The sequence below is a fragment of the Saccostrea echinata genome, unplaced genomic scaffold (assembly GCF_033153115.1).
Source record: "Saccostrea echinata isolate AGI-Se365-2 ecotype Australia unplaced genomic scaffold, CSIRO_AGI_Sech_v1 ptg000054l, whole genome shotgun sequence".
In the NCBI taxonomy this organism is placed as follows: Eukaryota; Metazoa; Mollusca; class Bivalvia; order Ostreida; family Ostreidae; genus Saccostrea; species Saccostrea echinata.
This window is the reverse complement of record NW_026889803.1, coordinates 34,801,760-34,856,746: the sequence shown is the minus strand read 5'-3', so window position 1 is coordinate 34,856,746 and position 54,987 is coordinate 34,801,760. Positions and strand designations below refer to the sequence as shown.

Genomic DNA, 54,987 nt, shown 5'->3' with positions numbered 1-54,987 from the left:
CGTTTGTTTGATTGTGCTGTTCTCCATTCCCTTCTCTTTTTCCTCTGATCCCTTGCTGACATTTCTTTTATGCTTTTACGGTTTTTGTCACCCTTTTCTTTTCATTTTATTTCTTTCTCTTTCCTTCTGTTTATACTGCTGATAAAGAACGGGGTCTTCCCTTTGGCGCTGGCGCCAGAGGGCAGCCCTTTCTTTTCCCGACAAAACCATTGTTTTGCTTGACTTCTTCTAAGTTTGTCTTCTGATGCTGACAGTGACTCATAAAGATCGCACACACGTGTCGCCCAACCGTCACTGTTGTCTTCCCCTAGTGCAGAATAGAACAGGTATTCTACTTTGACATGTGCTTTATCAGTACTGTCTAACTGTTTTCGAAATTCTGAAAACGAAAAGATACACAGTGAAAAAATATTAAAAATGTATATGCCTATACACTTTAAACAGTTACATGTAGTATTGAGAATGTTTCTTTTTATCTTTTTTCGATTTTTCATATACAATAAAGTTAACTTGCTTCTCGTGTTTTTTTTTTATTAATCCATTATTAATTCACTTCCTGTGCGGAGTCCTGAGTTCCAGTCACAACTTAGCCTGAACTAAGACTTAAAATTTGAAACAAAAAGCACGCGCTCGGCATTTGAAGTGAAGGTCGCTGATTTGTAAAATGAAATTTAAAAACCCTACGGGCATCAGTGGCTTGAAAACACGGAGTGGAATATTCTCGCGATGAACTAAACTAGCACACATACAAAAAAATCCTTTCCAATATGATGTTTAAAATACTTCCTTTTAATATTAAGAATGTCATGATCATTTAAAAACATGACCGTAACTTCAATTTCATGACCGTACCAAAATTCTGTTATGGTAAAATGACATTTTTAAATTATTTTCCTAATAAGCTGCTGTATTTTGAAGATATCAGACATTCTAGAATGTTATAATGTTATTTCTAAAATTATAAATCATTTATGTAATATCTTTACACACTTATTTTTTCCCCACCCCATATGTGCATAGGGTCCTCAAGTTTTTAATTAAGGTAAGTATTTAACAACAATACTTACGAGTTAAATATTCATCATAAGTTTCTCCCTTCCTTTCCTTATCACCGTCACGGTAGCTCAGTCGGTAGAGCGCTCGCTCCGTGATCGGAATGTCGTGAGTTCGAATCTCGGCCGCGACTGACTTAAGTCGATAAAAAATAGGTAGCAACTGTTCCTTCGCCATGAGCTCGGCACTTTGAAGTGAAAGTTGAGGGTTCTTCGTATAAGACCTTAAAAACCCAGACCCCGTGTCACGGCAGGCGTTGGGACGATAAAGATCCCTCACTGCTCAATGGCCCCGAGTGCCGAGTAAAGTTCTAAATTTGAACCCCTTCGCCGGTATATGGTGACGTCTCTATATAAGTAAATGGGACGTAACAACATACAATCAATCAATCCTTTCCTTATCTCCAGCCATCCAAAGTAAATCAGATTCTTCCTTTGTGGAAGAGTGCATTATAAGTGCGACAACTCGCTCGTGATTTCGAGATTTTGTTGACGTTTCGGTCATGACGAGCGAAGCAGGGACACCAACATCCAAGAAAATTTAAAATATTTCCAACTTTTATATGGTATTTTGTGCAACTGTTTAACAAATAAAATGGCAACGTACAACCAGAAGTCTCTGACGAGACTGTAGCTCTACTGGTTTGTACTTAAAAGTAGCACTTGTACTTGAAACTTTGCAACAGCAATACATAGAATAATGATCCTTGGTGTAGTCTCTTTGTTTTATTGAGATTTTTGTGTTATTAAGATTTATTGCAGACTAAATCTGTAGGAGGAGTAGCCTTTTAAAAGAATTTTACAGAAATTTCAATTTTAGTAACCACGACAACATCATTCAACAAAATCAGTAAAGACAATTTTGTATCTTAGTGTAGTCAACTTGTGTGCCAAGTTATACTGAAATCAGATCTAAACTGTAGGAGGAGTAGCATTTTGAAAGTATTCCAAGGAAATTTCTATTTTTAGTAACAATGGCAACACCGTTCATCGAAATCAAAAAGTGATAAACAGAATTATGTATCTTAGTATAGTCTACTTGTGTGCAAAGTTATACTGAATTCACATCTAAACTGTAGGAGGAGTAGCATTTGAAAGAGTTCCACAGAAATTTCTCTTTTTAGTTACCATTGCAACACCGTTCATCGAAATCAGAAATCGATACACAGAATTATGTTTCATAGTCTAGTCTACTTGTGTGCCAAGTTATAATGAAATCAGATCAGAACTGTAGGAGGACTACCTTTTTGAAAGTATTTCAAGGAAATTTCTATTTTTAGGAACCATGGCAACACCGTTTATAGACATCAAAAACCGATACACAGAATTAGTCTACTTGTGTGCCAAGTTATATTAGACCCAAAACTGTAGGAGGAGTAGCGTTTTGAAAGTACTTCCCAGAAATCTCTATTTTTAGTAACCTTGGCAACGCTGTTCATCGAAATCAAAAACCGATATAAACACAGAATTATGTATCTTAGTGTAGTCTACTTGTGTGCCAAGTTATATTGAAATCAGATTAAAACTGTAGGAGGAATAGCGTTTTGAAAAATTGTTTACAGACGAACAGACAGACAGACGGACGGACGACGGACACCTTACTATCGCATAAGCTCGTCTGGTCTCTGACCAGTAGAGCTAAAAATTGATATTCATAGGTTTTAAAAGACACATTAATCAGAGTGAAAATCAACCGAAATACCGAGAATAGCGATCGAGACAAAACAGAAATCCATTACTGCAAAATAAAAATACATTATTTGAACTCATTTTATAATTTATATTTAATTTTTCCTCATTACTTTATTTATAGAGATCCAAAAAATACAAATTAATGAGGACGTTTATTTACATTTGTTAATATTTAATTCTTAAGGTTTTGTAGAATGACCCTTAAATGAAACAATAAAACGTCTTTCTTTCTTTCTTTGTATAATACGGGAACTAAAGTTGCAGCTATTGCAGAAAAAAAAATTACATAACCCGCTTAGACGGGTTGTGCAAGCGGGTTATGCATTTTTGTCTGCAACAGCTGCAACATTAATTCCCGTACTTACAACCTAAAAAAGCATTTCCTTGTTTAAATAACCTACGGGGAGTAAAGAATTATTAATTAATAATGAATCCTTTCATATCACCTTTTAAAATCTATTTGAATATTATGTAGTTGAAAGATTATTTTACAATAGAATTTTTTTAAAGGAAATATCTCTCATCATAATGAATTAATGAATATTTATTGTGTAAACATACTATGGCAAATGACTTTTAACTCGTTTTTGACATGACTATCAATGAAATGATGTACATTTGTAAGTAAAGATAATTAAATATCAGACACTTCATGATATTTCAATCCCGTTCAGGACTGAATTAAGCGTATAAAGTTTTATGATAAAAAATCGTGTACAGAATTATTTACGTGCAACGGGCTTGAAATTTTTTAACTGATGTTCGATAACAATTTTCAGGTAATGGCTAATATATGGAAAAAATTAGCTTACTCAGTATCAATGGAAACAAAAAAAAAATTGGAGTATATTAAAACATACGTGTAATACCCTTTCTGCTAAAGTTAGTTTTACTGGAATGCACATGCTCGAATCCAGAAAGGAAATTTTGGAAAGTTTCGTAGTATCATACCATGGGTATCGTAGTGATCTTAAATGATTTTAGTTTTTAAATGAAACGAAATATAAAAAGGGGATTTTAAATTGTATAGAGAATTGAATGCTACATTGTTATGTCAATAATATTCACTATGTCTTAATTTTGTGGAAAATTTCTTTGATCACGACCATAATGAAATAAAAAAAAAAAACATAACATGTATTCCACTTTTATAGTACTCCAGTTTCGTGCTTTTTCATTTAACCTTTTTGACACCCCTACCCCACCCCAAAATAATAATAATAAAAAAACACACACAAGAAACAAAAATAGGTCACCTTAGTAAAATACACCACTGTAAAGGATCCACGGAAGTATGAAATAAAATAAAAACTGATAAATGAAGATATGTTGCCCCAAAGCAAGAGAAATAGGATAGTCGGGGATCAACAAAATAGTATAGTACTCAATATAATAAATCAAAGTACATCTATTTACTTGCCAGGACATGTATGTCAAAATCAAGATCGGCAGTCAATTTGTTTAATTCACGGTTGAGAACTACGCAAGAAAAATATTGGAACAGGGAGTACCCTCAGAAAATTCGTTGTCTTGCTGACAATGGACCCTGAAACATTAAATTACTCCCTGGCCATGGTGTTTTCATCACTGAATTCGCAAAGAAAAAGGAGAAAAATACCGTGGCAACACCCTATATGAAATTATAGTAGCGATACAACATGTGACTCATGGATAATAAAGAAATTGAAGGGATAAGGATATGTTAGATAAAAAATGAAATGATTCAGATTAAGCCTCATCTGTTTTTGGAATTGAGAGAAGACAGATTACATGAGTGGCTTATGAAAATGAACATGTTGAAAAAGGGTATGCTTTGAAAAATGTTTATCAGAGAGACACTTTATTAATTTAATTTACTTGAACTTTACTCTTCGAATTCGGGGAAGTGCGGAACATTATAATCTGCAATATGTAGAAAATTCGCATCTTAAAGTACAGGCAAAAAGAGAGATGAGATTCTGGGCTGCAATTCCTGAAATATACAGATAATGTTTCAAATTGTAACGCTGGTTGATCTCGTACTAGGAACCTGAGAAGAAAGCAGACCAAGGCACATGAAAACTTGGAGAGACCAAGCAGATGTGTTGTTTTCAGTGTTTAAGAAATACATTTCTTGGTGGTTATTTTCTTTCTTAAAACACGTTTTCTAATTGTAAATTCAGTGAAAGAAGTGTTTTATTATGATTTCTTTTTCATTTTTTTCACACATGCCAAAAAATAAAAAAACCCAGAAAAAATAACGCTTTATACTTAGCGTTAGGGCCAAACCGTCAAATGATCAGTGATGTTCAAGTGAAAATCAACACCATGTTAAAAGAAGTGAAAAATTTGTATGTTAAGGGCATTTCACAAATCATTTCCTTAGACCAATAGCTACACCAGGATATATTCCGATGAACTTCCTGAACAGCTTATTTGCGAGAAGACCGCTCATCGATTAGAAGTAGTTCTGGAATAAATGCGCATAAATACTATTCAACAGCATAAAGCAAGTGATATTATTCAACTTTGTTCGATTGGTTGATTGATTGTATGTTGTTTTACATCCCATTCGTGAATTTTTTCACTCATATAGAGAGACATCAAGATATACCGGTGAAGGGTTTCAAATTTAGACCTTTACTCGGCACTCTGGGCCATTAGTAAGGGATTTTTATCGTGCCAACGCCTGCTTAACACAGGCCCTCGGTTTTTAAGGTCTCATCCGAAGGACCGGCAACTTTCACTTCAAAATGCCGAGAGTTTGGCAAAGGAACAGTTGCTACCTAATTTCTGTTTATCGAATCAGGTCAGTCGACGCAATTCTGGGAACCCACGATCTTGCGATCACGGAGCGAGCGCTCTGCCAACTGAGCTACCGTGATGGTCAACTTGGTTCGAAGAGAAAGGCTAAAATTAGCTCCAGTAGCAATTTGTGTGATTCTTAGTCAATCAAAATTAAGAATGGAAACATTTCTGTAGAAATTCTATTCGTTTAAGGACATACACAACGTAGTTTAAACTTTATTTTTTTCCCTGGAGTTGAAGAGTTCCAATGTGTGCTGCATTTTAATTTCTATATATGTTGTTGTACACTTCTTCTTGAACAAGTTTGGGTAAACAAAACATCTAGAATATTTGTTTAGTAATTTTTGTATATTTTTCTTTGAATTATACAAGAATTTTCATCAATTGTTATCTTTTCAAAACCCCTGGTAATGAACGCTAATTTTTTGTCTACGACCATCCGATGGCACTCTAATCTGAAATTAGGAACATCTCATCAGTAGGTAAGGTACATTGCATATGTCTTTAAATGTATACTGGTACAAATTAAATGGATCTCATGATATCGCAGTACTTATTTCTTTTGCGTAGAAAAAGCCTTCAAAATTCTTACTTGGACTTTTCATTAGATGTTATTTATAACCTAACAATGGCCTAACTTTTTAGTGGCAAATTATTTTCCAAGCTTGCTTTGTTTAATTTGTAGTCTATTTTTAAAACAAGAAGTCGTATAATATTAACCTTTTAATTTGGAAAGTCTCATTGTATCGCGGCATTGGAAAACATGAAAGCTTTGCGCTGTTATGAAGTACAATTTTTATTTTTTGATTCAACAGGTAAATCTACATGAAAACTAAACAATAATAACAAATTAGGCTTTAAAATATGAACTTCATTATCATGGTTTTTACTAGGTTTATTAATTTAATTGTCTAAATAAAATAGATACTGAAATGGAAGTCTGTAAAATTACTCTTTCTCTCAGTAAATTGTTCTCTGTCGTGTGTTCCATACTTTTTTTTTAATCATCTCGCGAGTCAACAATCAGACGACAGTCAGTCAACCCGTTAACAAAAAAGATATATGTGTTCTATATCTTAATGCCTGGAAAATGCCACGATACAATGGGACCCGCCATATAATGAGAATTAAGTACATGTATATATCTATATTCATGATAAAATTCTTAATGCGACAAAAAACTGAAGTTATTTAAACAATAAAATACTTTCGTTGGTTATTAGTACGTGTATTAATAGACATTCACAGCTGTTGCAGAAAAAATATATAATTTATGTAAAAAAATTTTCTGCAATAGCTGTGACGTTAATTCCTGTACTTACAAAGAAGACATTTTATTGTTTATATTAATATCTGTATAAAAATCATTTAAAGTAAAATTAAATATGTCAAATATTGAATTATAGATGTGTATATCATTGTATGCATAATTGATGGAAGAGCCGTTGCTCAAGAAATCTATGCAGGTGGCTTGCTTAGTGACGTTTACTGATTGATAAACGGCAATGGTTGTTATAAGAAATAAAGGAAATAATATTCAGTGAATGTAAATATTTTTACATGTATTTTTATATTAATAATTTTTTGTGCAGTAGAAATACATTTTTCCGCAGGTAGTCTTTTTATTCATTGTTTTTGTTTGTTTGTTTTTGTTTTTTTGTTTGTTTGTTTGTTTTTTGTTTTTTGCACTTTTGGATATTTGAATATCCAACTGGTGAACATCTGCATCCTTATATATCCAACAAGTGCTAAAAGAAATGGTAAAATATAGGTATACTTCTAACAATGGGTAACGTCATTGAACATAAATTAAGCAAGTGCTTTCCAAAAATATACGTTTCCTTACCATGATTATTTTTTTTTCTACAAAAAATGCCACATGTATACTGGTCCTTATGAAAGTTTCCAACACTTGCACATTGTTTATATATAATCACACATCAAAAAATCACTATTTACACTAGTCCTTGCATTAAAGTACCCCCTAATAATATTTTTACAATCAACATACTGGGGAGCACTACTATTTTTTCAACAAATTTTACCCTACGAATCTATTTCAATATTTGTATCTTTATTTTCACAATACACTAAAACATACGGGGGAATATACACTAACCTAACAACAGGATACGAGTCCTACCATTCTAGAAACACTGTTGAGAAGCTTCTCCTTCAAATCCTTTGACACATTATACATTTCTAAAATAGACCTTTAACAATAAGTTACCCCCTCCTGAGGTGTTTCTGTCCTCTCTATTTACAGGGAGACATAAATAAAAAAATATACAATCTGATAAAACAAAGTCATTATCAAATTCATGATTCCGAATGATTCCGAAAAAACAATGATATCGTAGGATTGTATCAATGTAATATGGAGATAACGAACAGTATTTAAGCTCAAGAAATTTATTTCCTTTTTTATTCAATTTGCTGTGTAAACTTTCAATGTTCCACGATATAAGGCTCATAAAATCATTTGGCTGTACGAGGGTGTCCAAAAAGTTCGTTGACACTGGCATTTTCGTAATTCTAAATTTCTCTATTTATTTTATACAATGTACCAAATTTCCAAATCAAAATATATTGTTTTTTATTGAATTATCTTCAAAAACGGGGTGCATTATCAAATATAGGGGTTTCGAAAGGTGCGCATGGACCAATGTGAAAATGCTATAAACTGTGAAATAAATTTTTATGCCCCCGGATCGAAAGATTCCTGGGGTATATTGTTTTTGTCCTGTCTGTCTGTTTGTCTGTCTGTCTGTTGTCAACTTTAACCTTGCCCATAACTTTTGATTGGTTGGAGCTATGACTTTCATATTTCACCTTATACCTTGTGACAAGACCTTTCTTTGGGTAACATCATATTTGACCTTTTGACCTTGACTTTGGAGTTTGACCCACTTTTGCAAAAATGTTATGAGACTTTAACCTTGGCCATAACTTCTGAACAGTTGGTGCTTGGGGTTTCAAACTTCACATGTGTATTTTTTGTGAAAAGACCTTCCTTTGGATAGCAGCAACTTTGACCTTGACCTTGGAGTTTGACCTACTTTTGAAAAACTTTAACCTTGGCTATAACTTTTGAACGGTTGGTGCTAGGGCTTTCATACTTCACATGTGTATTTCTGTGACAAGACCTTCCTTTAGATACCAACTACTTTGACCTTTTGACCTAGACCTAGGAGTTTAACCTACTTTTGAAAAACTTTAACCTTGGCCATAACTTTTGAATGGTTGATGCTAGTGCTTTCATACTTCACATATGTAATCCTTGTGACATCACCTTCCTTTGGATACCAACCACTTTGACCCTTTGATCTTGACATAGGAGTTTGACCTACTTTTGAAAAACTTTAACCATGGCCATAACTTTTGAATGGTTGGTGCTAGGACTATCATACTTCACATATGTAATCCTTGTGACAAGACCTTTCTTTGCATACCAAACACTTTGACCTAGACCTAGGAGTTTAATCTACTTTTGAAAAACTTTAACCTTGGCCATAACTTTTGAATGGTTGGTGCTAGGGCTATCATACTTCACATATGTAATCCTTGTGACAAGACCTTCCTTTGGATACCAACAACTTTCACCTTGACCTTGACGTTTTACTTACTTTTAAAAAACTTTAACCTTCGCCATAACTTTTGAACAGTTACAGCTAGGGCTTTCAAATTTCACAGGTATATTCCTCGAGACAAGAACTTTCTTTGGGTACCAACATTTTTTATCTTTTGGCCTGGATTTTGACTTGCATTTGAGAAATTTTAACCTTCACCATAAGCTGCCATACGGGGCATCATTGTTTCACAAACACATCTTGTTTATATTAAAAAGTTGTTATATTTTCATAAAACTTGTTTAAAACTCAGTTTCATTGTGATGTCGAATAAAAAAACTGATGTCATTTTCCGATATCGATGGAATTGATTTTCAGACGGAAAGATGAAATTTTAAGAAAACACTGCAAGAAAGATGTATGAAGCACCCCAAAAAGCGACGTTGGCCATTCGCAAGGAACAACAAGCAATCATAAAATTTTGTTTTGACATGGGGAAAAACGTCGATGGAGACAAAGAAAATGATGGAATCAGCAGGAAATGTTAGGAATTTACAACTGGTATAAACGGTTTTCTGAAGGTTTGACTTGTTTAGGAAATGCTGCAAGAAGTGGCAGACCATTGCTTTGTGACGAAAATACAAAATGCCGTACTCTTGACGTAATTTTGAATGACAGACGTCTTACGATAAGAGAAGTTTCGTCTTTGTGTGATTTAAGCAAGTTATCCGTTTTTACAATACTCACCGAAAACTTTGGAAAGAGTCGTGTCTGCGCCAGATGGGTACCAAGACTCTTGTCTGATGTTCACAAAAGAGGCGGGATGCAAACAAATAAGGTATTTATGCAAAATTCAAGGCTGAGGGAGAAAGGTGGCTTAATTGACAGAATATTTACAACTGACGAGACTTGGTTGCATTATTTTGATCCCGAAACCAAAAGAGCTTCAAGTATTTGGAAACATCGGGGATCTCCAGCACCATACAAAGCAAAGGTTTCAAATAGCATTGGAAAACAGATGTATATATAATTTTTTTGTTGATTGGCACGGAATCATTCTCGCTCATGCTGTACCCTCCGGTTAGACAGTGAATGCTTCATACTATTCCCGGGTAATCAATTAAAAAAAAATTAGTCGCCAATGCAATTTTTTAGTCGCCACGAAATATTTCTAAGGTGCCAACTTTAAAAGTTAATAGAATATAGGGACCCATGACGTTCCTAAGAAAACACGACATGACCGTTGCTAAAAATAATTTCCTCTTTTAAATTTCTTTTCGTTTTTTTTTTTCAGAAAAATTGTTAAAAATGTGAAAATTTGCGGAATTCGATCATCGCCAAGTCAATTTAAAATGGTCGCCAATTTGGCGACTTATGGAAAAACTTTAGGCGCCAATCAAAATTTTTAAGCGCCATGGCGACTAAATTAGTCGCCAATTAGAGCCCTGAGATGACGTACTACAACTTCTACCATTTTAGAAACTGAAATGTTAGGATTTTATGTTCTTATTCATCCCCCATACAGTCCAGATCTTGTTCCTATATATGGACTTTGTAATATTTCATCACATCACATCACAGTTAAAGGGGGTGAGATTTGAAGATTCTGTTGATTTAAAATACGCAACTCGCACTATCGATCTAGAATTAACAGCAGTTGTTATTCCAGGGTGTTTGATTCTTGGCTAAGGAGATGTGGAAAATGTGTACAGTGTGGAGAGGATAATGTTGAGAAATAGAGGAAATTTATAAAATTGCGAAGTTACGGAAACGTCAAACTACTGAACGTCAGACTGGTCCGTGCAGCCTGTGTATGCAATGTATTTACATGTATATCGATGAGAGTCGTAAAAAATTGCGTATTAAATTGTTTTTTATATACTTACACTATCAAAGTCTGCATTAAAATATTATTGCACAGACTCACCTCTGTCACCTTTTTTGAAAATAAAAAAAGGATGTGTCCACGAACTTTTTGGACATCCCTCGTACATGGTGGATTGTCAGCAATAGCATTTTTAGAATGTTACTGTTATCATGCTGGGCGGCCGAGTTCCTATTATTCTTAATTCCTGTACATACATGTAGTATTTTTATTTACTAGTTCCTCAGTGAGTACAATTTACTCGAAATACACAATTTGTCACTTCAAAATGAGGGGTTTTTTTTCGATGCAAATAGGAAGGGATTTATTTTATTTATTTATTTTGCGCGCGCTCGTCTTTTAAAGCTCGGGCGAAAAGTCCTCAGTCACATGGGGTCTTATATCATAACTTACCCCTTTTGTTTATTAACTGATGAAACAGTGCAGTAATTTTTTCGTGATGACTAAGAGGCAGGCAATATATAATAGATGGTTTTCCTATGACGTATTTTTCCTCAGAGATATTCCCCTTGGCCGCCATCTTGTAGGTCAAAGTAGTGAATTTTCCTCTTTGAGCAACCAATTTTAAAAACGCATGCCAAAAATATATGGTAAAAAATATTTACAATATTGAAAAAAATTATGAATTAAAAGAAGCGTTAACAAACGTGTATTCATACGAAATACGGTGTTATCTTCACCTCAGTGCCCAGTATAACAATTCAATTTGAATAATGAAGGGATCTGGGGATGTCGACCTACAATATGGCGGCCATGGGGAAAAAAACTCTTGCTTAAATCACCTTGATGGAAAACCATTTATGATGGCCAAAAGTTTGACGAAATTATGTTTCAGTTTGATAATTTTATGAAGTCAGATAAAGATTGTATTGGTAGATATTTACTTTTCCTTAGTTGTATCTGCATGAATTATAACTTTGAAAGGTAGTTTCCATGCTTCCATGCAATTTTTTGGAATATATAAAACACCTCATTACAAATGAAAAGACATGGACATTCTTGTCCTATGATTAAACATGTGTATTATTACATATAAAGATATTCCCAGGAAGCAGGAATCCCTCGATACACAATATCATAGAGCACAAAACCCTATGTCTACAAAATGCTAATACACATGTAATTGACATGAACTGATTTCATTAAAAGTTTTATTATTGATAGTTATTAAAGAAATTAAACACACAAGAATAGAAGTGCTTACAACTTCTTGGAATTAAGTATTCCTTAAAAAGATATGCTAACAACTAATCGTTTTCTATGTATATGCAGTATACATGTACATATAAACTATACGTGAGAAATTAGAATCACTCCCTTGCCTTCTTTATTGAACCCATTATTAAAAAAAATATCGAGACAGTTCTCGTGATCAGTGTCATGCATGTGGAAATACTATCCTCTCAATTTTCTAGAAATGACACAATGCTTAAAATGCTCCTTCGCATTTTATTTCAATCAGACTGAAAGGATGATGATTCCTAAAAGAAAAGAAAACTATTTTACAAGGATAATTAAATATATAATAAAGTTGATTATGACCAGTTCTACCCATACGTGTCAAATGTTAATTAATAAAAAAAAAAAAGGAGTCGTTCAAGATACACTGGAAAAAAATCAAACTGGACAAAAAATTGTATGAGCAAAGTAATAAGAAAAACAAGTACCTATAGACATTGGTAAACGTTTCATTGCTGGGGCGAAAATTAAAGGGGCCTGGACACAGTTGCATTGTTTACAATTTTAAATGTTTATTTTTATTAAAAAAATAATTTCAGTTTAATGATTTGGACTTACTTGAATATTCTTAGAATTCAATGACAACATTCTTCAAAACATCACGTCAAACATCTGTGTTTGTAAACAGAGCATGAGCTCTATTATTATAAGTGTTTACGTTTTACCGGGTGTGTTTTATTTGTTTGGTCTGCACATCACTGAGTACGGACTGACAACACTGGTGGGTTGATTTTGCTTTCTTGTATTTCTACTCTGAACTTTCTGGATAATATTTTTCATTAATGCACAACAAAATTTCGACTTTTCTTAAGTAATATGAAAAAGCGAGGATATATGTCAATCAAACGTTAACGCGTCCCGAAAATTGTAGTTATCATAATTTTCCTGATAAAAAAATTTTCTTAACTCGTTTTTAATATACTTCGGTTTGAAAGGGATGCTCTAGCAACATATAAGGCATGATATTATTTAGAAAATTTGAGCTTCAAATCTGTGTTCCCAGCCCCTTTAAATCCTTTTTTAATGTGATAATGAGCTTGTATTCAAATCCTAAGGTATTTCCGTCTTGTACAATGTATAGGCCCTACCTCGGATTTATCGCCTTGGATTTACCAGAACGATCATTATTAATACTTAATTGACCATGCCTTAGAAATAAAACTAGAACTGTTCTAAAAGGACTAATGCCCAGGTGGGGTAACTAAGAAAAGGAGCCACGTGCTGTAAAACTCGGCAATCTTGCTAATAAAGTTTTCTGCAAATTCCCTTGGTCTGAATCTTGAGGAAATAAATTAATTGACTAAAGGTTGTAACACCTCTAGATCTTGTTAAGAGGCACATTTGCGCTCAATGTGAAAAATATCATACATGCTCCATGGATCAAAATGTCGTGACCCAAAGAATGCTTTTCTTAGTTGGGCAATCTTATACGAAAGACGATGACATAGAATCAATCATGACATACTTGTTGGTCACATCACCTGTATGTGTCGTATATGAGCTGTCTTCTGAGTTCTTCAAAATTTGACACCTCTAAAAATTCCTTGAACTTTACCTTTGACCTTTTTGAAAATACTGAATTTTAATTTGAGCTCATATCTTTGTAATTCAACTGGTTAATGTACTTGAACATTCAGTACATTTCAGATTGTAAGATGCGAGGTAGATTTCCCCACAGCTTCTTTGGTTATTGTTTCGTCGATGAAATGTCTATTCTTTTCATATCTTTTGTTTAAGTTAATCCACATCTTACTAGAAAACTGACTCCGTCAGATAGGGCCCCGATAAGGGCTGTCAAAGGAAAGTGACAACTGTACTTAGTACAGTAATGTTTTGTACAAAAATAAGGATATCCGCTCCTCAGCCAGGAACGATAACTCTTAAAATTATTATTTAATTTTAAAAGTCGGAAACTGAAGCTTGATATTTAAATCTTTTCGAGCAACAATTTCATTTCATGCATCTCAACATTATTCAAGGCTTTTTTAAGCCTAGGAAATGGTAAAAGGCCGACATTTTTACCACATAAAAGTACGAAATAAACACAGTTTAGAAATCGAATTTCCTTTAAATTAGCCTTAGATATCAATGCTTATTAGCATGATATGAAATTAGAAGTGATCTGTGATGTCTTGCAATGATTACACACGCTTTTAACACAATGTATTATTAAACAATTGAAGAAAATAGAAGAATTAAAATACCATATATGCATAAAAAATATTCAATTTTCTCTGAATGCCTGGGTACCCATTAATTTTTTATCATATAATATACACATGTACTTGTTGATCAATTTTTAATTAGAAAATGCATAATTAGTGTTTTATTCGCATTTCCTAATTTGATACTTTCCCTAATATAATATGATTAATTATTATGATGAACTTTGTAGAAATACCATGGGTAAATACGCATTACTTTGTCAACTCGGAGATATTTTTGTGAGCATTCCAATTACTTTACTGCTGATTTTAAGAAACTTAGCCTTCTTCACAAAAATTCTTACGACTAAGATTAAAATTTAACAACTCTTAATTTCTTTTTTTTTTAATAAGGAAAATTATTATATTTGAAGAATAATTCACAGTATACTGTAATGTAATAGAAATAAAAGATACAATTTAGGTACATGTAGAAGAATTGGAAAATTTTAATTTTAGTCGTAAGATTTTTTTTGTGAAAAGGGCTACTGACGAACGGACTACCTTAAGCACATAAGGCAGGTATCATGGAATCACTAATAAATATGTTAAAATTGTTCGATTTATCACGCCAAATTTAATATAAAAGTGTTGACAGACATATGGGTGGAAAAAGGACTTAAAAAATTAACAGATGCCTTCCTCTTACATGTATGGTTGAAAATTTGAAATAGTTAAAAAAAAGAAAAGAACTGTTTTAGTTATTCTGTCTGGAATATATATATTCAGGCAAACAGATCAAATGATATGAGCCCAAGTTTGTTGGTGTTACTCTGACAGTAAAGAGCAATATATTTCTTTACAAGATCTGAAAGCGTTCGTTAAAAATAGAATTACCGCGTCAGAATGAGTTTTGACAAACAGACAGACAAATTGAATGTGATTCCTATTGGGTTCTCGCATTTAACGCGGGCATCTCATAGTTAATGCAAAATAGTTGATTATGAATTTCTTTACTTCACTTGGACTAAAAGTTCCTATGTACGTGTAGGAACCAATACTTAAAAAAGTCTAACATTTCCAATGTTTTACTGAGCGGTCATAAAAAAATCGATTTTTAATTGAACCTGTCGATTAGATACTGGACCGCTCATGTCAGACTGTGGGCGGGATCAGCTAAATCTCTTTTGCATTCTTTGGTGTTCGACAGTGACAGAATTGACCGACTTTTAGTGCAGGTAAAGGAAATTTACATCATGGAAGCCAGCACAAGATATACGCATGTACTCTCGAAAAACGCCTAACGGTCTCAGGTCAAGTTTGGTTCTTAGGTCCGACAAAATGTATACTGCCCTCGAACCCGTCAATATAATAGATGTAAATGTTAACTTTTCTTGTGACATCTTTTTTCTGTGTTTGTGAAGAAACCCAAGCATGCACGTTTGAGTTTTCTGTCCTCATTTTCAAATGCATCTCCTGTTAAATCCTTACTACTGTAGATATTAAGAAATAGGTAGATAGGTGAATCTTGAATTTGACAAAAAAAAGTTAAACTTCAATTTTGGACTAAGATGGGCGACTGTTGCAAAATATACATGTCTGCTTTTTGGGATTCAGTAACATTTTAACGAAGATTTTTTTACCTAGTTGTTGCAAAGTCTAATAGTAAACCATATCATAAAATGCCCGTTTCTTTGCATTTTGTTCTGGAATACATATCAAACAATCATAAATGAAAACCTAATAATTTTTTTCAATTGCTCAAAACAATAAAGGACAACAAAAAAAATACTGATATCTTGATTTGATACATACATGTACATGTTGTACTAAGTAAAGTTTTAACAAGTTATTAATACAATTGCTTCAGGTCCATGTTTCTCGCAGATTAACTGAATACAAACACGTGTGGACTTTCTTGTTGTATGGATACATATAGTTACGTATAAAAAAAGTCCCCAGGGAGCATGAATCCCTCTACACAATATCAAAGATTACAAAGCATATATTACATGTACGTATAATTCCTACGTCCTGAAATCACAATTACCAGGTACAAAAGACTGTTTATTGACATGATCTGATTTCTACTGGAATCATTAATCACATATTTATTAAAGAAATAAAGAGACGCAAAAATAGAAGTGCTAACAGCTTTTAGAAATTAAGTACATACACTTAAAACAGAAATGCTATAATATCGTTTTTATGTATATACATGTAAGTAATACAATGTACGTGAGAAATTAGAATCATTCTGTTACTTTATTATATTTCAATATAATATCGAGACAATTATACATCATGATCAATGTCATGTATGTAAAAAAAAAACTATTCTCAATTGTCTTTAATTATACATAATACAATGCTAAAAATGCTACTTCGGAATTTATTCCAATCAGATCAGGCTGGAATAAAAAATCTTTTACAAGGATGTATATAACTAATAGTCTGATTATGATCAACTGTTTCAAATGAATACATGTTTTCTAACGAAAATGGCAAGAGAAACCGCGTCATTTAAGTTAAACTGAAAAAGTTCAACGTGGGCAAATCTCTGTATGAACTACAAGATGAAAAACGGGTTCATATGAATTTCACATATTTAAGGATTTCATTGCTGAGGCGATACATATTGAAATACATGATACACAGATTTTAATCCAGAGAATTCTTTTGTTTGTTGCATCTGAAAATATCAGATGCTTAATTAAAAAAAATCGTAGCCTAATTATAATAGAATAAATACTGTACCTGCTTAAAACATGTTCTTGTACACATGTAAAAATGATCATAAACTACCTTCAATTGGTTTCTCAAGACCTTTTTTCTAATAATCTATTTTCACACCTAAATTAGCACTTCAACATCAAAACTGCCATTTCAAGCCGCTCTAATTTTCTACAATCTCGGGGCAAGAAATCAGTTTTTTGTCCTGTAGGGATTGTGGGATACTCAGCGCAGGCGCAGACATGCGTCGTCCGCGTAGGCGTATTGCTCTGTCAATAACTGGCGGGACATCGTAAGTGATGGAGGCTCGCGACCCACGGCGACGATGCACATAAATAACAGTCGTTTCTGATTGGGATTCATCTGAATCCACGCTGTTCAGAGACAAGGTGCTGCTACTTGTATTGGTACCAGTCCCACTGCCATTGTTGTTATTGTTTCCGTTCGGAATACCAACTGACACCTCATTCTTATGATTTTCTGCATATGCGCGAAAAGCTTCATCCAAGATTTCTTCGGAAACCCCTCGATTTGCCCAAATGCATGTGACACCTAAAATATGATTTTAAAAAATGATATTAAATTGAGAGCAAAATACACTTAAATGAATTGTTATTTTTACATGTTTACGTAGCTTTGTTAAATATAATAAAGAAGTGCATAAATTTTGAGCCCAAGTCATGAAAAAAAATGTTGGCACACCTGTGTAAATTGTATCACATAAACTGCAAAAAAAAAAACAACTGACAATACTAAAATGTACAGTGTTTTACCATTATAATCTTTATTCTCAAAGGTTGCCATCGTAACTCATGTTTCTGCTCCATAGATTTTTAATAAAAGTATGTTTAAAGAGATACATGTAATTGTTAGGAACTAACTAAAAACTAACTTTGTATATAAAAATACGATCGACAATGGTCTGTTACTGTTCTTAATTTTGAATGTCAGATTGGTGAGTATGAATCCAATTCTGCGGGTCTTTGGCGACATAATGAAAACACAAAGACTGAGCCAAAATCATATTAATATTCATTCATACAAGGTTTGATAATTATTTTATGACATATTTTAATCTATTTTAGCTGTTTTTTACCTTAACTTCCCGTCGGTTGCCCTACGCTACGTAACATCAACAATAAAAACCAACAAGAAACCAAAGGGCCTTAACGGTCACCTGAGTATAATACAACACTGGAAAGGATCCATAGTATAGATGAAGCTGTTTTGTCCAAACGCAAGAGAAATTAGATGATCAAGGATAAACAAAATTATTAGTCTAGTAACACTCAGTAACAAATTATAAATTAGATCTATTTACTTGCCTGACGTGCCCCCATTTGTCACTATCACCATACAGACTACACTAAACAATGGTGCTTGAGCACTATAAGTGAACACGTCTCATTTTCTCTCATGACCTCTTTTGGTCTTGGAAGAACATTTACATGTATTGTACAAAGATACTAGGATATTTTGGTTTCACTTTTATTTAATACAGGGTGTTTCAGAAAACATGCAACCATTTTGATTGATTAAATTTTACTGGTGTTTCAACCAATACCATGCACCAACATATCAAATTAAAAGTTACAATCTCAAGATTTACTCTTACGAAAATAAAGTTAATATGGCAAATGGATAATGAATTACAAAAGAAAAAAGAAACTTGTAAAATTTCACTTAGTTACAAAATATGTTCTAAATGGCTTCATTTTTGCTGAATAAATCCGATGCAAGAAAGTTCTCATTACTATTGCAGAGTCTCTTGGTAATGAATCAGGCCTCAAGGCCATAAACTGAGAACAGACTTAAGTCAAAATTTTGATTTTAAATATCTTGAATTCTAATTAATTTGTGTGGATGAAACTTTGCAGGTGTTTATATTACAAAAATTCATACACATGGAGAAAAATTTATTTCATTACCAAAATTATTTTAAAAATTATATTGATATGAAATTTTGACTTAAGTTTGTTCTCATTTTTCGAACCATTTTGAGTTCATTTGTTTTTTGGGGGTGTATTTTTAAAACTTTGACCTTTAAATATCCCCACAGATAAAAGTCCAGGGGAGTTAAGTCAGGTGAGTGTGGAGACCCATTTTAACGGATCTGAAAGAGTTGAATGGTCCTCCAAACATCTGTTCTTACAAGTCCAAGGTTTAAGATTCAAAACATATTTCAGCATCTGATCTACATTTGACTTGCTCAATCTGTTCACAAACTCAGTTATTTTACAAAAGGATTTCATGTGAGTCTCTGGAACAATTCCTCTTTTGTAACATTCTAAATGTTTTCATGTATTCAAATTGTCTTTTCCTTCAATTTTTTTTTACTTCAAATTTCCTTGATCATGCATTAACTCTTCCATTAGCTGCAAAATTTTACAGATTTATACAACTTCCACTTTATATTACTATTAGTAAGTTCTTTGCATTCTGTAAACCTTATTTTCATTGTCCTAATCACAGGAACTGGTGAAATGCTCTGGTAAAGCAGTCTCGGAACTCTTGATGATTGCTTTTTATTGAATTCCACATTAAGGACCCTCTATACACTAGAGGAAAATATTTTTTTGGACATTGAGAAAATTATGGTGTGTAAAGGTATAAGTATTGAGCTTATCTATCAATTTCAGCTTAGGGTGCCTTGCATTTACCCCCAGGAAAAATGTTCAAAGACAATAAAGTACTGATGAGCATAAATCACTGTTGTTTACCTAAGTGGGCAAAATACCTGCAAATGAAGTGTTATATCTATTCATCTTGGCCTATTAAAGTGTTTTGAATGCTTGATTTGATCGCAAATCAAGTAATAAACTGTACATTTCAATTTATTTTATTCTTGATCAAAGGGCAGATCACTCTATCTGCATAAAAATACCACAAAATCAGAACTCTCTAGTGTGCAGTGTATAGAGGGTTCTTAAGAATGAAATTATCTGTTTCTTCCAGTGATGTCAAATATGACGTCATAATTAATTCAAGTGGTAATTTTGTCTAAATTTTTGCCTTTTTAGCATTATTTTATATAAAACATTCATAATTATGTTCCTGTTTGCATATAAATAAAGTGAGGAAAGTAAATGGTTGCATGTTTTCTGAAACACCCTGTATGTACTATTTATGTCTTGCTTAACGTCAAAATTATGAATGTACTTTATGTATTATATATTATAAAAATTCTTACATAATTCTCTTAAGCAAATGACCTTTCAACAAATGTTTGTGAAACACCTATCCCCCCCCCCCCCCAATTATTTGGAATTTTTCTAAGTCCAAGGGGCATAACTCTGTCAAAAATTGCTCGATCGTATTCAAAACAAAATTGACCTAGATATTCTTATGATAAATCTGTATACCAAATTTCATTTCAGTATGTGCAACCTCTGCGAAGAAAATGAACGGACATGCAAATAATTGGAATTTTTCTAAGTCCTAGGGGCATTACTCTGTCAAAAATTGCTCGATCGTACCCAAAACAGAACTTGACCTAGATATTCTTATGATAAATTTGTATACCAAATTTCATTTCAGTACGTGCAACCTCTGCGAAGAAAATGAACGGAAACTGGGTGGACCGACAGACAGACCGACCGACAGACAGCAGCAAAGCAATATGCCCTCTCTTCTTCGAAGGGGGGCATAATTACATTATTTACAGTGATTATGATAAGCAAAGGGGAGTAACTTCTCGCAATATAATAAAAATTAAAAGAGCCCTGGCCAGCACCAGGACACTCGACCAAACGGTTCTGAATTTCAAAACCTGGTGAAAATACCCTTGTTTACTACAACTTTTACTGTTTGTCTCCTTGATTCCCAGAAGCAGATAAGAAGACTTTCGAAGAATTAATGCATTTTTACTAGAGATTCAACAGAGCCCCGCCCTCATAACAGAACCCCTGATCCAGGGACCATTAAATTGATAATTTTAGAAGGGGCACACTTGCACATCATAACTATGCACCAGTTTTTCTGTAAAATACCCGACAGCATAGAAGATTTTCAAAGAATCGAGAATAGAGCCCAGCTCTAACATCAGAGCCTCTAACCCATGGGCCGAGAGATTCACAATTTTAGAAGAGGATCGCTTGCTCAACACAAATATGTACTAGGTTCGTTTGTCTATAATATCCAGGAACTGAGAAGATTTTCAAAGAATTGATCCATTTTTACTAATCAATAGAACTCTGTCTTAATACCAAAACCCTTGATCCAGGGTCCATGAAATTCATAATTTAGGAAGAGGCATCCATGCTCATTATAACTGTTCGTTTTGTTTGCTTAATACCCAGAAGCAGAGAAAAGGGTTTTCATAGAAATAATGCATTTTCACAATATAATCAATAGAGCCCCTATCCCATCCCATCCCCAGAGACCCTGACTTTGGAGCCATGAAATTCACAATTTAGGTAAAGACTCGATACTTATCACAATTATCCCAACAGTTTGACTGCTTGAGGAGTAAAAGATTGATTGATTAGTATGCTGTTTTACGTCCCATTCGAGAATTTTTTCACTCATATAGAGACGTCAACATATACCGGTGAAGGACTTAAAATTTAGAGCTATACTCGGCACTCAGGGCCATTGAGTAGTGAGGGTTCTTTATCGTGCTAACTTGACAAGGGACCTTGATTTTCAAGGTCTCATCAGAAAGACCTGTGACTTTTACTTCTAGTGCCGGGCGCTTGGCTATGGAACAGTCACTACTCGGTGAACAAGAATCGAACCAGGGCCTCCCGATCAAGAAGCGATCTCAAGGAGTAAAGATGAAGATTTTCACAGACAGCACTATATTTGTTATGATTTTAGCCCCGCCCCTCTGGCCCCAGGAGGACAGGGACCATGAAAATCATAATTGTTGTACCCCTTCATCTGTTGCTGCTCAGTGCCAAAATTGTTTGAAATTATTATGTGGTTCAAGAGAAGAAGCCGAAAAAGTTCCAAATTTTACGAACGACGCATGGCAACGGACGAAAACAGATAGCAATAGGTCACCTGAGTGATTCAGGTGACCTAAAAATTAAGTTTTGTTGATTACAATATAAAGGGTTATATTCGCCCCGTGTTATTTTCGCACTTTCAAACAATTTTGCCCCGTTTTAAATTCGCCCAGTCACAGTTCTAATTAAGAAATTATACATTTTTAATTAATTCGTCCATATGTGAGTAGGGCGAACGGGACGAAAATTTCCCTGCATACAGTATTACGAGGTATGCCTTTTTTTTTTTAATTTCTTTTAAAAAATGAAAATTTTACCTCGATCATCCACATTTACCTTGTATACTAATGTACATGTATTTGATTCCATGACATCACACCGTGTTGGAATACAAATGGTAAGAAATGAAAAGTTTATCTAGTATTTATTGACAAACCCAGGATAAAGGGATAAATATGTGATAGATATAAAATGAATATTTATTATAAATATTGTATTACAAAAAATTGTAAGGTTAATTGTAAAAGTTACCTAAACAGGTATGTGCCACTTCTGAAAGATGATCGCGCTCGTCATCAAAAAACATCATGTCAGGAAAAGCAATACCGCTGTCCTTTTTAATACTGAAATACAATTTTGTTCTAAAGATTAAAAAAATAGTTTTTTACATTTCCTAAATATGTAAACAGTTGAGAAGTGAGAAGATGTGAAGAATAATAGGAAATAAATTATTAACCCCCCCCCCCAAAGTCTAAACACAGATAAAACCCAGGAATTCTACTTCATATAAACAATCGGCTGTACATGATTTCACTGTCTAATTAAAGAATGAGTTCGGAAGACGTGTAAATTCTTACCAGACATTACAGATATTTGACATTAGAAATACCTGTATACTAACACTTCATGTGTAATTGAAGGATTGCACAATTTAATCTATACGTAATGAAAGTTTATGTAAGCTTGCCAGTATATTAACTGTGTTTTTCAATATTTGGTTTGTTTGAAAAGAAAATGCTTGGACCATAATTAAAATGAAGGGTCATAGCGATATTTAGGTGTTGTCTTTTTTTAAAAAATAATTTTCATGGTTAGAAAATGAAAAGTATTTGAATTGTGTATAACTGAAATTTCCATGTTCAAGTTATCGAAATGTTATTTATTTTATTTATTCCTGAAAGAAGATGGGCGAACAAGGCATGCAAAATGTCTATAACTTTAATGTATAAAAATGAAATTCATGTTATGAACTAAGTTTTCAAAGCAATTAAAGTTATTATTGAAGGGTATGAGATTATGACAAACAAAACTTTGTGCAGAAATATTCTCTCCGCAAAAATTATTCTATGGTAAAAAAAAAAAAAAGCTTAGGATTTCTTGGGATTTGAACCCCAGCAATAAAAATCCCGAGAAGCGGGTTTTTGTCTTAGATACTGACACGCTAAACACTATACAACATAGCTAATATCAAGTAAGAACATTTAATTCTTGTTATGACCGTTGAATAACTTGAAATATTTCTCATATTTTTAAGGTTGAGTGGGTCTCTTTGCTCCATGTTTTTGTTCAGCAAAAAATGTTTTATATTTAAACATTTGAATATACTAGCTGAAATCCCGCGCAAGCGCGGAGAATTGAATATATACCACTACCGACAGAAAATATATTGTAGTTTCTACTGACAGCCTACAGGCTTATAGCAGGAGGAAATACTTTGTTCAAAATCCCGCATGAAGTATATGTACGTCTCCACCCCGCCCCCTTTTGGTAAATACTTTAAATAAACTTGAATTATTACAATTTCATTAATTGACGTTTATTGTAAAACCTGTTATACTATGTTATACATGTACATATTGTACTTCAGATGCTCTTATTTCATATCCGTCAGGGATAAAAGCACAGCGAATATGCACGTTTTACAGATAAATTGATTGGGGGGGGGGGTAAAAAATGGGTCTTGGTTTATAAATATGTATGTACTTTATTGATATGTAAAAATTGTACTTTACTTTTTTTACATATCAATAAGGTACACACATATTTATAAACCAAGACCCAAGTACCTGTGTAAAAATTAGCTTTTAACGCCCTATGAATAGGCCGAGTTTTTGATACAAAAGACTATTCAGAAAAAAAAAACTGAAATGTATTGATAAAGCACAAAATTTTACAGCTTTAATTGTATTTGAACAATACCTTATTCATTAATTTTCTATTTTCATGTAAGCAATTTTAATACGAAGTACAAATTGTACTTCGGGTTCGTTACCATGATGCTTTCTGTGAGGAATATATACAGATTTTACCGATAAATTTATTAGGAAAACCTACTACATGAACATACTGTATATGTAATAGTCTTTCGATATATATAAATATATTCACAACTTATAGTGTTATCAATGATATACCATTATTTCAATGACCATTCACACAAGAGCTTTTTTTTATGTTCATGCAGGTAAAATCGCCTCTTTTTCTTTTAAACATCGGGTTCGACGCTATAGGATGTTCTAGAAGCTTCCGTCAATATTAAGATCGGTGAATTACGAAAATAATTTGCACATTTCCCCTTTTAATCGGTTATCACAACTTATTTCTTTTAAATCAATTAAATCAAATTTTGATTGAATAATTTAGTGATGACGTTTCATGAAATAAATATACGATTGCTTGTTGTCAGTCTCATTAAAAATTGCCAGTAACTTAGATCCGCCAAACCGTAAACGCCACCGTACTCACGTTTTTGCTATTTCATGGCTGTTTATAGAAAATGAAAGTGGACTTTTGATTTAATGTACGATACTTACTATGCGAATGAAATCTAAATATAGTTTACGGACATCATCTTGTATCTAGTGTATTCTTAGAGGACTATGTAAGAACTCTGGTGCACCCGTTTCGGAGTTTATTTGCAAAATTTATTAATTTATAAGTATAGATATTTAAAAAAAAACATTTAGCGAAAGCCCGCCTATATAGAAAAATTGTGTTATAGTGGAAGAAATGCTCATTTTTGTCCTCTTTGGTGTGTGCAAGTTATTTCAAAGACGAACGATTTAAATACTTGTAAATATGTTGCAAATTTCGGAGATTTCACTCAAAGTACATTCATGTTAACTGAAATATCAAAAAATTGTGTTATACGTAATTATTATCATAACATGGTTTGACAAATAAGAAAGTGAAAAACTAATTAACATTTAAAATTTCACTTTCTTATTTGTCGAACCATAGGCATTTTTCTTCGTTTATTCGCCCATCTTCATTAATTCTTTGCATTTTTTTATTTCACAATTAAAACAAAATACGATTTATAACTGCCAATGCATTAAGGACATATGCAACGTAGTTTGAACTTTATTGTCTTTTTCCCTGGAGTTGAAGAGTTCCAATACTTGAAGGAAATGTGTGCTACATTTTAATGTCTATATATGCTGTTGTACACTTCCTCTAAACTAAGTTTGGATAAACAATCATCTAGAATATATGTTTAGTAATTTTTGTATATTTTTCTTTGAATTATACAAGATTTTTCATCAACCGATACCTTTTCAAAACCCCTGGTAATACATGCTGATTTTTTGTCTACGAACATCTTATGGCACTATACTCTTAAATTAAGAATATTTTGAAAAATTATCAGTAGGTAATGTATGTTGCGTATGTCCTTAATAATAACTATTTCCTAGGATTTGAATATAGTAAAACAAAGAATATTTAACATTCCTTACTTTAGGAAATGTGTTATTTTGGATCCAGGGTAGATTTCTATGTAATCAAAGAATTTGTTCCATCCAAAGAAATTCACAAGGCGTTTCACCTCGTCTTTGTTGAAAGCTCTAAAAATAAACCAAAATTATGAGCAAAACTAAAACAATGCTTTAGATGGAAACGGGATGAGTGGGTAATGTTTTTTAAAAAATTCTTTTAAATATGTAGATCTTTTGAGTTGCATTGGAAATTTTAAAGTCATATAGTCCGTGATTGGATGAAACAGTTGAAAATTCTTGGAAGATCATACTTTGGGGTGTGAAACTGGTTTTAATTGTAGTTATACATGCATGTAATGAAAGACATCGGAGCATGAGATAAGCCGCCTATCCAAGAATTGTCAAGTGCCCTCTTGTCGAAATATACCAAAAATGATCATTTATTATTCATATTAACATTTTTGGCACAGAGTTTATATATCCCTCCCCTACATCAAACTTGATCCATATATATTTAGCTTAAGTTTATAGAAACTATCACTTAATTGGAAACATTTTCTCTGAACCCCTCCCACCCTCGGCGGCCTATATTTCTTTATAAGGTACATCTTCTGACTTCAAGACATCCAAATATTGACAGCAAGACATCCAAATATTGACAGAGAGAAAAAGTTTAGATTTCACACGAGATCCAAGGACGTCATGGAGGTATAACCTGGGATTTTTGTTGTACATGTACAGTTATTACAAAACATTAATCATCAAAGGTATAAAAGGCTAGTTACTACAGAAAAATGGAAAAAATAGAAATATAAGACAGAGTATGGATACTTTTGGTTGATTTCAAGCATTTTCGGCGGACTTTTTTATTTAAATTTAATCAAAGTTTTACCTGCAAAAAATGGGTCAGTCGTTCTTATGTAAAAGTTTAAACAGGAATAATAATTTCAGTTTGTAAGAGGTATAATCTTTTGTTCTGTTTTATGTTTGTGGTTATAGGCTGAAAACTGCCAATTTTGTGAGAACTGTTAGAGGGCCTTTCCCTTACAAATAAAATATTATTAATAAACTATAGTTTACAACAGTTAACAATAGTATTAAAGTTTTCACTATCCTAGTAAATTTTATAAAAATAATTGTAAATATTCTTTTTGTATTAAAAGCAAATATTACTTGTATGTCACATACAATTCCTAAATTTTAATTTATATCATTGGTGTGTAATTAAGGAGATATTATAGCCCTAAATTTCAATAAAAAGTTCGAGTAAAGTTTTTTTTTACCGGATATTTCTAGCTATTGGTCAATGTCATTCAGACAAAAAATAAAAATACCAAAGGGAACCTAGAAGGATTTCAAAATTGACTCAAGAATAAAGGGAAGGGATTTATCGAACGGAGCAGAAACCCAAAAGAATAATGAAAAAGATACCCAGTGTTGATGATTAAGAAAATTATGACAATGAGCGATAAAGAAAACAAAATTATTTTAGCTGTCATTATTTTGTGAAACATATTGAAGTAATCGATTAAAGGTAGTTATTTGTGTCGGTATCGTGTTTTAGGAGTTCAACTTACCTGTAGCCGTCCAATAAGTTTTCAAATACTGTCCATTATTTTCATAAATTCACATGACGTCATATCAATGTTTAACCCTTTTTATTGACTTAGTTTTATTTCAATTAAAATTTCTCTTTCACTGGGTAGGCCTTTCAACTGCCGCTAGGGTTCGATGTAAAGAACGATAACTTACTACCGGAAGTTGTTTACAGCAGATGCGAGAACTATTTTTTTTTAAGTATGTCAATTTCTAGCGTTTCCAAAGTACTCCTCACGTAGCTGTCAGCGGTGACTTATATTTCAACAATTCAGTAAAAATGGTAAACTACTTTTCCACCTACATACCAACATTAAACAATACTCTAAAGCGAAATTTTGAATAGAATTTTAAAGTGAAATCTATTTCTTTCTTAATTTTATTCAGATTAAACTTTTACACTTGTTTGTTTTTCTTCGTGCTTAATATAAAGAAAACGATAACTATTTAGTGCATTTAATTGTAGAAATATATATATATATATATATATATATATATATATATATATATATATATATATATATATATATATATCATTATAGAAGAAGCACAACAATGCACACACAAAACATATGACATGTTTTCTTCTGCGTAACAATCGTCAGAGTTATAAATCTTGAATATAGTCCGTTTCACATTCATTTTGACCATGTTACCCCAAAAAGAGTGAAGACAATCTCCTTGTTTTGGTCAACCCTTTTGTGTACACAACAAAACAAGAAACCCTTTTGTACTTAAGACAACAATGCCAGAATTGAGGCAGCCTATTTGTCCTTACTATACACGATAATTCATACAGTGATTTGTTGATGTTTTTTCACGCTTGTGTTACCTTTCCTTCAAACAGAAAATCATATTAATCAATGACTGATTATAATTTAATTTTTTGACGACTTAATTAAGTACGTGTATGGATTATACTGTATTTTGAGAATTTCATGTACCTATAAATCTAACTATCAAATGTTTTTACCGTTGGTGCAACTTGAAAAATTAGTTGAAGGCCAAACCAGATCTATATACCTTAGAGAAAAAAAAGTACGTTCTTATGAAAAAAAAATATACCTTCAGCGAGAAAAAAACTGTTCTTTTCACTTAGGGGGTGACTCTTATTCATTGTAGTAAAGATTAAAACATAAGAACCCGTATTATGGGGGGGGGGGGGGAGAGAGAGAATGAAGATTTGCTTGAAAATGTGGCTTTTAAAATTGGATTTTCGAACGCATTTTTATGAGAAAAAATAATCCCTATATCCTTGAAGTGCATGCACTGTCTTTCAGGAACTCGGTTATTTGGTTAAATATTTAGAAGCTGCTGCAAATTGTAAATGCTTTAAGACATATTTAAGTATTTTCCTCCTAACTACAGAGAATAAAAGCGCATCTCTGTTTCGCATCCAACTTCTTTCTCTACCTGTTTCTGAGTCATTTTCTGCACAAACATATGCGAGTTCATCAATCACGGGAAAATCATCATCGACATTCATTACAGTGACTGCATGTTTCAACTTTTCTTTAAACAGTCACAATTTGTTTAAATGCTACGTCATAACATTTGCCATTTATTTAAAAGAACAAATTATACATTTGGCAATCTTAGTATTATATAATTCAAGTGTCTTTTGTTTAAAATAAAGAGTGTACGGTGTACTTTTAGATTTTTATGTCGTGACTACAAGGGGCATCTCTCTAAGCACAAATAAAGCATGTCTCAAAAGCCGCATCCATAACTTAACTGAGATGTAAACACTTCAACAGTTGTCCTATTGCCTCACTGATACAATATGCTCAAGCAACCTTGTGTAATAAAACTTAATGGCAATGGAATGGCTCGTTCAAAAATGAAGATGTTATGCAATTTTGCGGATTTTTTTATGAGACTCACTTGACAAATGTTTAGAGAGAAGATGTTTCCAGAAGAATGCTGGTCATTTAACTTACTCTGAAGCTACAGCAAGTTTGTAACCCTCATTATGAAGTCTGTGTAAAATTGGATCAATGTCTGGGAATGCTTTTACCTCTCGACTGCAGGCGTCAAATACTTTACCATCTCTGAAACAACATGACACTTTACAAATGAACTGTATCAGATATTGCAATTATTCGATTTTTGTAAGAAAACAATTCAAAGAGCTCATACTTTGAAACAAGTATAGAAATTGCGAAAAAAAATATTTAACTGCATGAACAGTATATATCAATATAATATCCCCTGTAAAGCAGCAGAGCAACACTCCGGTAGTCTTTATGGATGTCGGAATGCGCATTTTTAAAACTGCCAAGGACATGCAGTGTGGTTTGGAACCATTGAAAGGTAAATTTGTATAATATAACAGATAATAACTGAAGTGAGCTATATAAAAGAGTCGTTGTAAACCAAAGGTTTTTACAATGCTTGGATCTGTAGCTCTCTGGTTTGTCTGTAAGAATTTTCTCTACCTGAGAGCTACAGTTCTGCAGCTAACATTGTTCTCTGACCTTCCTTTCAAAACTAGAATAAATGCAAGTATTGAATTAGATTTATTTCCAAAAGTCATACCCTAAAAGTAAAATTTGTTGTTGCTGAAGAACTATGTCATGTTCTTGATTGGAACACCGAAACTCTAAATAAATCAACAAAATTATTTTTTTTAAATATATTGAACTTTCTGTCAAAGACATGAACGAATAGTGACGTCGTCGTTGAAGACCTATGGCGCAGTGACCATAGTCTCGAATTAAGTTAGTTTGATCTTGTTTGTAACAAGAAAATTTCAGCCCTAACTGTGGTGCCTGTTAGTGAAATTTCAGGATCTGTGTAATTGTGTTCACTACTTTTGTATCAGAATTAACAAGGCTAATTTATACAAAGGATTTGAGTGTAAGAGCTTTATAAAACTCCTTACCTCGTTCTATTAAAAGGGGGCTCCACATTAACTTTTCTATCCACCCAGAAAGGCCACAATGTGTAGTCTGAAATAAAAATCAGACAATGCAAGCTAGACGGAATACAATTATGTAAATTGGCTATGAAATACAGTACTTTATATCAATTAACACACAATGAAGATTGATTGTAAGAACTCCAGAATAATTTGTTTTCTTTTACTGCACCTGCTGAAGATTACAAACAAACAAGAATACAATACAGACATGTAAATTGTTTCCTGACATAATTCTTCTTAATCATTTTGCAAAGAAATATGCCGTGCAGTAGATATTAATAATTTCAAGATAAGCAAGTAGGACATAAGAATTTGTAAAGTGTGTTGACCCGCTGTCAGAGTATTCCAACATGCTGCAATTCGCCCACACCTACAGCCGCCGTCATCGTCTGCTAATTCGTAGCTTTCTGGTAGCGATCACTTATACCAGTAGCTTGTACTGGAAGCTCATTATGCCACACGCCTAATAGCATGTTTGTCTTTAACTTCTCATTGTCCAGATAAATATTTTGCACCAATTAACATTAAACCATTTTACTTTAAAAGATCTCGTAAAAAATAGTGTGCATGATTTAGACATGCATTACAAAGATGCTTCTTTTTTTTGGAGTGCTTGTGTCTGTGTATATTGTTATCCATAAGACTTCCCAAGTTTTTTTTTAAATTCTCGAAAACAAAGATTGCTTGAACCCTTACACGGTGATTTAATACTGGTTCAGTCAAGAAAAATTCTTAACTGCAAATCGAACTTAATCATGATTTATGCTCGTGTACTTGAATTATAAATACCAAAATGCTGTAAAACTATAGTTCTATTTCGAACTATTGTGCATTACTACAAGTACAGATAATTCTATAATGCTAATATTTCAAAGTGATAAACAACTCGTTAAACAGTTTCCCACAAGCCACCAGGAGATCATTGCATTGTTTACACAACACAGTGTGGTACTGCCGTTAACCACCGGTATCGGAGGGAGCAGGACTTGAATGTGAAGTACTTAATAAAAAAGCTTCGCTAACACATTTATGCCACAGTAAGTCACGTGAATTCACGTACAAATGACTGTAACGGTATGACGATACTACATTGTCAAAATCGAAACGAGCCAGACAATAAGGTGGCATAAAATTGGACGGCGATGGGCACATCTGTATGACGAGGAGACGCAACGTTTTATGCTGCATTCGTAAACGTTTTTTGTCATAAAAATATGATGGTCTCAATTTTCAAGACAACGAACAAATTACTAGCATATGCTTACTTTGTCACGGTACCAAACTATTCAACCTATGTCTGTGGAGTAAAAAAAAAAAACAAGTACTTTGTACAAACAAAACAAAAACTATACCAAACACTTATTTTAAGTTCACAATTTAAGTTTTGCCAAAGGTCAAGATGTCCAAAATTTTATTTTTAAAATAGCTCCAAAACTATGTGAGGTATAAAGTTAAAACTTTTACATTTTATAAATATATTATTGATTAACAGATAGAAAGTATCACTTGAAAACAAATATTTAAAAATATATATATTTTTTGAGAAAAAAAATTCAAAAAAATTGCATATTTAAAAAAAAACGCACCTGCTTAATTCAGTACTTTAAGTGAAAACAATCATTGCAGAAATAATATATTTTTTTCAATGAAGGGCAAGTTGGACGTGAATGATCTCTGAAAGGCTGTTATTGAAAGCATGACATGTATAAAGACAAGACCCCTATAAAATCCGCCATTTGCAATGTACTTTAGGTTTCAAATCTTAACATTTGGACCAAAACAAAAAACAAAAAAAAAAACAACAAACAAAAAAAAAAAACAAAAAAACAAAAAAAAAAAAAAAAACAGGGAAAACAACTTTCCAGAGGCTATCGAAGTCCAACTTGTCCTTCATTGATAAACATATATTATTTCTGCAATGATGGCTTTCACTATAAGTACTATTTAATTAGGTGTATTTTTTGAAAATATATGCATTTTTTAAAAAGAATTTTTCTCGATAAATATTTTCTTAAGTATTTGTTATCAAGTGATACTTTCTATCTGTTAATCGATGATATATTTATAAACTGTAAAAGTTTTAACTTTATAAACCACACAGTTTTGGAGCTATTGTAAAAATAAAATTTTGGACATGTTGACCTTTCGCAAAACCTTAATATTGGTGAACTAGATTTCTAGTTTTCGTATTATCATACACGTATACACAAAGTAAGAAGGGAAAACAAGAGGCCAATCCTCAGTGATTTTCTTTTAAAAAATCACAAAACTATAGGAATCATATTAATTTAACTAACAATATGTGTTTGTGAAACACTATGCCCCCGATGCTAACACAATTCTGGAGTGGGACGTAGACTACAGTGCAATAGTTATGGCCAATGTTAGTTTTTCAAATGTAGGTCAAAGGTCACAGTTGATGTCACATGATCAAAACTTTATGTACCAATGGAAAGGTCTTGTCATCATGAACACTCATGTCAAATATTAAAGCCTTACCCTTGACAGAGCAATAGTTATGGGCTAGGTTAAAGTTGACAACAGACAGACAAACAGACAGACAGGAAAAAAACAATATACCCCCTGGATCTTTCGATCCCGGGGCATAAAAATATATCAACCTAATAATAAGTGAATAATATGTTTACTAAACAAATTATAATAAAAGTTTAGAGTAAATGAAGAGGTGCTTTTAAACTGCATGTATGTGGAGATGTAATATTTATTTGATTCAAATGAGTATTCAAAATTACATTATATTCTTTCTTGCAGTGTTTTACAAGGTGCTTTACTTTGGTATGATAACCTGACGAATTCTTACGTGTTGTTATCACTCGTCAAGAGACTTCAGTTTGGTTTTCTACATCGCTGTTGTACATGGCTTTTCATCGTACAAAAGTATTATTGCAGAGCACTTTGTTTATATTCAAAATGCTACCATACAACTTTTAACATCGTTTTTTTAAGGAATCACAATTAGGCATTCCAAGTAAATGAACAAAGACTGCTAACATGGATTTAAGTAATTCAATTACCATCCATTTCCCTTTTAGACACATTAACATCAAGGCGAATCTTTGATGGCGTTTAAAATCTCAAGACAAAATGCATTCTCAGAAAATTTTCTTTGAACTAAACCTTTGTTTCATAGATATCAAGGTTAAAGCCTCTATATTTAACTTCACACTTCTAGGAAGTTATTTTGGATATCGGGGTGACCTACAAGTCTAGATGTCCGTAAAGACCTAGATGTTAAAAAGCAACAAACTCTCATCTGAATCACGATAAACGGTAAGCAAACGTCCTAACAGGAAATGATAATTACACTTTATCTGATAACAAATGAACTTAAAGTGTTCCTATCAATAGAAATTTAACTAATTACGGTGGGTGATTTTTATTCGATTCAGATAAATATGTTTTCATTTCTTAGATATTATCATATCGTATCTCCCTTCTATCTAAGATTCTTTCAAAGACACGAAAAATGGGGTATATTTGTTTGAGTTTTGAAAATAACTCTTAAACTGTAAATAAACCAGTCATCTCATACTACACATACTCGGTAACAAAACTAAACAATTCAAGAACAAAACAATTAAAACTTTCTTCTTATATCCGTTATGTTGTAGATTTATGACTATAATACTATGTTGAATAAAATCTACCTTTGTCTCTTTTATACCTGATAAAATGTCATTAAATTACTTACTTATGTCTAAAAACAACCTTTTTGTCGAGTATGTGCCTGCAAAATTAACGCAACAGTTTTTATTTTATTAAGCAATGGCTTGAAAAATATTTTTTTAGATGTGTAGCACCATTTCGAAAAGGCATCATACGATTCAGTCAGCTTAGTCATTTAGGTGACCTATTGCTGTCTGTTTTCGTCTATCCTCCTGCGTTAGCATTATTTCAGTTTCTTCTCTGGAATCGCTGAAAGAATTTCATTTCATTTTGGCAAATAGCATGTATAAGTGAAGGGGATAAGAACATTTTCATAGTCCCTGCTGCCCTTTCCCTTCCATGACCTGAGGAATGGGGTAAAACCATCAAAATGAACGCAATCTTCAAAAAACTCTCTACTCCTGGTCATCAAGCATACAAACTGTTCGCATGACTGTAATTAGCATTCAGCCCTCTACCAAAAAATATGAAATTCATAGCCCAAGGTTTAGGAGGTCAGGTGTCAAGGTGGAGCTCTATACATCATATGGTGAAATATCTCCTCTCCCCTGTATATTAAACAGACAAACTAAGTGCATAGATATGATGACCAAGCGTGCCTCCTCTGAAACTGTGAAATTGGCGGCCCCTTTGTCAGGGGTTCTGGTGTTAGAACAGGGCTTTATTGGTCATATGGTGAAAATGCATTAATTCTCTAAAAATGTCTTTTCCTGTGTATTTAAGCAAAGTGCATGATTATAATGAGTAAAGGTGCTGCTTCCAAAAGTGGGGAATTCCTTGCCTCAGATCAGGGGTTTAGGAGTTGGGCGGGCTCTGAATATAGAGAAAATTCTTTCAAAATGTTCTTTATTCCTAGGATTTAACAATGTGCATGGTTATAATAAGCAAGATTGCTTCTTCCAAAATTGTGAAATTCATGGCCCCTGGCTCAGAGGTTCAGGTGAAAGAGCGGGTCTCTATTAATCATATAATGAAATACATTAATCTTTTAAAATAATCTCTGATTCTGAGTATTTAATAGACAAACTAAGTGCATAGTTATGTCGAGAAAGGGTTCTTCTAAAAGTGTGTAATTCATGGCCCCTGCGTCAGGGGTTCCAGAATTATGTCAGAGTTCTCTTATCACTTTTTGGAATATTTACACTTAAAATAATTTATCATGCAATGTGAATAATGTAACTGATGGGTAAATTAAATAAAAGAATTTTTTTTTTAAATTTTAATTTTAAATTTTTTTTAAAATTTTTAAATTGTCAGGTGGCTTTGCAAAGAAACGATAAAAGCAGAAGTCTATGACGAGACTGTAGCTCTATTGGTGTGTACTTATAATAAAGAAAGATATATCGTTGTGTAGAGTCTACTCACGTAAAAATTCTATAGAATCTCATGAAGTCTGTAGGAGAAGTATCGACTTAAATGAATTTCAAAAAAAAAAATTTAAAAGAAACTACGACAACACATTTTTTTTAAATTGAAAATCGATAAAAAGAATTATGTATCTTAGTAAAGTCTACTTGTGTACCAAATCTTACTAAAACTAAAACAAAACTGTAGGAGGAGTACTTTTAAAGGAATTTCAAAGACATTTCTATTTTTAGTAACCATGGTATTTCCTTAAGTCCAATTCAGAAACGGGTATTCAGTATTATGTATCTTAGTATAGTTTACTTGTGTACCAGGTCTTAATGAACTGGACCAATACTACAGAAGTACCATTTTGAAAAAATTTTAAAGAAATATGGGATTTTTTTTTTTATCCTATGGCAACATTACCAGAATTTTGTATCTTAGTAGTTTAATTGTGTACAAAGTCTTTTTTAACATTGGATCAAAATTGTAGGAGTTGCATTTTGAAAGACTTAAATAAATTTCTAGTTTTACAGTACTTAATAATCATGGCAACACCTTTTGTTGAAATCAAAAAACCGTTTTAGATAAGAAGATGGAGGAACAAGGCGTGTAAAATGCCTATAGCTTCAAATGTATAAAGTCATATTCAGTATGTGAATTTAGTATTTAAAGTAAAATTCTTATCATTGAAAGGTATGAAATTATGACAAAACTTTTCTGCAGAAAATTCTTTCGGCAAAAATCATTCTATGATTAAAAACAGGAAGTGGTATTCTTGGGGTTCGAACCCAAGCAATAAAAATCCTTAGTGTTAATCTTTCCTTTGAGACAGGCTAACCACTGTACCACTTATACCAAACAGGGCATTTAAATCATGTTTGTGATATGACCCTTGACTAAATGGATTTCAAATAATTCTAGGAAAGATACGAAAGTTATGCAAAAAAGTGTATTTTTAAGGTATACATGTTGTGGGCCTATGCTCCACGTTAATGTTAAATGAAATATCAAGGACAATTTTTCATAATTGAGATTTAATTTTCACTTTTGGTTTTTCGCACAATAGGCATTCTGCTCGCCTTGTTCGCCTATCTTCTTCTACATATTAGTATACTTTACTTGTGTATCAAGTCATACAGTAAAACTGTAGGAGAAGTTGCGTTTTGAAAAATTATTAAAAGACGGACAGACAGATGGACGGTCGACGAACACTTTAATAATGCCTTAATTTTTCCGGTCTTTGACCAGTAGAGCTATTAACGCGACTAAAATCCTTATATATTATGGTCTTTTAATATTGTTCAAAGACAGTGGGAGGCCATTATGATGTGCGGATTGTGCTGGATGTAGGATGTACTTTGTAAATATTGTGTTTCATGCTTAAAGACTATTGTCCTATTATGTTTGATGATAGTGATCAGAATATAGATAGCACTGGCATATATAGTCAAGTTTCAGAGTTGTTGCTTGTTACCTGATCATGCGCATCTGGTGCATCAAAATTAGTACCGTATATGATTTACATCCTTTTCTTTTGATTTTGTGTTTCAATTTATTTTGTTTTATTACATAATAATTTACAGTTCCATGGATCCTTTACAGGCTTGTATTTTACTCAGGTGATCGTTAAAGCCCTTGGACCTCTTGTTTTTAAGTAGGGCATATAGTGTCTATCATAAACATCACAATTGTTAGCCGAAAAATGATATTATGCCTTATTCGGTTTTTTGTCATAAACAGTAGTCAAAATCAATTATTTCATTAATACGAAAGTTCCATCATTTCAATAGCTCAATCAGAAATAACAGAGATAAAGTTTGTTAAAAAACGCATTGCGCATCGAAAACTTTCGGGATAAACAATCCTTACTATAATGCAGTTGTAGCAGAAAACACGCATGTACTGGGAGAGAGGAAAAGGTGAGAAATGTTCTAATTGACCGTATCTTGTTACGAACTTCACTACTAATAGAAATTCCGGACAATCACATTCACCAAGTGTTATGTTATTGATGAAAGGTCTTTCACTTTTACATAAGAAAACTTTCTACTTTGAGATTGACAGAATGCATCTCTGTTGGGATTGACAAGAAAACGGCAGGTAACTAATAACAGTTTACGACCAGTACAAAAATTCCAGACAATGTTGTCGAGGTTGTTGCAATGTTCCCTGCTCGGCTTTATCCTCCAAATGACCCGTCAAAAGCGCTTATAGGCTTCTGTTGAAGAAGTGAGGGTACGCCACGTGCTGAATTAGTTTTTCAAATTGGGCAATAAAGAAGGCATGTGTGTCTACGTTATCTATAGTTTTGTCATAAAAACTCTTATCTTTTATAGATTACACGGATAATCCTAATGGTATCGCAATGAGCGTCTGATTTAATTATGACCTTTTCCGACAGTTCATGGCAAACAGGTGACCTTAAAATTTTGTTTGCTTAGTTTCAAGCTAAAAAAACATTCTTGTACCCATTTTTTAAAAATATTTCTAACATTAATATGCAAATGAAGTTTTTTCAACTAAATTTTAAAAAATCGTTTGAAACACCGTTTGCAAGACATCTTTCACTTGTTGATTATGCTTCCACAAGAGTTTGGGGACATTCCAAGTGATTGCTTCTCAAGACATCTCCTTTAAGTGTTTTCGTGAACATAACTGAATCTTCCGTTACATATTTGCCGTTCATGGCCAAAGGTAATTTGTTTGTCAGCAAACACATTAAACAATCATCATTGTAATAGACAAGAAACAGTTATTCTGCGTTCAGAAAAGAATCCAAAATACCTTTGGAATGAAGATGGCTATTCCAGAACCTTTGATTTTCAATACCTTTAAGAGTTGTTACCAATATAAATGCAAGAATAGTAGCAAGATATTTGATGAAATTGTTGTTTATTTTAATCTTTTCTTAATGGACTTCGTGTTGAGATTTTTTCTTTTGTATGCCCCCAGATAAAAAGGTTCAGAAAAAATACTTTTGTCTGATTTTTTGCCTGCCTGTAATAAAACATGATAATTCACGTACTTGGTCAAGAGGGATGGTCAATTTGGGAAAAAAATGAGGTCGGGATCAAGAATAGAGGTCATATGACTTTAACAAAATCACTGTGTTACCCATTTATCATTGATACAAGTACTTTCTTCGTTGGTTTTTTTTTTTTTGTCTTTTCATTAGTATACTGTGGAATCATTTAAATTCGTGGGGGTCAATGTTCGTGGGCAAGCAAAATTTTATTGGTTCGTGGGGATGTAATTTCGTGGGCAGCTCGTTTATTTGGTTGATCTAATTAATCAGTACATTGACAAAATAGTTGTTCGTGGGGATGTAAATTCGTGGGTAAGGGTTACCCAAGAAATCCACGAACATTGATCCCTCACGAACAATGATGATTCCACAGTATTTAATGCACATATTTTCAATGATGACAAAAACACAGAGGAAACGCCTTACGGCTCTTTGTATGTTGCCAATTTTATTAATAGAAAACAATTAAATGCAATGAATTGTGTTCTTTTCTCATTACGTTTCACTGCTTATTTTGAGTAAATTAATTTTTAGATAATCATAAGAGTGCAATATTTATTTTTCCTTGACAAGGTCATATAGAACATTAGGTAGCCTATTACCTTTCAATTGTGCACAGCTAAATTCATTTTATTTCTAGACACATTATAAAATAAACGAAATTTTCGTCGTCTTGTTACTCAGCCCTAGAGTATTAAGAGATTATTTTATCTTCATTTTTAAACTATTTTGTGAAGATAAAATCTTTTGGAGCAAGGAATTTATGATGTTTACCAACATGTGCAATAAAAGTATCTTAATGTTTCCCATGTGCAAGGTTTCTTATACGTCTTACGTTATAACCAGTTATCAAATAATTTATAGTTAAAACTAATTACAGAGCTGCATGTTTGCAATTGAAACATCCTGAAGGAAACACAGAATCAAATGGGAGTATTCTAAAGAGGGGTGACAGATCTATCACCAATCCTGCACGGTCAAATCGTTAGATCTGAATCGTTCAGGATAAGTAGGTAAAGCCCCACTTTTTCTCACTTCTTTAATCATCAAAATAATCACAGTTTCCCTTTATCATTAGCAACCAAAAAAGAATGAGACCCAGCTGTTCTTAATTCGTGCTTGGATGGGGATGCATTCGCGGTTAAAGTCTCCTATGTTATGTAATACTTTGCAGGAAAATATCTTTTATCAAATCGAGCCTACTTTTTCCATACCATGTTCACATTTTGGATTTTTTTTTTTTAAAAATATGTTTCTTGCGGTTAATCTTATCTTGAGCGATAATTTGCGATGACGCGACATACCGGAATGAAATGACCGTTGCGACTCTGAATGATAACCATGCCGGTCCCTATAATTGGTATGCCAGACTAAATCAGTTTGGGTTACCAAAATCAATTAGAATTTCTGTATTTCTGAAAATCTACAATGAATGATGTACAGAAGTTTAGAAAATATCTTTTCAGAAATGTAGAAGGGCGTTTTATTTTTTTTTTTAAATTTATGTATTTATTTTTAGAAAAGCTAAAGATCTTATCGTTTAGGTCAACATTATTGCTGAATTGGACATAATTGCATGAATTTACTACCAAGTATATTAACATTTTCCTTTTAATTAGGAAATTCATAACTGATAATCTAATACTAACATATAACTGCACTAAAAACTACGTTTTCAGTTGGAAATTTTCACTCGTGTTGGGACGCTAAGTGGCCGTGTTGGAAAGCTGGTGGAAAGCTGCGACTTAAGACTATTAGCTGGTATTTATGACCAATGCGAAATGGAGAATCTTTTTCATGCCAGCATTTACTGCGACACGGGTTCTCTGTTCATATGGTCAGCCAAGGGATCGGTCTTGACGTCCTAAAGTGGGATTCGAACCAGCGACATAAAGATCAAAACTGCAGAACGAAATGCTCTAACCACACTTGATGTAATGATGTATCAAATTTTTGATCGCTCCGAAAAGTTTTGCAAACTTTAAATTCACTAGGACATCTTTAAAAAATTGTTTGGTTGCCCTCTCCCGACCGAGTGCGGACCGACTGGCTAAACAAATCTTTTTTCAGCCTCCAGAAGCAATTATTTTTTATGCATTTCGGAATATTGATTTTGATAAATCAACATTGATTTTGATATTTTGTTGAAAAAATTTTCTCACCTACCTACCGACCCAATTTTTTTCATCCTGGGTCGGGAGAAGGCAAACACACATTATTTTAAATATAAATAAAAATAGATTATTTAATACTATTTGTCTAATCATTATAAATATATGTATACAAAGTAAACATCTGTTTATATTATTAAGGAGAACCAATGTCACGTATAGAATTTATGACGAAACTCGGCTAAAATGTCACATTCTATTAAAGTAACCATACGCTTTGTAAAACAGGAATATTCTATGCTTGAGGCATATCAAGGATGTATGAAAACATGTTGCAGGCTTAGACAAGGACAAAGCAATTCACTGTCAGTTTCAGTTCACCTACATTCCTAGACAAATCTTACACAAAGAGATACTAAATGCCATTGTAAATCAACTTTATTCAAGAGAAACTCGGATCATAACATCCCAACATCAACGTACAACTAAGTTTAACTGTCAAACATATTCAATTATCTTAACAATGAATAATAAATAACTTACCAAGATCAAAGACAATCAACTTCGGTTTACGGACATTGTTGTTTTCTTGGTCCATATCGAAAATCTTATTCTGTGATAAAAGTCTATAAAGTCATGTAATTTTACTGCATATGTTCCAACACTATCTGCAAAAACTGACCATAATACGGCAGAGTTAAATTATTGATAATGCTCGAAATTTCTATTCCCCTTCATATTAAACACTTAGGTCCCTTGATGACGAGAATACGAATTTTCTGCATGGCAATATCTGTTTCCACCACTGCAGTGACTGGGAGTTTGAGATGGCGCGAAAATGAATATATCATTGAGGAATTGATTGAACACGTGATCAGTATAAGCGTTATGTCCAAAACAAACTCCTCGCCAGATTTGTGAATGAAAGCAAGGAACATAATTATAAACAGCAAGAAATATAATTATGAACTCAGTTTTAGAACCATAGCTTGGACTGTGATCTTTCAGAAACATTTACTTGCATTTTTGGAGTGCAGGCATGAGAAAACTACAATGTACGTCTTTTAAAAGAATGACGATTCATTTTGTGAATTTTTCACCACTAATAATTTTCAAGTTCGATGAATTATACTTGGATGTTTTTAGCAAAAAATTAGTCTGCAAAAGCGAATCTTTTTTTTTTTGGCCACTTAGTACAGGCAAAAGCCGACAACGACCTCTTTATTTATGTGCTTAAATTAATTGTGCTTATCAAGGTCATTAACTGGTCTTGCAATCTCTGCCCATGTTGAACTTACAGTAAACAAGTCTGTTGATAAGAATTTATATATCTTGCTGATTGTAAAATTGCTTTTAGTCTCTTCAATCGACTTCTGGTTCGAATATTTTTTTTACGTCTTTCACCAGCTTTAAAGATTAAAGGTTTGCTATGGTTCCTTTGCATTTTTGCATTATAAAAGAAAGATTTGAAATACTACATACATGTACTTGAGGTGTTCAACGGATTTCTCTCTACGCTAAAGAGTGAGTGGTTCGCCGTGAATGAATAAATAAGTAACACACAGACTTCTATTTGAAACACATCAATGTTAAAACAAGGTATTTATTTTGAGATTAAAATCTTCCCTTGTTTTTAGTATGATACTAATTAAAATTTAAAATATAAGGGAAAATAAATGTCTATTGTATGTTAGAATTGTAATTGTTTTAATTATAGACTCATTTTGATTATAGAAGTCTTCTAACGTTCAAAACATTTACTGGGAATGAGAAAAGGCATGAAAATCACAGAATTTTTTTCCGAGTACAAAATGGTGAAATGTACAAAATCGCATTTTTTTGTGGAAGTGTTGCAAATCTATTACAAAAAGTTTACTGCAAATAAAGTTTAGTCTATATTCTTATGATTTGCACAGAGTCATAAAAATAATTACCTTAATAACTGAAACAATTCCAGGTTGACCCCTCCCTTTCTTAAAAATATGGAAAACATAAAAGTTAATAGACTGGGAAAAAAATCAAATCTTTTAGAGTATAAAAACTTAATATACAACATTGATAAATGCCAATAACCTTGACCTGACATTGAGATATCAGCAAATGATATATTTGTTGTTATATGTGTTGTTATATATTTGTTGATTGATAGTTGTTTTACGTCCCTTGCGAGAAGTAAGTGCCATATACCGGTGAAGGGCTTCAAATTTAAACCTTTACTAAGCACTCGGAGCCATTGAACAGTGAGGGTTCTATATCGTGCCAACCCCTACCATGACACGGGACGTCGTTTCTAAAGGTTTCATCCGAAAGATCCGCAACTTTCACTTCTAGTGCCGAGCGCTTGGAGAAGGATCAGTCACTATCTATCTTTCCGTTTAATGTTTTGACGCAGCTCTAGCAACGAGTCGAACCTCTGTTAAGGTAGCAAGGACCCTACCACTAGGCTACTGCGACCGGTGTTTGTAAGTTGTATGAAAAGAACATCAAACATCTGGGAAAACAATTGTTAATTGTGTATCAAATATACAGGGAACAAAAAAAAGTTGTTGGTTAAACATGACAAATCCACAGCTTTTGATGTTTCTAAACAATCTTTGGTCGGTCTTTTAATTGGAGAAAGTGGTTTTCTCTGCATAAACTTCAATTCATTACCCCAGCTTTATTTTCTTATATTTTAATTTTTTGTGCGACATCGACTGGAGTTCCATCGTTGTAAAGAAATTAAGACTTTATGCAGACTTTCAACCAAGTCAAACCGGTCACGGTTGCCTAATGGTAGGGCGCTCGCTTCGTGATCGGCCCGGGTTCTATTCTCGTTCGCAACCTAAGACGTAAACATAAGAAGTGGCTGTTCTTTCGCAAGCGCCCGGCACTAAAGTGAAAGTCACAGGTCTTTCGGATGAGACCTCAAAAACCGAGATCTCGTGTCAAGGTAGGCGTTGGCACGATAAAGAACCCTCACTAATCTATGGCCCTGAGTGCCGAGTATAGAGCCCTTCACCGGCTTACGGTGACATCTCTATATGAGTAAAAATTCTCGAATGGGACGTTAAACAACATACAATCAATCAATCAAATGAATTAATCATTGCTTCAAAATGCGTAACATCGTAAATATTGTCACGTAGTCTCTTGTGGTTCGGGTGCCTTAACTTTCAGTTGCTGTTCAGAATTCATCTATTATAATAGCCTTTGTTATCTGAAACTGCGGAGAGCTCCCTACAGGTGTACATGTAGTAATAGTCAGACACTAGGTGGATAATGGCATTTGACAGTGCCATACCAAACACTTTTTAAATCAGAAAATGGACAGTGCGCCAATTTTTTTTCACACTTGCAGTGTAATGATCATTATACTTTTTCGAATACAGGCAGGGATTTTTCCACAAGCCAGACACTGACACGATTAATAATAATATCATTGTCACTAGTATAGCGGAAATCTTTGGTATTTGTAAAAAAAAAAAAAATAACATCTCATAAAGTAGCCCTTCCATTGATCATAAAATTGTTTTAAAGAGCTACTTATAATAATAATAATAGTTTCGGTCCAAACTCTTGCCATGCATGTTCTAAATTTTGAACTTACCATGTGGGATCATGTTCTAAACTTTGTATTTACTCCCAACAAACATGGCACTCTCCCCATTTTGTAACTTTACGATTCGATTGCTGAAATTACGTCCACCAAATAATTCCAAATTTCTAGTAGCCTAACTTTATAACGGTAATTTATTACTAGTAGCCTACCTTGTAAAGGTAATTCTCTGAATTCATTCTTAATGTAGAATTTCTATTCATAATATTGAAACTAGTTTGTCCTAGTACTTCTTTTTAGAAAAACAAAATCAATCAAAGAACCAAACGTGAAGGACATACACAGAATTAAATTTATGAACATGACAAGGAATTCGAATGATATATACATGTAAATACAGTATTATATTAAAAACACGTTACTTCTGGGGACTCTAGACCCTCTTACATACATGACCTCTACGCTACGAAATCAGTAGACATTCCAATTCCCTCTCGTGATTTACCTTCACGATTTCCCTTCTGTTATTGATGCTCAGTTTCTGACAAGAGAGACCATCTGCTTTTAGAAGTCAGGAGAAGTCATTATTTTAGTAAGAATGTGGCGTAACAACGCTATATATAAAAGGATGTCTCCTTGACTTCATTCCGGAATTTGTTTTATTAAGATTTTTTTCTCTTCTTTTCTATGAAAACACGAAAAAAATTATGAATGAGCATATGTTGCTTGTAATTCTATATGTTTCAAAACGTCCTCTATGATTATTTTGAATAACGGTTTGCATGTTGCGCTCATCGTGCTTTGTCTTTTTTAAATTTATTTCAGACAGGTAAATGACGAGGGTTATTTTGTGTAGACTTGGATGTCGCTTATATCATTATCAGTGTACTCTTGCTACAAAATCTTCAACAGGCGCTATTTTGAAAAAAAAGAAGCAGGTAAGGTCTTGTTTTTGTACAAAAGGTTGAATAGAAAGTTAGAAGAAAGAACTGAGATGCGTGCACATCTATAACTGAGAGGAAATGTTACACTTGTAATGTCGTGATTTTCTTTAACAAAATCTCAATGATTCCATGTTAAAAACAAAACTTCCTTTGATAAACACAATGAATTATCAACATTTGAAGAAGTACAAACAATTTATCAATTGATATTTACAGAGGTAGACATTGAAGAGAATTGGAGGGGGATTGGTATACTTCAACTTCGTGTCGTACTTCTGTTCGAAAACCACAATGTCTGTTTCTTAATGGTGGTCTCCACTTCATTCCAGGAACAGGCGAGAACACACGTCTGCTTGGAATCGCAGTTATAGCATACTTTCTGTTAATCACTGGTAATGCATTTTCTGTGTAAAAAAAATATTGCCAAATACATGAAAAAAGAAACAAATTTTGGACTCACCCTTATCTGATTAAATACATTGAGAGAGAGAGAGAGAGAGTAACTTAATTGTCTTATCCGACTTGCACTGAGAGACAAAATTTGAGTCCAAACGGGATGTCGGATTGCAATGTAAAGAACACGGAAAACGATAGGGTCGGAATTCATTGTGAAACGGATTGCACAGGTGCTGGCGCGGATTCTCTCTCACTCTCATTAATATTGAAATACTTTTACTATATCAGGAAAAAAATATTTAATGCGTCAAATAAACAAAAACATAAAGTGAATTCATTACTTTGTTACGAAAATAAACACTATTATTGATATGAATGAAAGAAGATGGGCGAACAAGGCGAGCGAAGTGCCTATAGTGCGACAAACATGAAGGTGAAAAATTAAATCTCAATTATAGCAAAATTTTCTTTGATATTTCATTAAAAAAAATTAAGTTATATTTGATGGTTAATTTGTTGACCCCCAGCCTCCTTAAGTAAGACGTAGCGACATGACATAAATAAACTGAAGCAACATTCTGAAAAAATCAAAGTGGTTTTACTTTGAGGGATGATTTGAAGATCAAAACACCTTCAAATTATAATTTTATTTTGGAGGTGGTGGGTTGACCGAAAATATTGATCGAATTCAGTAAAATATCATTAAATGTTTCTCTCAAATGAACATTGGCACCATCTTTTAGAGGCATAAGTCTCTGTGAATTTGTGAAATATAGGGTTTCCTGCTAATAAAAATATTAAATATCTGTTTCATATCTCAGAGTATCAAAGTGGAATTTAGGTAGCTGTGGGCAACGATCTTAGTTTTATAAATGAAGCTCACTACCATGTATCAGAGCTATTAAAGTTTCTTAACACGTTATTTTTGAGATAATAGAATGCAATACCAGACAAAGTTCGTGCCCTTAAGCTGTAGGTAGAGAGTCGTGAAAAAGTTATTTGGAACTAAATTAGAGTCGTGCACACATACTTTTCAGTTTATTAATATTTATCATACTTTAAATGAAAAACAATAATTAGTGTAACTTGTTTTTAATACTGTTTACTAATATCAGAAAACAAGTCATTGCTCCAACTATGTAAAGAGAGACTCCTTGAGATTTTCCTTTTTTTATGAGTTGTGTTAAAGTCGGGTATTGGCTAGAGTAAATAAGAGGCCCATGGGCCACATCGCTCACTTAAGCACATTGGCTACGAAAACGCACAAATCAGTATTGAAAAGTTTACAGTGGGAAGGGGGGGGGGGTGGCGTTGAATTTTACACTACCAGCGGATGCTTCCATATCAGTATAACTAATGGCTTTGCCGAAGATTTTTGAAGATTTTTTCCTATATATTCCATAGAAAAAAGATCCCCCATTGTGGCCCCTCCCTATCCCTTGGATTCGTGATTTAAACAAACCTGAATCTACACTACCTGAGGATGCTTCCATATTTATATGACTAATCATGGCTTTACTGTTTTTCAGCAGAAGATTTTTTCCTATATATTCCTAGGTAAAACTTCATCCCCCGTTGTGGCCCCACCCTTCCCCCGGGGTCATCATTTGAACAAATCTGAATCATGCTTCCATATCAATATGACTAAACATGGCTTTTCTGTTTTAGGGAAGAAAGTTGTTAGAGTTTTTTCCCCTATATAAATGTATTCTTATGTAAAACTTTGATCCCCCATTGTGGCCCCACCACCCTACTCCCAGGGGTCATCGAATCTACACTACCTGAGGATGCTTCCATATCAATATGACTAAAAATGGCTTTGCTGTTCTTGAAAAGATTTTTTCCTATTTATTCTTATGTAAAACTTTGATCCCATTGTGGCCCATCATACCCCCGGGATCATCATTTGAACAAACTTGAATCTACACTATGTCAAGAATGTTTCCTTCTTGAGAAGATTTTTAAATGCCACCAAATTCTCACCATTTCTGAAATATCTTCCCTTGAAAGAGGACGGGCCATTCATTTGAAAAAACTTGAATCCCCTTCACATAAGGATGCTTTGTTGCAAGTTTGGTAGATATTGGCCTAGTGGTTCTTGAGAAGATGAAAATGTGAAAAGTTTACGACGACAGACAAATTAAAGGACTAATTTCGATCAGAAAGCTCACTTAAGCCTTTGGCTAAGGTAAAAGGCTCAGATGAGATAAAAACAAAACGGTATCAGATTGTGAATCTTCGTCAACTGTGGAACAAATGAGGTTTACAAAATGAACAAAAAACCTCGTATAATAAAGGTAAATACATTATGAAGTTAATGATATTAAGAGTCAAAAACAGCAAGCATCGAGTATTTCATGGAAAGTCAAAAATTTATATTTTCAAAATCTTTTGGTATATAATTGATGTTGTCCTACCTAATGCTCAAACACAATTAAAAAATAATTTGGACATTTTAAGGGACTTGTATCCAAGCTAGGAAATCCATTTCCTAAGTTAAAGTTGATCCCTGTGTCGCAGTAGTGCTGCTCAAAAAAGGTCCATTAGTGCTCAATGGCCCTGAGTGCCAATGCAATTATAAATCAAAACAATTTGCAGCCACCACCGGCAAGTGGTGGCGTCTCCTTATGAGTGAAAAATTCTCGAAAGGGACGTTAACAAAAACATTGATTATAACTTTAAGGGCTTTTATATTTTACATGTGCATTAGCTGTGACAAAACTTGCTATGATTTTTTTAACCCTTGACGTTGACTTTCAAATTTGACCTCATTTTCAAAAAAAAAAAAAACTTTGGTGATAACTTTTGAACTAGAGATGATAGGTGTTCATGTATGTCAAGTGCACTACATTTGTCAGAGTTTGATGTTTGACCTCCTGACTTTGATGTTTGACCTAATTTTCAAAAATTTTAACTTTGGTGATAACTTTTGATCGAGAGATGATAGGAATTTCAAATTTAACAAGTGCATTACCTGTGTAAAAATGTTTCCGAGTGTGCTATGATATTCGACCCCGCGAAATTAAAGTTTGGCCTAATTTTCAAACATTCTGTCATTGCTTCTAACTTTTGAAGGAGAGAGATATGGCATTCATATTTAACATAACCTGTGGCAAGCATTTCCAAATGCACTTATCTATTTTTTAACTTTGGCCATAACTTTTCCTCCAGAAGAGATAACTGAAAGGCATGTGCATTCTTTCGGATTGTTTTATGATATTTGACCTTATGACCTTGATTTTGAAGTTCGATGCAGTTTTGAGAAGTTTTACTTATTCATTTCTTGTTAATTCAATAATTCATGTCTTTTTTGTATGATGCACAGACAAGACAGGAAACACATATACAAGACAGTTACAATATGCCACAAATAATTGCATCTTAACCACTAAGACACCGAAAAAGAGGCATAATTCTTTTAATTTGATAGTGTTTATTTAACTTTCGCGAAGGAGACTGGTATCCGAAAAAATAAAACAAGATGATGAATGATACTGATAACCAATGGCGGCTTTCATATGTCCGACAGGGTGTCTTGACGTCTTGTCAACGCCTTGGCTGCCCTCTATTAGATTGCTTGTATCGATGACAGACCTGGAATGCCAGCAATGGGGTGGATGTCCAGTTTCCAGACATAACGAATGCGTTAACCTAGTTTTAGGTATGTGATCAATTACTGGGTTCGGTACAGGCAAGGAATATTTGGTAAATCCTAATTTTGTTAGGTAGGGTTTATTCAGGTATGAATGAATGCATACAACACTAGAATAAGAATGTACATGTGTAGCAAAGATTGGTAAATATTAATTCACTTGTCAGTTTAAATTTAAGATAAAATACAAGGATCCAAGGAGAATATATTAACTCTTTAAAACTAAATCAAGAGAAGTTCACAAAAACATATTTGGGTTATGTTCATATTCTATTTAATAATTATCACTATTTTCTAGCACTACATCTCTTCAAAAGCTATTGACGTTACGCACGGTGTTGGTGTCACATTTGGTAACGTTATAAATGACGTTTAACGTCACGTAAACGGGACGTAAAAATTACTCATATCAATCAGCGACTTAGTAAAACTTTCATAAAGGTTTAACTGCATACTGAAGAGTTCTAATCCATATGTTTTATGAATTTAAAGTGATCTGCCCTTTTATGTAAGTTGGAATAAATGGAAATCTTCAGTAAATGACACAATTTGAAATAAAATGAAAGTAATATTGACCAAAAAAACCCTGAATACATTAATTGCATGTACGTAAACATGAGCGAATACTTCATTTTCTTTAAACATCTTTATATATTTTTTCTTGGTGAATGTTGTAGCTAGGTACTAGTACCCTTGTTGAAATTGAAGTATCTACACGTTTATATAAAAGATCTCAAAGTAAAAAAAAACGTTTTCATTAGAATTTAGAGTTCCCTTAAATCCATTTCTATGTTAAAAGTAAAAAAATAAAATGAAATAAAATGAAAAGAAACTGGAAGTTTAATGAGTGAATATGTTTATTATGTAGCGTGAAAAACGTTCATGTCAAAAACAGGCAAAACTGTTCTTTACCGTATTAATTAACTTTCTTTAAATTTGTTAAAAATACAGGTTTGAAATCAATTCTAAAAAATATTTAGATGCCATTTAATATCAATTTAGTGTGTTAACACGCACAAATCGACGCATTCCAAGATATCTTCATTTTCCTCTTCGGTTAGGTGAAGAATTTCGTTTTGTATAGATACATTTTGGCATATAAACAGTACAGATGCACTTGGAACCATGGCTACTGGGCGTTTTATTAGCTTATAGCCCAAGATTGAGTTTTCCTTTTTAGCAAAATATTTTCCGTGGATGACTGTTGACCCTGCAACAAACGATCCACCCCACTTGTCTGTTTTGGCTTTCCGTAGAGTTTTGCTCTTTGATGTGGCTTGTAAAAGATAAAAGTCATTGTCGTCATCCCCTGTGCACAGAACAGCAAACACTGTTCCTTCAGTAATAAAATCTGAGAGTGTTTCTGCCTCGGTATATTCTTCCTCAGAAATGTCAGGATCCTGATGTGTAGATTCGCTATTCGACTTCATTTTCATTTCTTTGGAAAGTCCAACTTGAGGTAAATTTTCACACTTTTCCCCTTCTAGACAACTGTCGCAGTAACACGACATATTACGTAATATGATTTTCCCGTCTTTAGATGTTTCTGCTCGATGTACGGCTCGAATTCCTTTAATTGGCTGAAAGTTCTCTTCAAACCTCGGGATTTCTTCAATATATCGAAATATTCTTCTTTTGCAGGCATGAGATCGCGGTGTCCTGAGATTAGCCTCTGCAAAATTAAATAAATCAAGCGCAGATCTTATTTGACCTTTCCCGCGGATAACGGCCATATCAGCTTGGTTCTTAAGTAAACCTCCCGCTGCATCCTGTGGTCCTTTACCATGGCTACTTTCAAAATAATTTCGTATCATTTTCTGATATCCAAGCTCGACAACGGAATGAACGAGATTTCCCAAACAGTTCCTGCTTTTATATTGGCTTTGACATCCGTCACAAAACTCATGCATTGTAGAGAGCGGGTAATTGATGGACTGCAAATATTCAGATATCAATTTCTGAACACATTTAACAAAATGATGGTCGTGCTTTTCGTCAGGAGAAATAAGAAAAAAATGTTCACAAATAATATAAGGGTCATCGGGGGTGCTCGATACACCGTCAACTTCTAAAATAGCATGTCTATAAATCAGTGAAATGTGAATGGAAACCTCAGTTCGTTGAAAATAGTTTGACTGGATTTCAATCTGCTCACTACATCGGTAGTTTTCCGAGAAATCATGAACTGTTAAACATTCGTTTTCCGGTAAGTTTTCGGCAAGATTTTTCAGCTGATCCGTTTGCCATTTGGCCCTGAAATGATGACCTGGGAAAAACCCCAACACCTTCTTAAAATACTTTATCATCTCACCGGACTTTGTTATTTTGTCTACCAATGTCAGTTTCTTCTTGGTGCCATTTTTTGTTTTGATGTCAACATACTCGAATTTTTTCCAGTTTACATCTGGCGAATCGTCAGACATATCTAATTCAGCGTCACAAAATTTCAGCAAATGAACACCGCATTTTTCACAGCTTCTTTCTAAACAGTCTTTCAAATGTAAATTTCCATCCTCCGTATGGCACATCGTATCTTCACATAATTCCGAAATTGTTTTGTAAACCTTAAATGTGTTTTCGTCCAGCAACCCATCGTTTGCCAACTGATTTCTACGTGCCTTGAAAGCGTTGAACAAAAACTTGCTCTCTAGATGATACCTGCAGCAGCATGTTGTTCTATCCTTTTTCCTTGCAGATCGGACAAAATATGGCTTACATTTTTCAAATGTTCTCTGTGAAATCTGAATTTCAGGATAATGTTGGTTAAAAGACATGAACAGTTCACTCTGTGTTTTTTCTAGAATTTGAATAGCATGGCTACAGTAAGTTTTTGGACCTATTCGGACACGCTTGACATCAGTTTTATTTCCAGTGTGCCGCGAATTTTCAGGTAGACACCAAAAATCATATACTGTTTTTTGAACTTCTTCAGTTAGTTTATCTGACCTTGTTTTCCTTTTTGTAAACTCAAAGGATGATTGTTCTGAATGCAAAACTCGTTGTCGGATTCGAACACCCTTTGAGATCCTTCTAACTGGCATTCCGAGTTTTCTCGCAAGGTCAACTTTGGCCCTAGATTTTTGAACTAATGGTCCTGATACAGATGCAGCTAGAATGTCGACGACTTCCCGCGACTTATCACTCCTCTTAAATTTCACCGAATTCAAGAAAGATTTCACATCCTGTATAACCGATTCATTCATTTCCAATTCTTTGCGTTCTTCCGGTGATGGTACAACCTTTCTACGCTGTAGTTCCTTAACCGTGGGTGATTTCTTTGAGGACAAGTACGCCTTTACAGTTGCAATACGTTTTAGAGGTGTCCTAGGAAGAGCTTCCTTTAACTTTCTTATTGCACGGGATTTGCTCATTTTATTTTGAAATATTTGTTGTTCCTCTTGTGTGAGGGGAAGATTGTGTTGCTTGAGTATTTTTTTCTTTTCTCGCCATCGTCTTTGTTTCTCTGTGTTTTTCTTGCGTTTTTCTTCCTTCTTTAATTTCTCTTGAATCTGTTTACTCTTAAGGACTGCCCTACTTTTCCGCTTTCTTTCTGTAGCTTGTTGTCTTTTTTCACGTTCTTCCTCTTTTTTCCGAGCAAGCCTCTCTCTCTGCTGCCTCTTCTTTACAGCAGCTATAGATTGAGACAACTCCTTTGCTGGTCTCAATAATTTTTGTTTTTGTTTCCATTTTCTCTTTTGTTCTCTGCGTATTTCCTCTCTCTTTTCTTTGATCGTTGAGCAATTTGACATACCTGTACCAATATATGATACAAATTTTATAATTTATATGTAAACTAATATATTAAGGAACGATAAAAATAGTTATCATACAATATATCTATACATATGTCATCCAATAAGGAATGAAATTTGAATTAATTATTGAATGTTTCATAGACAACATAATGGCTGGGGGTCCTCTTTTAGGTACATGTGAAACAATATCATTTAAGATTACCCCACCCCCCAACAAGGGGAAAAATAAGGAATACTTTTAGATCAATTTTGTTTAGAGCCAAGAAGATTAAATTTACCAAATATGTTTAGAAAAAAAATAAGGGTTTTTTTATTCTTTTTTTTTTTAATTCTTTAAAAAAAAAATGTAATCCTTAATTTTAATGTCTATGCTATCCAATCCAAAGAGCCGTAGGCACACCTGTCGCGGATTAAAATGGGGTCTCTGAGGAGACTTCACCCCGAAATATTTTAATGTAAAAGACTGAATAAAAGAGAGAGAGAAACTATTTTCTTCCCTTTACTAATGCATGTTTTTGAATGATAATAATATACTTTATTTCCAAAACATTTTTTGTTCTCGTCGAATTTTTCTGTCCTAAAAATTGTCTTAATTTGATACTTTTTAACCCCTCCCTAAACTTTTTAAAGCCGATTCTGCATCTCTGTATATCGTACTGAATCGAACGGGACGGGAGCGTTGCTAGCAATTCAACATTGATAACACCATTTCTTTTTCTTAAAACACACTGAAGAATTAGTATATAGGCCTTAGTTTTGTCGACATGAAAAATTGCGCTGGTATGCATAATATATTGTTGTTTTAAATTGATTACCTTTTAATGAAAGCTATACATGTATTTCTTTGATTCGCTCCCTTCATATTGTCTATGACAACTGTATACAATAACCCCTTATAAACTGTTCATTTGCCACAATTCAGCAAAAACATACATTTATATCTAATGTAATCAAATTCATATTTGATTTAGATAGCAGAAATTTTCGGTATTTGAATTCAATTTGCCGACGGTAATTGGCAATATAAAAAAAAAATATGCATACCACGTATTGTTCCGATTTTTTAAAATTTAAAGTTTGTCCCATATCGTTATCTGTTTATAATCATACTGTATACGTAACATGTGCGTCATTCCAAGGGCGGATCCAGAGGAGTGGTCAGAACCCCCCACCCACCCACCACCACCACCTCCATCTTTTTGCAGACAGAACTACACTTGAGAAATGAACAAAAGCCTTCATAAAAATTAGTATGTACTGATGAATTGTAAGTCTTAAAACTTTCCCATGTCTCCCAAAGAGGAAAAGGAAATGTAAATGGGATGTAGACTGTAAAAACTGTCTAAGCAGTCAGGTTGTGAATTCCCTCTACCCCCCCTCCCCCTTTCATTTTGTGCATCCCCTCCATTTACAATTTTCTGGGTTTAACAATGAATGTGTTGATGTGTCTTAATTAAGGTGAATCTAAACCGTGAACATCTGCGCTTTTTTGTCGCGAGACGTCATAAGTGCAGATCACGTCAAAATCCTGTAGATAGACAAATTAGTAGAACAATTAAACTTCTTCATTAATTCATTGAATATCATTTCTGTTGCAAAACAAAGGAACAGGAAAGTCTAATATGGGTATAATTTTTAGAGAATAAAGAGTTTTTTTGAAAACTTATCAAGTGTTTGAAATAATTGTTTTCAAAGAGTACGAGTTCGGTACCATAGCATTTAAAATCACAGAAAAAACATTAGAAACACTGTCGAGGACATTTGAGTAGACAGAGATTCAGTTAGAATTTCGTATCATATTTTGAGACAAAAAACGTTTTGGAACCAATTAATAAAAAGCATAGTAGGAGATTATAGACCATGAGTAAAATAATAGGAATTGAAATATAAATAAGTCTTATAAACTTGGACTAAATAGGGCTAGTTTATATTATGAGACGCCATGAAACCGTGAAAGATTTCCTGTGACGGACAAGTAAAAACATGCGAAATTCCACATGAGCTATTTTTATGCATTGAAATTCATAAAATAATGTTTAAGCAGATCCTTGATACACTCCTTTCAGAATTAAATTGCATATTTTTTCTGAAATTTATACGACGGACTAAAAAAATCAAACAGTAAGGGTTATATGGAATCACAATGTTTAAAAAAAAAAACATAACGTGACATAGGGGTTTTATATGATATGAGTTTCAAATAAATGCTAAAACGTTTGAAAAGGATTTAAAAATGAACCTAAA

The 54,987-nt window shown here is 33.3% G+C and overlaps 1 protein-coding gene across 1 annotated transcript; it reads right to left on the bottom strand.

Moving 5' to 3' along the window:
- Window positions 1–17,159: 17,159 nt before the first annotated feature.
- On the bottom strand, window positions 17,160–41,269 carry LOC133206077 (magnesium-dependent phosphatase 1-like). The gene is made up of 6 exons (XM_061342006.1): window positions 41,002–41,269; window positions 30,247–30,313; window positions 29,303–29,413; window positions 25,788–25,895; window positions 22,582–22,673; window positions 17,160–17,653 (listed from the first exon to the last, which is right to left on the bottom strand). The coding sequence occupies exons 1-6, from the start codon at window positions 41,054–41,056 to the stop codon at window positions 17,265–17,267; spliced, it is 822 nt and encodes a 273-aa protein (XP_061197990.1). The 5' UTR covers window positions 41,057–41,269; the 3' UTR covers window positions 17,160–17,264.
- Window positions 41,270–54,987: the final 13,718 nt, after the last annotated feature.

Coding starts and splice junctions, on each gene's coding strand:
- LOC133206077 (XM_061342006.1), bottom strand. CDS start 41,056: ATGGACCAAGAAAACAACAATGTCCGTAAACCGAAGTTGATTGTCTTT. Junction 30,314..41,001: donor GTTGATTGTCTTTGATCTTG/GTAAGTTATTTA, acceptor TTTTTATTTCAG/ACTACACATTGTGGCCTTTC. Junction 25,896..29,302: donor AAACTTGCTGTAGCTTCAGA/GTAAGTTAAATG, acceptor GTTTATTTTTAG/AGCTTTCAACAAAGACGAGG.